Below are 72,089 nucleotides of genomic sequence, written 5' to 3'. Positions count from 1 at the left end.
CTGTTTCAGAAATAAAAAGACTAAAAAATAGGGCTGGGAATGTAGCTCAGAGGTATGATGCTCCTGGGTTCAATCCCCAGCACCCAAAAAAAGTTGAGGTGCACTGAATCTAACCCCACCTCTGCCTTGACTTTGGCTCTGATGCTGACCTTAACTCTACCCTTCCTCTGAACTCTGCGCCTTGGTAAGAGCTAAGTAGGGGGAGGCTACGGGGGGGCCTCATGCGGGGTGTTAGACAACACGAGAAGAATTTTGGCATTTATTCTGATTTTCATGGCATGTCATTGACTCCTGTATCCCCACCACTTCAGGAAGAATAAGTCATTTCTATGTTTCTAGCCCTTGGCACAATGCAAGTACCACTATTGTTATGAAACAAATAAGTGAATGAGTGAATATACATTCTAGGCATGTTTAATATATGCACATAAATATATATATATACATGTGTACAGTCAGCTCGCCACATTCACAGCTTTTGTATCCTCCAATTCAATCAACCGTGGTCTGAAAATATATAAAAAAGTTGCACTTGTATTGAATATGTACAGGATTTTTTCTTGACATTATTCACTAAACAATACAGTATAAAACTATTTACATATCATTTATGTTGTATTAGCTATTATATGTAATCTAGAGATGACTTAAGGTATACAGGAGGATGTGCACAAGTTACATACAAATATTATGCTATTTTATGGAAAGGATTTGGGCATGCATGGATTTAGGTATCTGTGGAGGATCCTGGAACCAACCCTTCGTACATAGCGGGACAAGTGTATACCTAAATATGCTCTCCCCGCATGTGATTTTATTGGGATGGAAGAATACCTGGACTCTGAAAGAGGCCAGGTTATACCACAGACAAAGCAATCAGGGCAGCTTTCACCTCTGGGGATCCTCCATTCAGGCTTCACAAGGGAGAGGCCGGCTCCCAAAGAACCTGACGTTAGATTGAAGTTTTGGGAGCAAATAACGCCTGGTATGCTTACTGCCAGCGAGTGTCGGGTAACTTTTGGAAAGACCCAAATGTCTCACTTTGCGGGGGGAGCTCAAGGACTGTTCATAGCCAAATCAGTGGATTAAGAAAGAGTTGCTGGAAGTCCTAAGAAGTGTGGGGATGCTCTTCAGTTCTTCCGCATGTAAATGGCCAGTAAATGGTCAGGAAGAAACAGGAGAAAATGCTTACTATTAAATATCAGGGAGGAAGCAAAGCAAGAGGTAGCACTGCATTGATTTTTAAAAAAATGATTTTTAATAAAACTATGCCCAGGAAGAAAGAATATGAGAAGTACTGATAATGAACCGTTAGTGGTATACAGACAAAAACAGCGGCACTTTACTGAGCATTTAGCACGCCCGCCAAAGGCAGGCAGCATCTTAGATGAATGATTTTAGTTAAGCTTAACAATCCTATGAGAGAGGTGCTTAGTGGGGATAGTGGAGAGGTTAATTGATTTCCTTAAACTTTTGTAGCTGGTACATTAGCTAGAATGGATATGATATGGTTGTGGCCATACCTCCCCCCACCCCCCATTCCAGGGATTTAAAAAAGGTAAAGGGCTTCTCCCTTGTTCTTTGTGTGTGACTCTGGTGGTCCTCCCTGATGGGTAACTTCAAGGACCCTGGCTGCTTCCAGTTTGTAACTTTGTCTTTGCAACTGTCTTCGGTCCAGCCATGGAGACCTAAGACCATGGACAGGCCGCGGAGAACCCAGGTCCCTTCTCACCAGCCTTGGTCTGGAATGTGGGATTGAAGGCGAGACTTCTGCTCACATTCCCATGGCTCAGAATTTGGTCACAGGGCTTCAACCCAAACCCAAAGGCATCTGGGAAAACTGTCTCTGCGTGCACAGGGAGGGAACCAGTGAGCCAAACGCACAGCATTGCTTCTGGTAAGTGTCCCCGGGAAGTGGCTGAGTTTGGCCCCAGGGTCTGCAGGAAGCCATCCCAGAGCAGTAGCTTTGGCTTCTCCCCCTGCTGGTAGCTACTCAGAAATGTCTGAGTCATTTAGCACCATCATGAGAAATTTAATATCTATCAAGTGGGTAAATAATTTGATTGTGAGTCTTTTATTGTAGGAAAATACACATAACATAGAAGTTACCATTTTAGCCATTTCAACTGTACAATCTGGTGGCATTTAATATATTCACAAAGTTTCACATCCATCCTGCTCTCAACTTACTTCCAGAATATTCTAACAACCCCCAAATGTCCGTCTATATTCCTTATCGGTCTCCAATTCCTCCCTTTCCTCACCGCCTGACAAATACTAATCTACTTTCGGTCTCTGTTTTTCCTGTTCTGTTTGTTTCATATAAAAGTAAAAATAAAACATCTGTATTTTTGTGTTTGGCTTCTTATGTCAAACACGTAAGATATGTTTTCAGTGGTCATGTTGCAGTAATTTTTAATTTTTTTTTGGTGATACTGGGGTTCCTGGAAACTCTTCTACGTCCGGGCTACACTCCCAGACCTATTTTATATTTTTTATTTGGAAACAGGGTCTCTTAAGCCAGCGAGGCTGGCGTTGAACCAGCGCGATCCTCCTGTCTCCGCCCCCCAAGCGCGGGGATTACAAGCGTGCGCCACCACGCCCAGCGTAGTAATTTTTAATTTATGCTGTAGTAGCATGCATCAGTACTCTATGCTATCTTATGCCAAGTAATAGCCAGTTGTGTAGACACACTACATTTTGTTTATCCATTCACCAGCAGATGGGCATTTATATTGCTTCTACCTGTCTACCCTTTTGAGACTAGTGAGTGCTACCACAATCATTTTTGACCAAGTTTTTGTTTTCTCTGACAAGCGAAATAGGACATCATTTCATGTGCTTCATGGCTATTTGTATATGATTGACAGGAACATTTCTATTAAAATCATTTTTTTGTATGTATGGTACTGGGATTGAACTCAGGGACATTCTGTCTTGGAACTACACCGTCAGTCCGTCTTTTTTATTTTTGAAAGAGGGTCTTGCTAGGTTCCTGAGGGTCTCACCGAGTTGCTGAGGCTGGTCTCAAACCTGCTATCCTCCTGTCTCAGCCTTCCAAGTACTGGGATTACAGGTGTGCACCACCATGCCTGGCTTCTTTGCTCATTTCAAATCGGGTTGTTGGTCTTTTTGTTGTTAAGAGCTTTTAACATATTCTGGATTCCAGACCTTTATCAAATATATGCTTTGCACATAGTATCTCCCCATTTGTGTGTGTGTGTGTGTGTGTGTGTGTGTGTGTGTGTGTGTGTTTCCCAAAGGGGACCAGGGCTGCACCCTACAGACTGTGTTTGGGGAAAACTTGCCAAAACAAGAGATTCCCTCAAAGATCACTCAATCAAAATGCCGAGATTCCAGATTTCTAGGATGCACCTGAAGAAGTGAAAAGTCTCAGGGAGAAACCTCGTGGCGAGTGTGGCCTTGTCAAGGTGAAGGTGGAGCCGAGGCTCCGGGGCAGCATGTGGGCAGTGGGAAGTAGGAGGCGTTCTGATGTTCTCTGTGCCCCACAGGGGCAGGAAGTGAGTGCGGTTGATCCCCTGTGTAGAGGGAGATCAGCCTTCCAGTGAAGAGGGAGGGCACAGAGTGATGTCCAAGGACCTGCGTCCAGAGGACCATGGATCCGCACCCTACCTCCCTTCTATCCCAGGCTGCCAGGTGAGCATCCCTAGACTCAGGTTTTCCAAGAGAGAAGAGAAGTGGAGGGTGAATACAACCCCAAGGGGACGGAGCAGCAGACCCAGGGAACGTCTTTTTTTAGGGGGGCGGTACTAGGGATTGAACTCGGGGACATTAACCTCTGAGCCACACCTTCAGCCCTCTTTTAGTTTTGAAACATGTGGTGGCGCACGCTTTTAATCCCGGCGCTTGGGAGGCGGAGACAGGAGGATCGCGCAGGTTCAAAGCCAGCCACACTGGCTTAAGAGACCCTGTTTCAAAAATATAAAATAGGTCTGGGAGTGTAGCCCAGAGGTAGAAGGGCTTCCAGGCATCCCAGTACCACCAAAAAATAAAAATAAAAAGCGAAACATGTTTGCTGAAGGTCTCCCTAGGTTTCTGACACTGGCCTTGAACCTGTGATCCTCTTCTTATCCTTCCAAATACTGGGACTACTGGCATGAACCACCAATCCCAGTAAAACTCAGCCTTAAATAAGTAAGAGCCGATTTTTCTCCTAAGCATAAAGGAGGCTCATTAGCAAAGTGATGTCAAATATAGTACTAGCTCTTGGCCTTTGGGTGCATCAGAACCACCTGGGATCTGGTTAAACCACAGAGAGGGATGCTTCATGCCCAGAGTTTCTGTTCTCAAAGGTCTATGGTGGAGCCCGAGAATTTGCATTTCTAACACGTTCCTAGGGGCTGCAGAGGCTGAGGATTTGAGGACCACACTTGGATAATTACTGCTTTATAGAGAATAAAAATATTAAATGTTTACATTTAGAGCCAGGCATGGTGGCTCTAAAAAATGAAAGAGACAAAAAAGAAAATGTTTACATTTATAAAACTTGCAACTGAGAAGGAAATACTCGGGACACACTCTCATCATAGACAATACAGACTGCATAAGTGTGGATGGCCCTTCACGCCCCAGGTCCACCCCACCCTGTTCTCATCACACTTGTGTAGAGGCAGCTGCTGGTAACAGGCCCCTGTGCGTTATTCAAGTCATGTCTGATGCACTTAGAGGGATGCATCTGTGAATACAGGAACACGCCTGTGTTAGACAGCAGCTTCACACAGAGGTAAGCTTGCCATACACTCTGTTCTGCAATTGACTTATTTTCCTTGCTGGATGTCTTAAAAAATCTTCCCGGATTGACATAGATTGACATCATGCTTTTTCACACAGCGCAGAATTCCTGCTTTCTTAGATTTGCCTAATAATGTGTAATGCGGTTTTATTTCTTCTGCAGAAGTAAAAGTAGGACATTTAGAATAAAAGGAGAAAAGTAGAACATTTAAAACAGCAGTAAAAAGACTAGTCATAATATTTACTGAGAGGCTATTAAGTGCCAGCATTATGTAAATCTTTGTACGTTATCTTATTTAATCTCCTTGGTAGTCCTGTGGGATAGAAACAGTATGCACTTTATGGATAAGGATAAGGAATAGAGTAAGTAATTTGACTCAGAATATTATATACAGCAGATGGAAGAGCCGGGGTTCGAATGCGGATTTAATTTCTTTTAGAGATTGTGCTTTGAACGGTCATTCCTTAATGTTTCTATGTGTTTACTGAGGTCTTAGTCTTTTTTTTTTTTTTTTTTTTTTTGGTACTGGGGATGGAACGCAGGGGAATTCTACCTCAGAGCTACCCCCCCCATCCTATTTTTTATTCTTTATTTTGAAACTGGGTCTTACTGAGTTGCAGAGGGCCTCACTAAGTAGCTGAGGCTGTCCGCAAACCGTGATCCTCCTGTCTCAGCCTCCCAAATGCTGGGATTACAAACATGTGCCACCATGCCCGGCTTGAGGCCTAATCTTTATGAGACCTAGCAGAAATTGCTGTGCACACTCATTGACAAGAGTGACAAGCCTCTCGTGAATGGTTACATCACGATGGACTAGTTTAACCACCACAGAGGGCAGAGCTGAGAAAAAAAATGCCAGGAAAAAAAATGCCAGGGGGACCACACGTGAAAGACGGAGAACTTCATGCCTGGCAGGGTGGCGCATGCCTGGAATCCCAGTACTTGGGAGGCTGAGACAGGAGGATCGTGGTTCACGGACAGCCTCAGCTACTTAGTGAGGCCCTTTGCAACTCAGTGAGCCCCTGTTTAAAAAGAAAGAATAAAAAACAGGGCTGGGGGTGTAGCTTGGAGGTATAATTCAGAGGTAGAATACTTCTAAATTCAAACCCCAGTGCCAACCAACCAACCAACCAATAAACAAACAAACAAAGAATCCCAGGATTCCAGGATTCCAGAGGTGGATCGGATACTAAATGCTCTTGTCTACAGAGGTTGGGCTGAGCTCTGTGGATTGGAGACGTTACTGTCAGAGACTACAGATGCCCATAAAGATCAAAAGGCTTCTCAACTCATGCTTCTCACAGAGCCAGCTCAGCCAGTCTTCCTTATTCTATACCCTTTTCATTATAAGACGGGATATTTAGAGTTCCCATTCTACTTCCCAGCACAGTCTGTACACTGATATTGCTCCACAGCTGTAACAGTCACAATGCTTTCAGTTTGAAAAGAATAGAAAAGCCAGTTTACATTAGCTTCAGCGACAAAGTTTATTGGTGTCGGTGACTGATAAGTTCAAAGAGATCATGCTTCAGGCTTGGTTTGACCAGGACGAGCTTCTATGTGAGTTCTCTGTATTGGTTCGGTAATATATCAGTTGAACTGGATTTTTCAGAATTTCCCTTTATTTTTTATCTGGGTAGATCACAGAAAGCATTTCCAGGCAAGATTTAGAGGGTGAAAAAAAAAAAAACCCAGCAGCTATTATTTTTGTTTTTAACACTCAGAAGCCCAGAAAATTGAGGCAGGCACATGGGTGGGACGAGAGTGTCAGGCCTCCTGTCTCTCAGTCAGACACTCTGTTCAGGTCCTGAAGCATCCCTGGGGTGGCAGGGGTCCAAGGAGTTTCAGCCTTGGTTACACAGTCTAGAACTGCAAAATGTCAAGCCCGGTGTTGAACTTGGACCACCAACCCAGGATCTCTCTCCCTTCTGGTAAATCTTTTAACGCCTTTATTTTCCTTTACTTTTATTATTTTCTGGTACAAATAAGTATACTCTCCCAATCTACTCAAAGATATTCTAATATCATAAAATCTCATTCCTACATGCAGATTCAGGATTTCCACCCCTCCCTTTCCAGGAGGAGTCTTGGTTCTTTGGTAGACTGGCTCATCTCTTCTCCTTAGACATCTCTGCAATCCTTGGACCATCAATAGAAGGATATTTTCCAGGCCAAGATGGTCCTTTTCACATCTTTGTCCAGTGTAAAGTGGCTCCTTCTACCCCATTGGCATCACCAAGAGGGCCAGCTAAGCAGATCTTCCAGGAGCTAAGGGACAGCGCAGAGAGCTGAGCAGTGTCTTGCTGCTCCTTCTCTTTCCCTACCCCACTTAGCAGTTCTTTAACAGAACACGGCGCTCCAACCTTCAGCTCAGGCTCTGCTTCTGCGAGGATACCACCTAAGACAGCCTCAGTTTTCCCACTTGCACAGGGAAGGCGTGAGATGTACCACTTGGCACTGACTGCCCACCCCTTTCTACATGAAAAGTTCTCTGGGCAATTCTAGTTCAAATGGATTCAAATGGAGATGCTGTGGTTGATGAGAAAAGAGGCCCTACATACCCTCCCCACTACTCTCGCTCACTCTTCAATTTGGGTAGCCTGTGAAGTGCCTGGTGGACACTGGACCCCTGTCCTGTCCTCTGTCTTCTTTGGGGTTTCATGTGGGCAGCAACAAGGCTCTGGCCTGGATGACTGCCCTGCGCCTCTGGCTTGGCAATCTTACCAGCATTGAGACTCCAGGCTGGGCATGACCCCTGAAGTTCAGGCCTCTCCTCAGGGAGTCGCCAGTATCCTTGGTGTGGCCTTTAACCCCCTGGGGGGCAGTGATCCCCTGGGCAGCAAGGCTTCTGGCCAGCCCTCTGCTTGGAAATGGTCTCAGTCCATTCTCACAGCTGTGGTGCAAAACCACTGACCACACAACTTAGAGGAAGGATGATATTTGCTCACAGTCTTGGAGATTTCAGGTTCAGCCCATGTGAGGCCAGGGTCTGGAGCTCAGGGCCTGGAGGCAGGAAGTGGAAAAAGGAAGAGAGTAAGGACTCTGCTCTCACATCATGGAGGCTAGAAGCAGAGAGAGAGAGAGAGAGAGAGAGAGAGAGAGAGAGAGAGAGAACAAAGAGATGAGGAACCATATATAATCCCAAGGTTGCACCCCGGGTGCCCCACCTCCTCCATCCACACCCTACCTGTCTAAGTTACCACCCAGATAAACCCATTACAGATAAATTCACTGAGATTACAATGCTCATGATTTAACTCTCTCATGATTAACCTCTTCAGGGGACATTCTATATCTGACCATAACAGAAACCCCAAGTTTGCAGTGAGATTCCATGAACGAAAACCTTACAGAGTTTCTGGTTCTTGCTTTGAGTTTGTGGGCATGGTTTTATGCTTGTGGATTTAACTTCTGAAGATCCAAAGAAGATTAACTTTGAGGTGGAACTGAAGGAGCTTGGCTTCCTCAATATGGATCGGGCAGCACAGCCCAGGGAGATGTAGGAGTGCACACATGACACGGGGCCAGGCGTGGTGGCCGCCCCTGTAAACCCAGTACTTGGAGGCCGAGACAGGAGGATTGCAGGTTCCAGGCCAGTCAGCCTGAACATGACTTGGCATGACTTCCAGCAACTTAGAGACCCACCCCCATTTCAAAACAAAATAAGTAAATAATAAAAAGAGCCGGGAAGGGTGTAGTTTATAGGTATAGAAGGCCCCTGGGTTCAATCTCCAGTACTAAACAAAAGGAAAGAAAAGAAAAGAAAAAGAAGAAGAAAACAGAAAGACACCGATTGTAGGAGAAGCCAAGCTGGTGTGGGCGTCACAGGGGCTGGGCAGACGTGCTCCGAGCAGCCCTGTTTCCATCCCTTTAACGTTTATTGAAGTCTTGTTATGTGTGCGGCCTGACCCAAAGGATCCACCCTTCACAGCCTGTGAAGTTGACTCTATTCTTATCTCCATTCTACGGATGGGGAGACTGAGGCTTAGTAATCTGTGCGAGGCTGTGTTGGGGTCAGGCTTTAACCCAGGCCTCCTGGCTCCAGCCACCCTCTTCCCAGTCACTCACTCAGAAGAGGCCCCGCATGCAAATGTGTTTATGTGTGTGCACACACGCGTGTGTGAGGACTGGGGACACGGGGGAGTTAAAGCATGAGTCAGAAGGAGAGAGGAAATACAGCGGCTCTGCCGCGTGTGGGCACCGTGACTGCCGCCCGGCAGCGGCCTGTTCTAGCTCATTTTTATGTTTTTATTTAGAAGCTTCAATACCAGAGCCGATGGCAGAGAATGTGCAGTAAAACGCGGGGAGGCCGCTGGGTAATGGCCCCTGTAAAGTGTTAATTGCCTATTGAGACTGCAGACTCTGTCGATGCCCGGGGATCTGAGCTATTGACAGGCCCTTATTTATTCTGGGCCCACAAAGTGGGCTCCTCCTTCGCATGGGCTTCCAATCAGTCACGCTTCCCTGGGCCCGCCAAGAAGCGCCAGTCGATAAGGCTGTTTGCTGCCTTAACCCTTTGAGGCTGGCAGCATGATCTGCGGGGCTGGCTTATACAGATGTCTCCTCACAGAGAACCTCCAGGGACAATGGTCTTGAATAAAGTTCCCACAGAGCAAGCCCCACTGTGCCCTGCACCGAGCCAGGTACTGTCTTAGAGCGATCTCTGATTCTTACCACTGGGAGAGATGAGAAGTGTTCGTCTGTAGGGATGGCTGAGGCTCAGAGAGGTTGGGTGAATTTCTGAATATATTACCTATATTGCAGATTGTTATGGGGTAAAACTGTCGCCCTCCAATCCCCAAACCTATATGCTGAGACTCCAACCCTCAGGGCCCCAGCATGTGACTATATTTAAAGATCGGGACTTTCAAGATATGATTAAGTTAAAATGAGGTCTTAGGAGCCTAGCACAGCGGTGCGTGCCTGTAATCCCAGTATTTGGGAGGCTGAGACAAGAGGATCACAGGTTTGAGGCCACCCTCAGCAGCTTAGTGAGACCCTCAACAACTTAGTGAGATGCTGTTTCTGAATGAAAAATAAAAAGGGTTGGGGATATAGCTCAGATGTAGAATGCCTCAGGGTTCAATCCCCAGTAACACACACACACACACACACACACACACACACACACACACGAAATGAAGTCTTAGGGTGAGTCCTAATTCAATCCGACTGGTGTCCTTTTAAGAAGAGGAGAAGATTTGGACAGAGATAGGTACAGAGGGAAGTCCCTGTGAAGACCCAGGAGAAGTGGCCATAGGCAGGCCTGGGAGAGAGGCTTCCAAAGAAACCTACCCAGCTCACCCCTTCATCTTGGACTTCAAGCTCTAGAATTTTAAGAAACTTAATTGATGTTAATTTAGCCACTCTGTGGTCTTTGTTACAGCCATCCTAGCAGACTAATAATACACACACAGCCCGGACCCATGTGGCCTGGAGTCTGCACACCACCACTACAGTGTGCAGTCTCTGCTTGCTGGACTCGCGGCCGGGCTAGGATGAGAAGCAGGAGGTGGGTGAGATTCTTGGCTGCAATAAGTTTGTTCTTGGGCTGGGCCCTAAAGGACTCATGTCTCTATATTACAAAGAAAGAGGGAGCCGGGTTTGAAACTTAGGATTCTTGGTGCAAAAATAAATCATGAGTGTTTCTAAACAGAGGCAATAAAAGGCATCAAATTTTCTGTTTTGGAAGAAAAGACTACTTTGGCTACCAGGCATGGCGAGTGGAGGTGAGGGCTCAGGAATGAGGCACGAGGTACCCGAGGAGGCTGCCACGCACCGGGGGACACGGAGATGGCAGGACCAAGAATGGTTGCCAAGGGAAGCGTTGGGCTCATTAAGCAGTTATACTCCTGGGCTAATCCTCTGCCCTGGCAACCTTGAACCTGTTTTTGTCTCTATAGACTTGCCTATTCTGGACAGATCATATAAAATAAATTCATAGTAATATGTGACCTTTTGTATCTGACTTCTTTCACTTAGTGTAATGTTTTTAAGGCTCGTTAACATTGGCCATGCACTGACACGTGTTGTAGCATGTATCTGCACTCTGTTTATTTTCATGGCTGAGTAATATTCCATTGAATGAATTGAATGATTTACCAATTTTGGATATTTTGGTGGTTTTAAGGTTTTGGATATTATAAATAGTGCTGCTATGAATATTTGAGTAAGAATTTTTATTTGGACCCTTGATTCCAATTTTTTGTCATAGAGATCTAGAAGTGGAATTGCTGAATCCTATGATAATTACAGGCTTATTTTATCAAGAAAGTGTATAAGGCATACTGATAATAATGGTTAACTTCTGTTTTGAAGAAGACACAGAGGCCCAGCCTGGTCTAGACTCCATTACCACCTCTCAGTTCTTTAACTCTAGCCCAAATCTCCACCGTGAACTTTAACCTCATTAGTCTGATGCCTGGCTACCCAGAAACTGCTGCGGTACTCCCGGGTACTCACACTCAGCGTGCACCACCTCCTTCCCCTCTTCCCCACAATAGCTGCTTTCCCTCTTTCAATCTCAGTGAGCACACACTGCTCTCCTATCTGCCATCGGCTGGTGCATCTCTTTGGCCTCTCTGGGGGTGTTAGTACTGTTACTTCACGACCACAGGCAAGGTGTCAGTCTCTCTATGCTGTGGCATATGTGTTTTTTTGGTCCAGCAAGCAGACGGTAACCTCACTGGGAGTTAACATCAGGTGACGTGATTATCTCTATCACCTCTGTCTCTATCATCTTTCTCTATTGCTTCTAGTGAGGCACCTGGAACACGCTACCTACTATGTGCCACACTGGGGCTCAGGACACGCCGTTTTCAGCATGTAGCACTTTGGGGGTGAGATGTGTTAGCATCCCGCAGAGCGCAGCACTGGGGAGCGGTGAGCGGCAGCCATCATCCCCAAATGTGTCCTGTAACTGGCAGCACCGGCAATGCCTCCATCCTACAGAATCAAACTATGGAGGGGAACAGCCCAGGAATGGGCACCATTCACAAATGCCCCCAGTGAATTTGATGTTCGGCCGAGCTTGGAAACTACTGCGTTCAGCTAATTATGTTCTGTTATTAGTAAATGCCTTAGAAACATAGATTGATAATTCCAATACTGCATGAATTTCACCATTTCCTTTTCCACATCTAATAAGAGCCTCAGTCCACGAACCTTCAAAGAGGTCTCATTTTTTTTTTCTTATGACTTCTGTTGAACTTAGGTAACTTTTCTTATCTGATCTCTGTGAGAGTTTTTCTTTCTTCTTCTACTTTTTTAAAAAAAATTGAGTCATGTCTTTTCCATCAGCACTACTAAATTAAAAATGACCAAGCCCGCCGGTCGTGGTGGCGCACGCTTGTAATCCCTGCGCTTGGGAGGCGGAGACAGGAGGATTGCACTGGTTTGGAGCCAGCCTCGCTGGCTTAAGAGATCCTGTTTCCAAATTAAAAAAAAAATATAAAATAGGTCTGGGAGTGTATCCCAGAGGTAGAAGGGCTTCCAGGAACCCCAGTACCACCAAAAAAAAAAAAAAAAAGACCAAGCCCTCCTATGGGTGCTTTGCTACCTCATCCTGCCCCTTGGAAAGCGTGGCTTGCCAGAGGTCAGATGTCTCATCGTGCAGAGTAGGGACGGAGGCAGATGTTAAGGAGGGCTCTGTACGAATGGTTTGCACACATGAGAACTTAGGGCTAAACAACAGGACCCAGGTTTCTTTTTCTGCAGGATTGCTCAGAGCCTCGAATCCAGCAACAGAGACTGGACTTCCTAGAGGGCAAATGACCTGCAGCAGCAAGTGGCCCAGGCTGGACAGGAGAGAGGCCTCCCCAAGGACGGAGTGTCCGGGTGGCTAGTGTCTGACATCCTGATCTATTTTCGCCAGCATGAGCAGCGAAGCTCGGGCGGGCTCCCTGAGGATTGGTGCTAAGAAAGGCGTCAGCATGGGGGTGTGCAGGGGAGGGTGCCGGACAGCTGCCCTGTCCATTCACCCATTTCGATCACCCTCACTCTGTACCCGTATGTCCTGACCGCATGTCGCACCCTCACCTCTTTTCAGAGCTGCGTTGATGACTGATGCTCTGGAGACCAACTCAGGACCATGGTGCGGCCCTGTGGTGCCTGTTCTGTGCCACACGTGTGTCTCGGCCACACCACCAGCCACGCACTTCATCTTCTCCACCATGAGCTGCTGGAGGGGAGCCCCTGGGCCTCGGTTCTTCTCTCTGGTCCACCTCTTTGCATCACACCACTGCACAGTTGTGTTGATCAGGGTGCCTGAGTTCTATCAAGCAACTGCGGCACTCTTTTGTAGGAAGAGAAGAGAAAGAAAGCAGATAAGGAATGGAGATAGCTCCAGGCCAGGTGGCTTATCAGTTCTCCAGGCTGGAGGGGATCAGGCTCGAGCCCTGAGCCCCCAGGGCTATATATTCTGTCTGCAGATGGCCACCACTAGAGAGCATAGCGCACCCAGGAACAAGCAGGCTCTGTGGCGTGCCTGGCGCAGGCCCAGCCACACACTGCTCAGCCCCCCTCTCCCGCAAAGCTGCCATGGGAAGAGGGGGATTGGAGGAGGCTCAGCCCTGCCTCAGACGCTTTGCAATCTTAGGCCTAATTAAAACACCACAGACGGTTTGAACCCTGCATTAAAATTTGATGAGGAATTGATCAGCCAAGCAAACAGGAAATTTAGCTGTGAGTGAAGGTAATGTTTGCTCAAATGTGTAATGAGGCCCACGGGGAATATTTGTGGGGACCTCAGTCATGTCTGGAGCAGCTCCTGGTCTTCAATTTCATCTTCCCCGGGCGCATCTCCTCTCAGAGCATCCCAGGATACTTCCAGAGGGAGGAGGAAGAAACAGTTGGGGCTTGATACAAATTTCCTTTGAAACTCCAAGGAGATCTAAAACCCTCAATAGCGTTCTGGAAAATTAACACAGGGGTGAGTCAGACCTGAGTGGGGGTTCTGGGCCCGCTACTCACCAGCTGGTGTCCTCAGGTTGCAACCATTGATGAGGAATCATTGAGGACCTACTATGTGCCAGCCACAGGCCATAACCTGGGGATGAATGGGTATGCAAAACAATCTTGCTTCTGTGGGTGCACAGGGGCATAAGAGAAGTTATGACTCTCAATTCCCCCGTTTGCAAAATGGGGGTATTTGCATGTTACCATATAGGAGGGTGGAGTGAATTCAATTGAGAAAATATATGCAAACTACAGAAGACAGCCTTTGTACAGTAAGTGTGAAATGAAGGTTCCTTTACTCCATCCTCCCTGTAACCAGAATCTGAAGTCTCCACGAGGCTGTACAGGCTTTCTCCTGTTCAGTGTGTCTGCAAGGGACTGGACTCCATGCTCACTGCCTTGGGCGTCACTTCTGCTGTGCGTCACGGGGGGCCAAGAGGCAATCACGTCACAGAGCTGCCCTATTTTCCAGAATTGGAACGGAACCAGAAATTGTATCAGAGAGATCAAAGAGCAGGCATGCTTGGGTCACCTGGGGCCTGAGGAGTGTCTGAGTTTATAATCTTGCTCTGCAGATTAGAGAGAAACACTGGATGCTGAAGACTGCCTTCAGACCCATGGCGGTGCCTTAACTGTGGGAACCAGGGCATCGGGATGACTTCCTTTCTTATTGGGATCACATGAGGGTGTTTACCATTTTCCTTGAGAGGGGCGATGTGTCCCTCTGCTCTCCCTTCCTCTCTGTCATCCCGGCTCCCGTCTCAACATCCCGGATGCCCATTCCTCGTTCTGATTCTCCTCTTCTTCCAGCTCTAATTCCGTTACTCACTATCACCCATTTCCCATTCCTATCCTCATGTCCACACCTTTCCTTGGGCTCACATATCCATTCCCGTCCCCATCGCCATCTCTGTCCCTCCCATCCATTCTCCTCACCATGGCCAGCATCACTGATAAGAGCCCCACCATCTTTATCACCAATTATCCCAGTCCTCGGTTTGGCGGATGAGTCAGATTCAGTTGGCTCTTCTCTCCACGCTTTTTAAGTGAGTTGGTCAGTTTGTTTAATTTCTAGGGTAACTGCTTTTCCTTCATTCTAGCAAGCATGCCCCCCTACCTCTGTGCCTCAATGTCTCTGAATTCAGAATGTACTCTACAAAAAATGGCAAATACCAATTTCTAGCTATAGGTAGAAGAATGGATGCGATAGTGCTGCTTCTGTCATGACATTCTCTTGGAATCCATCATTGAATTTTTCAAGGGCAGGAGAACCTGGGGTACCAGTTCCTATGTCTTGGAGAACTACCACTCAGATATATACGATCTAACACTGGTTCCCCAGTGTTCAGGTTCTGTTAAGAGGAACTTCCACTAAAGAAAAAGCAAACGTTCAGGTTTAACCAGATAGAAAACGTAGACACAACCCTGATATTCTTCATTCTGTTTCAGATGATAATGTTGCCCTGGAAGTTCTTAAGGTAGTCAAGACTTGGAGCTTGGAATTAGGGGACACACTAGGTCACCTCAAGGCATCCTTAACTTGCTTGTGACCAGGAAAGATTAATTCAGAAGGCCCTTTGGGCAATGAAATGGGTTTTCAGTGATCTCGTTACTGTGAATTGGACATTTTCATTTACTTTTTATAAATGTCTATTGCTGTTTTTTGGAAAAGCCATAGAGTTTCATATGTTATATCTTGTATAACAAGGTAATAAATTCTATTATTAGTTTTTCAAATTCTTGTATTATATATGTCAATTTGCAATACTAGCACTTGTAAGTAATACCTATTTTGATTTTTTCTTTTCAATAGTTAAGCTCTTGTTTCTGTCTCTATGGCATTGGCTAGAACTTCCAGCAGGCTCACATTTTCTAATATTAATTGAGTGAATTTTGGTCTTTATAAATATTGTGATTTTCTAGAAAATTGCCTAGGGGGTTTCTTAAAGACCGTGTGTATATAACTGCAGCATTTTTGGTATTAATTTAAAATCTTCCCTCATGGATACTCTCATATCTCTTTTTATTTTCATTTCTATTTTTTATACTGGGTTTTGCACCCAGGGGCACCCTACCTCTGAGTTACACCTCCAGCCCTTTAATGTCTTTATTCTGAAAAAGGGTCTCACTAGATTGCTGAGGGTCTCACTAAGTTGTTGAGATGGGTCTCTAATCTGGCATCCTCCTGTCTCAGTCTCCAAGTATTGGGATTATAGGTGTGTTCCACTACACCTGATCTCCCTTTTTATTCTTGAATCTGTATAACTCAAATGCTATAGTCTCATGGGAATCAAAATTTCAATGAAAAATTATCGTGAAGGCTCTGAGTATCCATCTGACCAGGTCTATGTATCAGCTCTCCTTATTTCTTGCTTCTAAGACCTCCCAGGATGGAATCTGTGGTCCTGGTAATTTAAGCTATTTATTTTTTGCCATAATGGAGGTTCAACCCAGGGGCATTCTACCTCTGAGCTATGCCCTCAGCCCTATTTTATCTTTTATTTTGAAACAGGGGCTCACTAAGTTGTGCAGGGCCTCACTAAGTAGCTGAGGCTGGCAGTAAACCTGAGATCCTCCTGTCTCAGTCTCCCAAGTATTGGGATTATAGGCATGTACCACCATGCTTGAGTCCTAGTAATTCTATAATCCTGCATCCTAGGGGTAATTGAAACTAACTAACATTTTGGAGAACAGGACATTAAGCCTTTCTCTATGCATACATGAGATGTGTAGATGCAATTTTATTTTCACACAGTGGAATCATATTATACATTGTTTTGATACCTAATTTTTCAGTCTCTTCTAAAGTGTATTCTTTAGTGATTTTCTAATATTCCACAATATGAAGGAACCATATGCTGTTTACTCCCTTCCTGTTGTTTTATAGGCAAGGCGATTCATTTGTTTGCCATGTAAGTAATATTGTGATGAACATTTTTGTAAATAAATATTTATTCACATTTCCAATTCTTTTCTTAGGATGAAATCCTAAAGTGTGTATAAATAATTGCCAATGATTCTGGATACAGATTGTCAAAATTATTCTTTAGGAATTTATACTAATGTATACTTCCATTTGCAATATATGTATTTTCTGTATTCTCAACTGTCACCAACATTGAGTTTACTTTAGCCTTTGTGAATTTAGATTATAAATCAAATTATGTCCTCTCCTAATTTGCATTTATTTAGTTATTAGTAGGCCGAAACTCTGTGTGTGTGTGTGTGTGTGTGTGTGTGTGTGTGTGTGTGTGTTACTGGGGAATGAAGCCAGAGGCATTCTACCTCTGAGCTATACCACTCGTCCTATTTTATTTTTTGTTTTTAAATACGGTCTTGCTAGGTTGCTGAGAATCTCATTAAGTTACCGAGGCTAGTCTTGAACTTGCAATCCTCCTATCTCAGTCTCCCAAGTACTTGAATTATAGGTATGTGCCACCAAGCCTGGCTAGTAGGCTGAAATTTTTAAGTTTCCTTTCTTTGCCATTTATAGTTTTTCTTACATGCACCTCCTCTGGCTGTCTTTAGATTGTGTTTCCTCATTTCAAGCATCGGTTTTCTTATTGCTCCTAAGAATAACTCAACCCCTAAGAAAACCTTGAGAATATTAGCCTATATTTTAGAAATATTTTTCTGAATTTATTATCTGATTGAATTTTTGTTTGGTTTATTAGTATCTTTAAAGATCTATTTTTTATATTCTTAATGAATTCTGTGGTCAGATATCTATTGATTTTAGTTGAGCTTAGTGGGTTCTTTTTGAGGGGAGGAGTTGGCATAGAGGTTCTTATCTAACTTAGAAGAAGGGCCTTCTTTATTGGAGGAGAGCATCCTTTTTGGATGAGACCACAGCTTTGGGAAGCAGGAAGATGGAGCAGCCACAAAGGTAGCTTACCGCCTACTCACCCTTCCATCTGGCTCAACCTGGCGGTCTTCGGTGGCATGCATCACGGTCATTGCATTCTTAAGCCTGTCTTTCTGAGCTTGCAATCTCTTCCTTTATTATTTATTTATTTATTTATTTAATTTATTTATTTTTGGTGGTACTGGGGTTCCTGGAAGCCCTTCTACCTCCGGGCTACATTCCCAGACCTATTTTTACATTTTCATTTTTGGAAACAGGGTCTCCTAAGCTAGCGCGCGCGGCTGGCTTCGAACCTGCGTGATCCTCCTGTCTCCGCCTCCCAAGCGCGGGGATTACAAGCGTGCGCAACCACGCCCGGCGCAATCTCTTCCTTTATAAGCATATCTTTAAGTTTTAGTTCAGAGCTGGGTGTGGTGGCGCACACTTGTAATCCTAGTACCTGGAAGGCTGAGACAGGAGGATCCGGGTTCCTGGATGGCTTGGCTACTTAAGTGAGGCCCTTTTCAATGCAGTGAGATACTGTTTCCAAATAAAGAATAAAAAATTGGGCTGGGGGTATAACTCAGAGGTAGAATGCCCCTGAGTTCAATCCCCAGCACCACACACACACACACACACACACACACACACACACATGATTTAGTTCAGTGCATATTTGAGATGAGGCTTTACCATTTAACATAAGTAATACATATATGTATAATATGACACAAATATATACATGTTACCTCCTTGAAGCTTCCCAACAGCCTCATGAGGCAGGTAGTGATATCATTTGTAGAAGAGGAAGCTGAAGGTCAAGGGGGAGAGGCAATTTTCCCAAGAACCCTGCCTTTGGGATCGACCCAGGATGCTTTGCCTTGGCCAGGCTATTGGACGCTGCTTCTGGTCACCATGAACTGAGGTGAGCTTTTCTCTACTACTTGCCCTGCTGCCATAGTTTCTGCCTTGGGGCCAGATGACCATGAACTGAACTTCCCAGACTGTGAGCCAAATAAACCTTTCCTTCTCTATGTCGTTCTTGTTTATTTTTCTGGGTCTGCGTCATTCTTGTCAGGTGATAAAAAGCTGACTAAAACAGGCGTACATAAGCTACATTTTCTTTGTCCATCCATTCATCCCATGGGAGAGTAAGAGGCTGGGACATTTATCCACCACATACTCCATTTTCTCATTTGGAGTTTGTCTTTTTTTGAGGGGTAGAAATTTATGCGTGCAGGTAGTAAGATAGGGCTTACTACCCGAGATAGGTGCTAGATAGGGCTGGGGTGTAGCTCAGTGGTAAAACCCTTGGAAGGGACCCTGAGTTTGATACTCAGTATCATCTCTGCTCCCACACAGCTGAATAAGACTCTCAGGAAGAAAGGAAAAGGGGGTGTAGGAACAGACACTAGAGATGGGAAGCGCCACTGCCCTGAAATGTCTCCATCTGCCACTGCAGGTAACCCAGGTGGGCCAAGGGGCGTGGCATCAATAGCATCTGCCATGGAGAAAGCACTTCATCCACTATGCAAATGAGGGGTTCATTTCTGTGGGAGGCTGCCTAAGCACTGTTCTGGAAACTGATAGAAGACCCCAATATCTTATCAGTCTTCTAAGTGCAGTGGAATCTACGCACCCATCTTGTCTTCTTCCTTTTTTGTACCTTGCACCTGTCAGAAATCAAGGTCATAAATAGGTCGCTTAAAAACTTTATGCTTTCCCTAATATGTGAGAGTTAGGGAGAATTGGGTCATAGGAGGAACTCTAGATGAAAAAGAAAATCCTATAGAGGAGCAAACAAGGCAACCTAAAGGAGGAGAAAGGAGGGGGGAAGAGGAAAATCTCTAAAACACACAATGTACTTAAACATATCAAAGTCAACCACTAAGCCAAGCAAGGGAGGGAGGGACGGGGAGGGAATGGGGTGGGAATTGGGTAGGGGTTAAATCAGTGATGTGTGCATGTCTCTACACACAAGTTTTTACCCCAATATGATGTATGAATATAATGCACCAATAAAAAATAAATAAAATAAAATAAATACTAAGTAAGTTTAGTAAAAAAAAAAAAGAAGTATAAAAAAACAAAAACCAAAAAACTTTACATTCACACCTTTTCCCGGGGTCACACATATTTTGTACACTTCTCACTTAGTCCTTTAATTTCCAGTAGAGGAACACATTGCCGTAAAGGCAGCCTCCGCTTACAATAATAATCATAGCAATCACGCCAAATGGGATAGACAATTACATTGATGAAGAGTTATTTTTAGCCATATACCAATGTAGGAACGCCTATTGATTTCTGTCTATTGTTATTATGATCTTGCCTTATGTCCCTTACTAGCCTTCAGGCTGTGGTTAATTTTGGGGATTAGTGGTTAGGGGCCTTTGGGTAGGTTTGGGAGGTTTGCCTGAGTCTTGGCGATGGGCAGGGTGCAGATGACTAATTTGAATGGTCTCTGATTTTGATTTCTGCACAAATGAGCTATGGGACCTTGGTAGGAGCTGCACAACATGTTTTTCTCAGGGAGGGGATGTTTGGTTGGTGACGGTATTTTAGGATGGCTGTTTTCCTGCAGTTGAGCCTCTGCTTTTGCTGATTAGCCCCGCGTAAGAAGAAGACTCTTGCAACACAAGCCCGCTGCAGCACAGAGCTCAGCCCGGGGCTGGGTTACGCGGTCAGGCGATAGACGATTTCCCACCCAAAACCCTTGCCTAGGTTTTGCTTTACTTCTTGGTGAAGATTTAAGAGGTCAGTGGTTTAGAGACTTCTCTAAGGCATTGTTACTTTGACAAGATATGCCAGAGTAATTGACTAGTCCGCACTCGGTACCATCATAAATAATTAAAACAATGCCATGCTTATCAAAATGAATGCACCGACCTGTGTGTGCCTGTTTGGCTGAGTCTCGTGTTCAGAGGGATTAGAAAGATTTAGAAATTAACCAAATCTGTCTTTTAGACATTGCCCTCCAATGAATGAGTGGATATTGATCTGCACCCTGCGGAAAATAGCACTGTAAAAAGCCATGGTGTACTGAAACGCAGCCAGGAAGTAGAGCAGCTGCGCTGGGTTTGGAGTCTGATCCCCTACTTGTAAACGTGCCCTCAGCAAGCTTTCTGCTTGGGTTTCTGTTATCCCATTGATGAGACGGGGGCTGCAATACTCACCCTTTAGGAGGACCATAAAGGTGAAATGAAAGAATGTATGGGCAGACACTTTGTAAATTCAATAATGGTATGTAGATGTTATATGCTCTTGTTGTTAAATGTGATATATAGCCCACTTCTCTCTACCTCTTCCTGGTTTTCCTTCTAAAGCAAGGACTCTCCGCTCAGCACTATTGACATTTGGAGCAGGACAACTCCTTGTCATGGGGGGCTGTTCTGCGTGTTATAGAATGACTGAAGCATCCCTAGTCTTTACCTGCTGGTTTTTACAGTAATATCCTCCTGGTGATGATCATCACAAATATTGTTATATGTCCTAAGGGTAGACTAGGACTATTACTCGAAGTACAGAGAAATTGCTGAACAGCTCCTAGAGTTTCTTTGGGTCTTGTTTCTTTACTAGTTGGTGATATCCCTGTATGTTAAAAATCCATGCAGTCATTCTTCACTATTTTATTTCTTCTATTCCATGCTGATAGGTAGATGTATCAGTCAGCTCAGTCTATGTTCCATCGTAGTAACAAACATTCAAGTCTTAGTTCCTTAAAATAATATTTATTTCTTGCTCCCGCTGAAGGTATATTTCATGTTGAATATGTCTTTTCTACATGTGATCTATGATTTGGGATTCAGATTGATAAAGATGTCTTTATGGGATGGGAGCATTGCCAATCTGTGCTAGAGGGAGAGGAAAGACCCTGTACCTGATGAACTGGTGCTTACAAGTCCTATTCAGAAGCCACAGTTTACTCAAGTCCATCCTTCATTGTAGGGAGGGGCAGCACAGGTCATGAAGGCAAATACAACCTCAGTTCCATGAAAAAGATCTAGTTTTCCCATTAGGAAGGACAGTGACTATTTTTTAATAACTTTACAATCAGCTACAGTGGTAAGCTGGCCATGGAGGTCCTTTGCCCTTTATCAATATTGCCATTTTCCCCTCTCTTTTCCCTTTATCAATATTGCCATTTTTCTCTCTTTTCTTCTTCCATGTACAGCCTGGGTGTGTGTGTGTGAGGGGTAGGTGAAGTTCCCATGATTCATGTTCTGCTTTGGGTCTCTTGGACTTTCCCAGAGCGCTCTCTTGAGGAGTGCGGCCCATGTGCAGCTGAGCAGGGCTGCTCTGATTCTTCTTGTCTTTGGCTCACAGTGTGGCTCAGATAGGAGCTCCCATGAGGATTCCTCCTATGGGTTTTAACCAAGGAGGTGGGTGCATCGATCTGCAATCTAGGCAGAGTGTCACAGGATGCTTGGCTGGAAAGCCAGTCAGTCATTTAGTTGGTGTGTTACTATAACAACAGTCACTCTGTCACTTAATTGGTAAAGACTGCCCACTGCTTAAACAACTAGCATATACCCTCCCTCCCTCCTGTCTGAAAAGGCATCATTCCAGGAGTGGGGCTTTGGAAAGGAGCCTCCCAGTGGGGGTGAGTGTCACATTTACACAACAGTTGGGAGTTTCTAAACCTAGGTACCATGGGCTACACTGGTCTCTTCATGACAGGGTGTTGGCCAGTCACTGGGACAAATGTCATCACATTTTGCTATTTACAAAGCATTTTTATATTCATAGTTTTCACTGGAAGAGCTTCTTCCTCTCTTGTCTACCTGGAAAACTCTTATTATTCAACCTTCTAGAGCCCTCATAGATGTACCTCTCTGACTGTGCCCACCTCTCTCCCTCAGAGTGGAGTTGGTCTCTCTGCCTCTGAGCTCTAGCAATAGCACCCTCCGCCTGCTGCTCCTGGTGTCCCCAGACTCACTGTGCCCTGGGCTTGGGTATGCACACAGGAGTATGGCTGGCTTGGTAGACAGATCACTTTAATTCTCACCCTGAGTCTGTAAGCCACGTAAGGAAATGGAGATAGAGATTTATTGGCTTCAAGTCTTACAACTCACAAGAGGTACCCAAGACACAACCCCTTTGCCTTAGTGAAAAAAATAACTTTTTTTGTACCAATATCTGAAAAACCGACTGGTGGTTTGTGGGGTGGCTGGTAGGAAGAGGAGCGACCTCACAACACATGACTGCCCTTTAGTTCTACTAGTTGTCTGAGTCTTTTAGGTGCTGATTTCGGTTTTGCATGGGAGACAGCGATGGGAGTATATGCTAGTTGTTTAAGCAGCGGGCAGTCTCTACCAATTAAGTGACAGAGTGACTGTTGTTATAGTAACACACCAACTAAATGACTGACTGGCTTTCCAGCCAAGCATCCTGTGACACTCTGCCTAGATTGCAGATCGATGCACCCACCTCCTTGGTTAAAACCCATTGGATAGTTTGGTTGCTGTGAAGCTCTGTGTGTCTTTGTTCCCAAGTGCAGTTTACGATGTCACAGAGACCTGGGTGTGAATTTCAGCTCTTCTTTTTGCTAGCTGTGCATCTTCTGACAAATCCCTTAACCTCTTAAGGTTAATATCATGAATTTAATACTTAAGGTGTCTTAGTGTCTTCACCTGTAAAGTGGGAACTGGACCAGTACCATCTGGGTGGGTTATTATTAAGAATTCCAGAATAGCCAAGGTAGTTTTCAGCAACAAAAGCCATGCAGGAGAAATCACAATACCTGACTTTAAACTATACTACAAAGCCATTGTAATAAAAACAGCATGGTACTGGCAAAAAAACAGATACATAGACCAATGGAGCAGAATAGAAGACCCAGAAACAAGTACACACACTTTCAGCCAACTGATTTTTGACAAAGGGGCCAAAAACATACACTGGAGAAAAGATAGCCTCTTCAACAAATGGTGTTGGCAAAACTGGTTAACCATATGCATAAAATTGGAAATTAATCCCACTTTCTCACCCTGTACAAAAGTCAATTCAAGATGGGTCAAAGACTTGGAAATCAAACCAGAGACCTTGAAGCTCCTTGAAGAGGGCATAGGTCCAACACTGCAACACATAGGCACAGATAAACACTTTCTCAACAAGACCCCAAAGGCACAACAAATTAAAAGGTGAATCAATACATGGGATTGCATGATACTGAAGAGCTTCTGTTCAGCAAAGAAAGCTATCAAGAACCTCAGTCGAGAGCCAACAGAATGGGAGAAGATTTTTGCCACCTACACCACCGATAGAGGACTAATATCTAGAATATACAGAGAACTCAAGAAACTCAACATCCAATAACAAAATGGGCAAATGAACTAAATAGACACTTCACAAAAGAAGAAATTCAAATGGCCAATAAATGCATGAAAAAATGTTCAACATCACTGGCAATCAGAGAGATGCAAATCAAAACTACCCTGAGATTTCACCTAACTCCAACTAGAATGGCAATAATTCAAAACAAAAACAACAACAGATGCTGGTGAGGATGTGGAGAAGTGGGAACTCTAAAACATTGTATGTGGGATTGCAAATTAGAGTAACCACTTTGGAAAACAGTATGGAGAATCCTCAGAAGAATGGGAACAAATCTACCATTTGATCCAGCAATACCACTTCTGGGTATCTACCCAAAAGATAGGAAACCAAACTACCAAACTAATGCATGTGTATCTGTGTTCATACATGCACAATTTACCATAGCCAAACTATGGAACCAGCCAAGATGTCCATCAACAGATGAATGGATTACAAAACTGTGAGATAGGTATACAATGGAATTTTACTCAGCTATCAAAAAACCCCTCAATTACATAATTTTCAGGGAAATGGATGGAACTGAAGGACATTATGCTAAGTGAGATTAATCAATCACAAAAAATAAGAAAGCAGATGCTTTCCCTAATATGTGAGAGTTAGGGAGAAATGGGTCATAGGAGGAACTCTAGATGAAAAAGGAAATCCTATGGAGGAGCAAACAAGGCAACCTAAAGGAGGAGAAAGGGGGGGGGAGAGGAAAATCTCTAAAACACACAATGTACTTAAACATATCGAAGTCAACCACTAAGCCAAGCAAGGGAAGGAGGGATGGGGAGGGAATGGGGTGGGAATTGGGTAGGGGTTAAATCAGTGATGTGTACATTTCTGTACACACAAGTTTTTTTTACCCTAATATGATGTATGAATATAATTCACCAATAAAAAAATTAAAAAAAGAATTCCATGTAGCTGGGCATGGTGGTGTACGCTTGTAATCCCCGTGCTTGGGAGGTGGAGACAGGAGGATCGCGCAGGTTCAGTGCCAGCCTCACTGGCTTAAGAGGCCCTGTTTCCAAATAAAAAAATATAAAATAGGTCTGGAGTGTAGCCTGGAGGTTGAAGGGTTTCCAGGAACCCCAGTAACCCCCCCCCCCAGAATTCCATGTATATAAAAAGGCACATTGCAAGCCGGGTGTGGTGGTGCACACTTGTAATCCCAGCATTTGGGAGGCTGGGACTTCTGTCCTTCTGGATCCCAGTTCACGGACAGCCTGCTACTTAGTGAGGCCCTTTGCAACTCAATGAGACCCTGTTTCAAAATAAAGAATAAAAATAGGAAAGGCACATTACTAGTCATATAGTAAATGCCAAATAATTGCTAGTACTTATTCTTTTTATTTCTATTTCCCAAACACAGTGTATTCTATTGAATCTTAATGTGTTGGGTCCTTCCTTCCTGTGGCAAACCTTGCTGCACATTGCACATCTCTGCTATGTGATGATCTCAAAGAGAATCTTTAGGAGGAGAGCAGCAAGTGCAGGTTAATATCGCTTCTTGAGCATCCGGTGTATTCAAGGCCTCATTCACTGGTCAAAATCAGTAATCAGTGGCAATATTTATTTCACTTCATTTCGTGTGTGTGTGTGTGTGTGTGTGTGTGTGTGTGTGTGTGTGTGTTACTGGGGCTTAAACCTAGGGGGTCTACGTCTGAGCTACACTCCCAGTGTTATTTTATTTTTAGTTTTGAAACAGGGTCTCACTAATTTGGAAAGGGCCTTGCTAAGTTGTTGAGGCTTGCCTCAAAGCTGTGATCCTCCTGTTTCAGCCTCCCACATGGTGGGATTACAAGCATCCATCATCATGCCTGGCTTATTTCATTTAATCTTCGCCACAACTTATTAGAAAGACCCCATTCTCCCCAAATTAGAGAGGAGAACACTGAGGCTCAGAAGGGATAATTAATGGAAGGGTTTGAGTGGAGAATGGATTGACACTGTTGTGCTCCCCTCTGCAGAGGAAGCAGAGAATCCAGCAGCAGCAGCAGCACGCGGAGGCCTGGTCCAGTCCTGACCACTGGGTAGTAAGAAGGAGAAGCAAAAGGCTGCCTGTGGGTGCCAGTAACTGCTATTTCTTAACACAATTTTAACTGTTTATGGAAAAGTACTAGATACTTTCCTCAGCTGGCTCTCAAGGAAAATAGGGACTACTCGAGGGAGGCAGACCAAACTCAAGATGCCTGAGGAGTTGGGCTGCAGGGCGGGCATGGCTCCTGCTCACCACTGCCCTTCTGGGGTGGGGGAGACAATCCTGGGGCGGGGGGCAAAGAAGTTCTGAAGTCACCAGAGGGGTCAGAATCCTGTTCTGCCTCCCTGATCAACCTGAGAACTGGTTCCTTCCTTCCATCTTTCCATCCTTCCTTCCTTCCTTCCTTCCTTCCTTCCTTCCTTCCTTCCTTCCTCCCTCCCTTCTCTCTCTTCTTTCTTTCTTTCTTTCTTTCTTTCTTTCTTTCTTTCTTTCTTTCTTTCTTTCTTTCTTTCTTCTTTCTTTGGGTCTGGGGATGGAACCCATGAGCATTTGACCTACGAGCTACACCCCCTGCCATATTTTGTATTTTTTTTTTTTTGAAACAGGGTCTCATTAAGTTGCGGAGGGCCTCACTAAGTAGCTGAGGCTGTCCACAAACTGCGATCCTCCGTCTCAGCCTCCTGTTTGCTGGGATTACAAGGGTGCACCACCATGCCCAGCAAGAACTGGTTTCTAATTAACAAAGCCCTGAGCCAGAGTGCCAAAGCGTGAGCAGAAAAAGAAAGCAAACCCCAAATAACCACTCTACTGTCTACAAGGGACCACAACACACATGCTTAAAGCAGAAACCCACTGGAGCATCCATCCGCTGCTTGCCTGCGCCTTCCTGATCCTGTTGCAGGAACACTCGGCCTCTGAGAGGACGGAATTCTGTTCTCCCCAGGACACAGGTTCAGCAGCATACTCATGTGAGCGCCAGCCATGCTTGCAGCTCTCCTATGTGCCCGGCACGTGCTGGGTGCTGGGGTACAGGGGGGCAAAAGGCAGCCAGAGCCTTGGGGCCAAGATGGGGAGTCACTTGTCAAGGTCACACAGCTAAGTCAAGGGTGGGGCTGGATGTGTCCCTCCAGAGTCTGGGCTCTCTACCGCCACGCAGCACAAGCCATCTTCCTGAGTCCCCTTTTTTTTCCCCATCATCTCCAACCTGCAGATACCAGCAGAGGCTTTGAAAGCCGGTGGCAAGCCCGAGACTGGTGGGAGGTCTGGGCAGGTTGGTGGAGGTGTTCCTGCTTCCTGACTTTGCAGATGCAAAATTACCACAGGGTCTCCGTAATTCCCACGTGTCTCAAGAGAGGCCGCCGCTGCTTGATTTTCAAAACATCTTCTGGGTTTCTGCCACTGGGTATGAAATTTCAACTGACAGATGGCTCCAGTACTGGACAAGGACAGACAGTCCATGGTCCTCCAGGGTGAGCCGCAGCAGGGCTAGGAACAGAAGCCCGAGTTACCCTGAGTGTCTCAGTACCTATGGGGCCTCCTGCTCTGGTGAGCACTTAAATCAGTCCTCTTCACACTGCACTGTATAAAAACCACCTGGGATCTTCCGATCCAATTGGCCTGGAATGGGACCTGCTAACTCACTCTCAGGGAACACCCAATGTTAAAGATCCACGGGACAACTTTGTGTGGCAAAGGTTTAGTGCAACCCTTCCGAGCTGTTTTGCAGAGAGCTGTGGTGTTTGGCAGTATGTTTGACCATGTTAAATAAGTTTGGGAAATAGTAGATTAAATAAAATCAAGCGAACTTTTCTATGGCAGAACTTCTCGGAACCTTTAATGTGTTTATGTGAATGCGCCTCTCCAAGACTTAGACTGAGCATACGCTTTCCCAAACTTATTTATTTCTATCAGGAAGCGGTGTCGTCACCGGCCCCCTCCCAAGAGCACCTACCCAGTCAATTCCTTGGGAACACGGCGTAGACATGGCCGCTCCGGGCTGCCTATCCCGGAAGCCGACTGCTCTCCGGGCTGCTGTGTATTTCCTTCCATACTTCTTCATCCTTCAGCCTCTGCATATGTTATATGTCTCCCTTTCTCGCCTGGAGATAATTCATTAAAGCAACTCCCACTCCCTGCCTCCCTCTTCTGATACACCTTTCCACCTCCTAACACCCTGACTCCAAAACACCATCAATATTTCATAAACTCACAGTGACAAATTTATTTTAATGTGGTCCACCGAGAGCCGGAGATTGATCGGTCCCTCAGAAGCGTGACACGTTTCAAAGCAGGATATTCATGGCGTGTTTTAGTGCCTACATTAGTCAGAGAGGAGCGGAGCCTGGATTTATCATCGTTATGACTTTCTTGGTATCTATTCTCTCCCAGCCACCAGCAGCAACTGTCTGAATGCGCCCTATTGATTGTCTTTGTAGCTTTAAAATGGGCTGGCCGGGGAGGTGGGGGGCTTGGGTTTCCATCAAGCTGCGCGCCTTGCTCGGAGTGGCCGCATCCTGTGGGCTGTGTTTGGGTGAAGCCAACTCTAACCTCTCGTTTTTCACTCATGAGGGCTTTGGAGGGAGAGGCCAATCTTTTTGATGCCCAAGGACGTCAAAAAGGAAAATGGGACATTGAGGCATGGGGGCTATTCTGCCAGCAGTCATCTGGTAATCCTGCCCTCCTGGCTGAGAAGGTCATGGTACAACCTTTACATCCAGGGTCCTGGGCTTGATCATCTCATGAAGTTTTTTTTTTTTTTTTTTTCCTCTACCTTTTAGGACGGGTGCAGTGCAGAGTCAAAGTCTTTCAGATGACAGAACTTTTTCTTCCCCGGATTAAATAGTAATAATAACAATGACAGGCAGCATTATTGAGCGCCTATGTATTGTGAAGTGCACTGGGGCATGCGGTATAGACACTGTTTCTTCTTACAACCACCCTAAGAGGAAGGTATGCTTGTCATTTCCATTTTAGAAATAAAACGAAAAACAACGGAGACTTGGTGAGTTAAGAAGCTGATATGTGGTTCTGTATAAAATTAAGCCTGAGTCCACCTGACCTTAAACACTACTGCCTACCTGCAGAGTTCACTGTGTTTCCTAGGGTAAGCAGCCCACAGGAACTTACTATCATCTAACTGGTATACCTAATGGCACACATTCTCACATATTCAGAAGATCTCTCCTTAATATTCTTAGAATAATTTGATTTTTTCTAATTGACTTTCAAAGTAAGTAAAGAGTGATTTATTTATTTATTTTTTTGGTACTGGGGATTGAACCCAGGGACATTTTCTTTCTGAGCAATACCCTCAGCCCTTTTTATTTTGAAACAAGATTTCACTAAGTTGTTGAAGGTCTCACTAAGTTGCCAAGGTGGGTTTTGAACCTATGATCCTTCTGTCTCAGCTTCTAAAGTACTGGGGTTAGAGGAGTGTGTCTTCATGCTTGGCCTACGAAGTGATTCTTTTTGAATCACCCCAGTTTCTTATTAATTTGGATCTCCCCAAATTAATATAAATCAGTAATATCCTACACCATTGCCACATCACTAAAATTGCATTAAATCAGACATAGGCACAGCACACTTGCTTTCAACACATACTTTCTTAACATCCACCTTGGCAGAGGTGCCACCCAGAGGACTTCATACACTAGTAAAAGAGGCAGGAGTGCGCCAAGCCGGCCTCTGCACAAGCAGAGGATAATGAGATGGAGGGACCCGGGGTCCTTGGGGAGCTGGGATCCAGCTGTGAACTCTCCTGGGGATATATCTGGGAATATATATATATATTTTTTCTGGTCAAGTGTCAGTCGTACTGGGTCTGGAGAAATGAAATTTCAAGAAGCAGAGGTGGGTTTGAGGACAGCCCATTCAGGGAAGCAGAGACAGTGGACTGGAGCCACGTTGAGTCTCCGCGGTGCTAGGACACCAGCGGCTAGAAAATGAGAGCGGGACTCTTTGTGAGTTCATCTTTCTGCTTTGTACAAATAATCCTAACAGCGCCGTTCCTGCCCCTGCGGGGATAAGGATGCATTCAACAAAATGGGCGGGGAACAAAGCCGGGTTCCACTTGGCTTCTGCCAGAAAGTCAAAGATGTAGAAATCTGTGGGAGGCAGAAAGAATCTGCCCGCAGATTGAGCAGAAGTATATTTATGAGGACGGAGTGGAGGCCGCCGGCAGTCAATCCTGGTGATCGCAGACAGACGCCCCTGCTCAGCACGGTGAGCCGGCTCCAGCTCGCAGTCTCCTTCCCAGTGAATCACTTAATGGGGTTCCCCCAAAACAAAAGCCACCCCCACCCACCCTGGCCTGAACTATGGAGTTTCTTTCATACCTGGAAACCTTTGACTTTTTATCTGTGGGATCCAGAACCTAGCTTCACCTTTGTTGCCAGGCTATACTAAAAGTTCTTTGTACCAAGTTCCTGAGACAATTTCCCCTTCCTTACTTTTTGGAGAAAGGCACGAAGACCAGGGATATGACTCCTGGATTGGACTGACTGCAGATGCCAATCAGAACCATTACCAGAGACTTCTCAGTGGTCTGTCTGCTGTAGATTTCCTATATCTTGATCACCTGCAGTATTGGTACCAGTAAAGATTCCCAAGTTTCTTACAAGAGTTCATGTAAGAAAAATGGGATGATGCCAGAAAAATTATGCAAATAATCCAACCCCTCAATGATTCGAATGCTCAGGAACGCCATGTGTGAGCAGGTCTGCCTCGTAATGCGCTGGGAGTGCCATTTGTAACATAGTCCGTGGGACTCTCAGCCCCTTAGATTTGTGCAGTGCAAAATCTGCTCAGCAGTGCATGGCAGCTTTCCACTGCAGAATCACGGTGGTGCGGCGCTCTGCCCTGCTGCGTGTCCAGTCTAAACACTAATTCACCGCACCTCAGGAACACGGGGCAGCTCAGAGATCCTGGGGCCTAGACTAGAGCGGCCACAGAGGCTTTGCAAAGCCTTAGTTTTCTAAGGAACACTCAATCGGGTCCCTTTTTTTCTTTTTCTTTTTGGTTCTGGGGATTGAACCCAGGGGGGGCACTCTGCCTCTGAGCTCCACCCCCTAGTCCTATTTTATTTACTTAAATTTTGAAATGAGGTCTCACTAAGTTGCTGAGGGTGATCTCAAACCTGTGATCCTCTTGTCTCAGCTTCCCAGGTACTGGGATTACAGGCCTGTGCCACCACACCTGAGTACCAATCAGGATCTTTATAGTAAATTATCTGGTAGATTTACACATTTTGAGAAGGTCCTTGATGACTAAATAATATGCTCTCACTTCTTATTAATTTATTGGTATAGTTTGACTCTACCATGTCCCCCAGTCTGTGTGCTAAAGGCTTGGTCACCAGCCTGTAGTATGATTGGGAGGTGATAGGACCTTTTAGAGATGGGGCCTAGTGGAGAGAATTCGGGTCACTGGGGCATGACCCGGAGGAGCTATTAGGACCCTGACCCCTTCTTCTTCTTCCTCTTCTTCTTCTTCTTCTTCTTCTTCTTCTTCTTCTTCTTCTTCTTCTTCTTCTTCTTCTTCTCTCTCTCTCTCTCTCTCTCTCTCTCTCTCTCTCTCTCTCTCTCTCTCTCTCTCTCTCAGCTTCCTGGCTGTCATGAGGTGAACGTGCATTCCTGTCATAATGTCCTGGGCCATCACAGGGCAAAGCAACAGGGCCAAATGACCATGGACTAGACTCTGAGACTGTAGAGCAAAATAAACCATTTTTTCTTATAAGTTCCTTAGGTGTTTTATCACAGCACTGGAAAGCTAACATACTTATCTCTTGGACTGGGGATTGAACCCCGGTGGTGCTATATCTCTGAGCTATACCCTAATTTCTACTGTGTTTTTTATTTAGACACAGGTTCTTGCTAAGTTGCTGAAGATGTCGCTAAACTTCTGAGGCTGGCCTGGAACCTGTGATTCTCCTGTCTTAGCCTCCCAAGTACTGGAATTACAGGTGTGCACCATCGTGACTGCCTTATTTACTTACTTTTAATTCCAGTAATCTCCAGGCAGTTTAAAAATCAACAATCTCAGGTTGATGGGCTCTGGGCTCTTGAGCCAATTACCACCCATTGTTCTCATCTATAAACTGTGTATATGTGTATGAATGTAGAGAGGATAACCCACAATCTTGATAGATTATTGTGCCAATGAAATGTGCTAATACTTACAAATACTGTTGCCCAGGGCCTGACATGTATTAGATATTTAACAAATGTTATTTCCGTCCTTTTTCTCTTTGCCTAGCATTTCTGTTAATTGAATTTTATCCTATATCCCCTGACTCAGAGACTGGCCTCCAACACCATTTTCTAGAGTCACAGTCGTCTCTGATCTATAATCTTCCAAGATCGCAGCTACTGAAAAATTTGAATCTCATTTTAACACAGTGTTAGACACACAGAGAGCTATGTGACAAACATCTCCAATTATTAAAATAATAATGTTATTTATTATTATTATTAATTATTATTTTTAGTGCTGGGAATGGAACCCAGGAGCATTCTGTCTCTGTGCTACACCCTCAGCCCTATTTTATTCTTTATTTTAGAGCAGGGTCTCACTAGGTTGCTGAGTGTGCACCACCAGGTCCAGCTCAGATTTTCTGTTTTGATTTCAACTAGGGTCAGCAGCCATGCCAGGAGTTTCTAGTCTTCCTGGAAGCTTCTGTTGGATTTCCTCATCCTTCTCCAGCACCACACAGGGCATGCGTCTGTGTCCTCGTCCTCTGATGCTCTTTAGCAAGTTGAAGGCACAAGATTTAATTAAAGGTAACACTTGACACAAGCGTTTTTAATTGTAATAGAAAAATGCCGCCTGTTTTATAAAGGTGACAGTTTGCAAACACAAGTGTGAAAATCTTCCTCCCTCACTGTCGGCGGCCCCGTCACCAAGTGGCAGGGTGGTGCGAGGAGACAGATCTGGTGTGAATGACTTGTTGCAGCAGTGAAGGATGTAACCTGACTTCCTGCGCAGTGTGCCCGGCACCTGTCATCAGGTAGGCTAATGAGATCCGAGGGGCAGCCTCCTGCACCTCCGTGCCAGCCCGGTCTCCAGGCTTGCTGAGGAGCAGGCGAAATTTACTCCCAGGTGTGAGAACCGGGCACCCAGAACACACTGCAGGGGCCAGTCTCTCCTCAAGGTCTGAGTCCAGAGGAGAAGCAAACTGTTCACTCAGCTGGAGGATATTTCCCCACATCTCTGTTTTAAAAGGCCAATCAGCAGGGTGTGGTGGTACAGTAATCACAGTACTTGGGAGGTTGGTTCAGGAAGATCACAGGTTCAAAACCAGCCTCGGCAACTTAGCAAGAAAGACCCTGTTTCAAAATAGAAAGATAAAAAGATCTGGGATGTAGCTTGGAGGTAGAATGTCCCAGGGTTCAGTCCCCAGGATCTATCGATCGATCGATCAATCAATCAATCAATCAATCAAACAATAAAAGGCCAATCAACTGGCTGGGGAGGGGACAGTCCTTGCATCTTTCTCCTGGATGTTGGGTTGGTGTAGTCACTGCACAGGCTCACAGAGCTGCGGGTCTTCTGGAGGGAAGCCTGTGTCTCTATCTTGTTTTGCAGAGAGATGGCTGGTGAGTAGAGATGTAGGAAGTGCTCAGCAGCAGGAAAGAGAAGTGGACTGGGTTGGTGTAGACAGGAGGAGGAAGCAGGAGACCTGCAAGGACTGGCTTCTGTCTGCAGAAGACTTCAATGGGCTGCTCTGGTGTCTCTGTGGTCTTGCCCTTTCTGGAGATAGGGCAATGGGAAGCCCTCCTTCCTAGAGACTTCCTTTGCGAGGTCTCTAAATTCTGAGGCATTCTGGATTTATTTCTCAGTTCTCAGTGTATATTCCAGCCTCAGTTGCCCTGACCTTGCAGTTCGACTGCTCATTCATTAATTCAGTGATTCATTAACTTATGGAATAATGGTAGAGGTAGATGGAAGGGAAGGCGGTGGTAATTTGCAGCCTACCCTTCCAGTCTGAGACCTGGTTCCCTCTGTTGTGGATGAAGAATGGGATTGGTCCAGCCCGGAATGCCTGGCCCAATCAGTGATGACCCAGGGGAGATGCACATACAGGCAGGGGAAGCATGCTATCTAAGCATGGGGAAGGGGCTGGGAGGAAGCCCTTGACATCTCTTCTTCAGAAAGCTTCAGGTCAGACGTCCACAGAGCAGTCTTGGGTGGAATCCATGCCATTTTAGGCTTGGATCTCAGAAAAGCATCAGCAGTTGCCTGGCTGAACAAGCTCAGAGGTCTGTAGGCTCAGTTGGATTCTGACTGGCCACACATGCCCTGACTGACTCATTGCACAGAAAATTCTGGGTCCTCATCGCCAGGCATCCAGATACAGGCGCAGGCCCCAGGTTGAGTGGCTGTATGGAAAGGAACACTGAGTCTCTGATGGTCCCTTATTCACTGAGATGAGGCAAATGGCATGGGAGGTTGGCAAGAGTAAGCACTGAAGTCAGCAATCACAAGGACGCCAATGGTTAAGGCCAAAACTGTGAGTATCAGAATTTTTTTTTTTTTTTTTTTAGTACTGGGAATTGAATGCAAGGACATTCTACCTCTGAGCTGTAACCCCAGCCCTATTTTATTTTTTATTTTGAAGCAGGATTTCAGCTAAGTTGCTGATCCTAGGCTCAAACCTGTAATCCTTCTGTCTCAGCCTCCCAAGTACTGGGATCACAGGTTGCACCACCATGCCTGCTGAGTAGAAGCTTTGTAGCAATGATAAGAGTCGGTGCAAAGGGACCTTTCATCTTCTCTTTTATCCGGCATGGATGGAGGCTAGACAGTGCCTGGCCTGGTCCCAGGGAAATCTCAGCTTGGGTGCCTCCTCTTTGAAGGAAGTAAGTAATGTTGTCAGGCAACCTCTGTGTCCAGGTCCACAGAGGTGGAGATGGGCGCTCCCGGTGGCCAGGGCTGGATGAAACTGGGATTTGCAGGGGGCTGTTGCAAACCGTCAGGGTTCTAGGGTGCTGGGGGCCTGGCTGGAGGGTCCATCTTCAGAAGCCTGAGCTGATGAGTCACTTTGCTGTATCTGTTTCTGTTCGTTGCAGTCGGGAGATTTCCTTGTCCCCCAGGATCCTCCCCATGTACTAACAGTGTATAGGCAGCGGCTGTATTTCAGAACGGTTGCTACAAGGAAAACTTAGCCTGTAAGTCAAACACTTTAGTCCCCTGGGCATGAAAAACAACACTCTTTATCTCTGGCCCACCGGCTTTGTGAGCTGTGTCTAACGGCTGCGGGAGGAGATATACCACCGTGTCACAGTGGTCCCCGATTGCTCTCGGCAGGAGGCCTTCTATCCAGAGGTGCCAAAAGGGCCCAAATAGTCTTGGCCTGCAATCTATATTTCCTGAAACAAAAGTCTTTAAATTCTTTCCCATTCAACATTAAACCAAACCAAACCAAACCAGAATCCAGAAAACACATCCCCAACCCAAACTCCTTACTAGATTTTTTAAAAGAAGCATTCGACAACATAACACTGCATGAGAAGAACATAGCATGGCTCAATCAATATTAATTGTTATCCTCATTGTACGTACAATTATAGTAATTTGCCAAATATTTTAGGCACAATGCCACTGTTCTTCCCAGCCCGTGTTATTTCAAGTCCGTCTTGTTAGTATATGCCCTATTCTGTTTTTCTTCATCTTGGTAGGAATCCTCTGGGACTGGAGGGCCCCACCTCTCCCCTGCCTGCCCAAGTTTGGGGCATGCTCCCACATGCAGATGTCGGGGATGCACACTGGTATAGGACAGATCTGACCATCACCAAAGAAGAACTTTCACCTGGTTGCCAATCAGTGACATTATTAGTCTCAGCGGAAGTCATCACTTTCCCAGAAAACATCCCCAGAAGCATCCTCCTCTCTGCTTTAGTCCACATCTGGAAAGCTCCTTTCTATGTATCATCATAGTTGCCAAAGAGGGCGGGGGCAACGATTCTTCCGTTCACAGATGCTCTTTTTTTTTTTTTTTAACAGTACCGGGGATGGAACTTAGGGGCATTGTACCTCAGAGCTACACCCCCAGCCCTAGTTTTTTAGTCTTTTTATTTTTGAAAGAGGGGCTCACTGAGTTGCAAAGTGCCTTGCTAACCAGCAGAGGCTGTCTGCGAACTGCGATCCTCTGTTCTTAGCCTCCCGAATGCTGGGATTCCAAGCGTGTGCCACTACGCCTGGCCCAGACGCTCTTTTATAACACTACTCTGTGAATCTTTGCGGCAAGCGGTGAGGTCGGTGTCTTGGCCTCTGGGTCCCAAGTGCACCTCCATCAGGTGGGACCTTAGTCAGTAGAATAACAGTGCAGAAGGGAGACTTGGTGGATTCTGAGGCTGAGTCGGAAGACCCACTCAGCTTCCGCCTTGCTTCCTTGGGATGCTTGCTACTGGGTCCAGCCACCATGCAGAGAGGAAGCCACATGGAGAGATCCCACACACTGTTCCAGGGAAGTCACAGGTACTGTTCCAGCCAACAAACACAGCTAGAGTCCAAACCCATAGTCAGCGTCATCTCCCAGTGTGTGAATGAAATACTTCCAGATAAGGGGTGGGCTAGTGTTTTTGTTTTTTTTGGTCAAGGGCCAGATGGTAAATATGTTCAGTTTTGCAGGCCACCCACTGGTTTCTGTGTCAGCTCTTCACCCCTGGAGTTTCAGTGCAAAAGATCAACGGATCAGTGGATAGGTGTGGCCAGAATTGGTCCAAGTGCTGTCTTTTGCCACTCCACGTCCCCGATGCTTTCTGGCCCAGCCATCCCCGCTGAGCGCCCTCTGAATTCCCAACCCTCAGACTTCACTGGCATGACTGAGTGGTTGCTTTCTGCTGAGAGGCTTTGAATGGCGTGCGCCAAGTAACAGAACCCACATCAGCGCTGTTGCTTTGTGATGATCTGCCCTGTGCCTTCCTTATCGTCTACCTGCTGCGTCCCTCAAAGGTAGGTGTGGAATATTCTTCCTCAGCAGCTGTAGGGCCAGAACACCAGGTGTCGTGCCATATACTCTCATCTTTCCAATAGTCGCACATCTCTATTTTACAGATAAACAAACGAGTCTCCATGAGGTCAGCAAATTGCCCCCCACACTCAGAAGTATGGATTTCTCGATGATGGGGATGCGGATGGTAACCACGCTGCCATCCGACCCCAGCACCCACAGTATTAGATCTAAGGCGGGAGCCTGAGGACTCATTAGATTAAAAAATTGTCCAGTGGCCATGCGTGCCCGGTCCCAGGGCCTCTCCCAGTGCCTCGCAGAGTTCCAGGCATAGTGGTTGCAGGGTAATTTGGGGATGGGTGAATGCTGAGTGATGATGAAGACAGCCACACTTAGCTGGGTGAAGGTTGGAAAGATCATCCGCTCTGGGGTGTTGTGTGGTCTGTCTGGCTCCCCTGACCTACACCAGCTGTCTCTAACACGCGGTTCCATACACACCTGGGCCTTCGTCTTTCTCTCTGCCTGAGGGTGTGCCTTGGTTCCAGGGAGCTGCTGCACTTGCAAAGGGGACTTGTTGGAAGTGGGGGGGGGGTCGTGGCCTCAGGGTCAGTTCTAAAGGATTGAGGGATGAGAGTTGGTGGATCAATAGCCCAGCTCTTCAGCTCTGGGGTACCCTGCTCACAGAGAACCCTGTGGGAAAGAGCCCCAGTTGGATTGCTCATTAACATACAATCTTGGGTCTGTCTTCCCTTTTTCCCCCCATTTTGCAAACTTCATAGTACTTTCTAGAAAGCACCCCCTGAATAACTTGCACCTAGATCTTAGGTTTTAAAAAAAAAAAGAACCACAGGGTTTTTTTTAAAAAACTAGGGCAGATGTGTATTGTCTATGGTGTGATACTTGGTACTCATTCTAACACACATGCATATCTGACAGATTTGCATCAAAAAGCCTAAATTAGTACAAAACCATAATTATTGATTATATTTTCATGAATGTAGTTTTCTTGTCTTTGAGAGTATATATAGTAACTGGAATTAGGCCAACCAACATTTGCTTATTATTTTAATCAATAAATAAGAATGATTTGTAATCAGCATATCAATTGCGTGTAAGTAATTGGTACTTCTGAAATACTTGAGGGAGATTCAGAATGGTGCTATCTTTAATCATCATCCCCCTGAATCTTGCTTCTACCATAACTTTCTATCAAACTTTTCCTTTGTGGATCAAACAGAGCTGGGTTTGATCCAGTCCAGCCCCAGCTTTGTTCATCAACTCCACACCATCTGAGGGGCGAGACAGACATGTTCCCGACTATCTAAAGGTAGTTTAAGCACCTAGCCTAGCAGGCGTGTGTACGAATGCTATTCTAGGAACACTGTTGGAAAAGTCTTTGCAGCTTGGGTGGTAGGAGCATCCCCCCAGAGAATATCTGCCTGGGATTGGGCCAGGTACCTGGGGGCATGACCAATGGAAGGTCAGTGAACATTGGATTTTGGGGAGTGAGTGTTTGGGGACCACCAAGAGATTTACTTTGAGCCACATATTCAGTTGAGGGCTGGCTTGTGGCTACCACTCTTCTAGGATTTCCCTCTACTCCTGCTCTGTTTCCGTGCTAAGCTAAGCAACTTTTATTTAGGTCTCCTGGGAAGGGTAGAGAGTTAGCAAAGGGTAGAGAGAATTTGGTTCCCTTTTTCAACGACATTATCGATCTTTGGGGTCATGCTGAGTTTAAGGAGGTTCTTCTGAAAGACTCACAACTTGAGTAGACTTTTGGCCTTGTCTCTGTCCTCCGCACTCCGCAAGACGATGAAATTGGAAGCTCAAATTGTTCATACGTGGAATATTTTCTTCTGACCCGAAACTTCCCCTTAGGCCTTCCATACTTTTCTGGGGTCCAACCTTCACTTTGATTTTGGGCTGGCAATTTCTTTCATCTTTTTCATGGTTTTAGGAAATGTGAAATGTGTATTTATTCTTTAGTTGTTTTAAGCAAGGAAGCTAACATCAAAACCTAATCTGCCACATTGGAGGAGAGAGATTTCAATCCCAAGAAAGTTCCAAGGAGTCTCTCTCAGCTGAGTGTTGGACAGGAATCGTGACCGAGGGAGGATTGTGGAGTGCACATGTGCATGTGTATTTGTGTGCATCTGTGAGTGTGTGCGTGAGTTCTTGGGTGTGTGCAAGTGTGTAGAGTTAATGGCATGATGCATGGCTATGCGAAGTAAGATGTGTCGAGGAGTGTGTGCCCACTTGTGTGGGTGTCTCTGGGACTTTTCCCATATCTCAATGCAAATTTATTTATCTCCTTCCCTGTTTCCTTCTGTGCATCTGAGGAGGATATGAGGGGGTCTCTGTGTGACAGTTTCACTGTAAAAAGCAACACTTTGAGTGGTTGAGAGCCTGGACTTTGAATTTGGATGCACTGGGTTCGAATCCTGCCCCAGCCACTACCGGCTGTGTGACCTTGGATAAGCAACAGAACCACTGGGTGGATCACTTTCCTCGAAGTAAAATGGATGTAAGGACCCTTAATCAGGAACATAAATGAGACAGTGCATCCAGAGGGACTGCCGCTCAGTGATCACCCAGTTAATGGTAGTAATTACTCTTAATTGTCCTGAGCCTAGTGTGTGAAGCTGAGTGCCCTTGTGCCTTGTGTGTGGAGTGTGTGTGTGTGTGTGTGTGTGTGTGTGTGTGCATGTGTGTGCGCATATATGGACATATGTAATTGTGTGTGTGCATGCCTTGTGAGCATATGTGTTTGTGTGTCAAATATGTACATGTGTGTATGTAGGAGTGTATGTGCACACGCGGGTGTCCGCCCGCACAGATGTGTGCATTCTTGTGCATTCTCAGGCCACCTGGAGCCCTGTCAGAAGGGTGGGGCGGGGGGGTCCCAGGCACCCAGAGAGGAGGCGCACAGAGCCACTGCATTCCTTCCACCCGGCCATGGGGCCCTCGGCCTCCAGAGAGGTCCTGTCCCTAGTTCTTGCTGATGCGCCTCGCATAGGTTTGAATCTGTTATTGTATAACCTGCCTTATTAAAATATATATTGTGCCTTATGAATCTTTAATGTGAAGCACTTAGCAAGGAGTCCATAATCCCTTCAACTGAGCAGCAGGAGGAGGGCCATTGGGAAGATGGACACTTTCTGCGAAGGCTGCGTCGAGGAGGGGCTCCTGGGGCATGGTGGGAGATTCCCTCGGAAAGGGCGGTAGTTCCCACAGACAGTGGAGGGTGGCTTCCATAGACAGGGAACCATCTGATGTTAAATACAAAGACAAGTCAGGTCCTCTCTCTCTCTCTCCTTTTTCTTTTTGGTACTGGGGACCGAACCCAAGGGCATTCCTCCTTCTAGCTACGCCCGCCAGTCCTATCTCATTTTTACTTTTGAAACAGGGTCATGCTAAGTTGCTGTGGGTCTAACCAAATTTCTGAAGCAGGCCTAAAGTCTGCTTTCCTCCTGTCTCAGCCTCTCAACTATTGGGATTACAGGTACCACCAGCCAGGCTCAGGTCCTCTTTTAGGACTGTAACTTAGAGATATGTAGGCAGGAGCTTGGGGATGGCAGGTATTTGCATATAAGGGTCCCAAACAGTGGGGGCTGGAGTTGGTGTCTTGGAAGCCTAATTTATTTGAATTATTGGGTAGCAGGTGGGCAAAGAATATATAGTGGAAGAAGCCAGTCCGAAAGAGGGAGTGAAGCAGACTGCAAAGAGAAGGGCAGAGCAAGGGACTGAGGCAGAAAGAGGAGACGGAGAGGAAGAGGGGGCTGCGGTTTTCCTTGGTCTCCTCCCTCTTTTGATTAGAGTAGGTTTGAATGAGTTCAAGGTCCTTCCAGGGTCACGTGTCTGTCTGGCATGTCCCGGGCACCTCGCTTTTGCCACGGCAGGCACAGGATAGATATTCTCTCTCTGGGTCTTGCCACGGCCTGGCCCTGGTCTTCCTACTGAAGGCCGTTGATGATAAATGCCCATAGGGGACACTGAGGCAGGACAAAAATATCCTTGGTGCTTGAGAACAGAGGAAGGGTCTGCCCACCCTGCCCTGCTACCCAAGGCCGGAGAGAGCCTTTGGCGACCGCTGTGGTCTCTCTCTGCACCCTGGCTCAGCTCTGCTGGAGGAAGTCCGAGGTGGGGGAGGGAACCAAGGAAGAGGTGGCCAAAAAGCTGTCCTGCTGCGCCTCCCCCAAGCGCTAGAGCACACGCAATTATAAGACAGTGGGCAGATGACAGAGTTAGTTAATGTAACAAGCCCTTTAAGCATTTAGCCACATTCGAGTGTTTAATCAGCTGTGTAAAGTGCAATATCTATCTTTCAATTTTATGCCATTAGGGAAGACAAGATTTTGATTAGGTACTTAATCTGTGCACGGAAAAAACAGGCCCACAGCAAGCCCACGGTGGGGAGGGAAAGGGACATTGGAAGGGGGATTCGATAAAGGGGAAAGACAGAAATTTAACATAAAAGAGAATTAGTGCGGCTCCTTTCAATTTAGTGCCCAGGCTTTATGGCCTAATCAATTAGAGGCTGGCCAGGGCTGCTGGGAAGCCGCTCGGCTGGGCTGGAGGCTCGGCCGTATTAATTCCCTTCATTACGTGGGGGTCAGGCTGAGGGCTTTGCAGCGGCTTTACATGGAGTGGGTCAGTCCTGGGGCACCGGCTCAGGAAGCAGAGGCAGGAGGTCAAAGGGTGCAGGCTGGACAGGAAGGGTCCTGGGGAGTCTAGGAAGGCCGGGCTCCCAGGAAGGTGTAGCTAGGAGGGATCATGGAGGGTGCAGGCCTGTGAGGTGGTGCAAAGGGGTAGGTTAGCTCTTGAGTCCTGGAATAGGAGATAACCTGGACTTACATACCAGCTTTGTGACCTGTGGGCTGTGTGAACTTAGGCAGACTGCTTGGCTTCTCTGTGCTGTAATTTCTCGCATAACCCTTGAGGTTATCCTTCAGGGTCGCTATGAAGATAAAAAGAGAGGGCGGCATACAGAGAGCTTGCAGAGTATGTGGCATAGACCTTTATTTGTTGCTATTGACATTTTTATTTCAAATAGTATTACACGAAGGTAAAATTTTAAGAGACCCAGCTCTAAGCACCGCCACTGCTTCCTTTCTGCAGCAGGTGTTGTCTAGGTGCTCCCCCTACTACTAACATGAATTTTTCTAGGTTTGTGCTATCGTCTGCCATTCACAAATAAGGAAACTGAGGCACAGTGGGGCAAGCGACCTGCCCGAGGTCTCGCTGTGCTTCCCTATGGAGCGTGGTGCGCTCAGTCCCTCTGCAGTGCAGAGGGAGGCAGGACGGGATTCCGGGTGGATGAGGTCACTAGGAGGAGGTGGCACCCCCGGGCACCCAGGGGCTCCAGGTCTTCACAAACCACTCTCCAGGTGCTGAGCAAGGTGGAGAAAGCATGCCCGAGGCTGGGCCAGCTGTCTTGTCTTCAGAATGACAGGGACTTGGGAATGAGTCAGGTCTGCTGAAAAGAGCCACCGTCCCTGAAAGGCAGGACAGCAGGGCCCCTTGGGCTAACGCTGAAGTGCGTCCTGGGCCTCCCCTCGCAGCCTCCTCTCGGGCTCCGTGCTCTCCCCAGAGGCACCGGCAGGGCCTCGGGGGTCCGGAGGACCCAGTCTGAAGCCACCGGGTGTGTGTGTCAGCTGCCACGGAGCTGGTGAAGTCCGGACAGATTGCGAAAGAAGGCTCTTACAGACACACGGGGGCCACCGCAACCAGCAGACTGTTTTTTGTTTAAGAGGCTTCTCTTCTTTGGCAGATGTGTGACAGGAGCAGAACAAGCTAAGATTTATTGTTCACTTACTGGCCGAGCTAGCTTAATAGCTGTGAGACTTGGAGCAAGTGACTCAACCTCTCTGCCCATTTCTTCAGTTGTAACCCCAGTGATCATGGCTCCTGCCTCGCAGGCTGGTTACGGGGATCGGATAGGCCGCTGTATGTAAAGTGCCAAGAACCTGCACGGCACCCACTGGGCATTTGATCAGTGTTAGTTACGATTACTACTGCCTGCTGCTGTCCCATACCATCCTATAGTGTCTGTGTGGATAGTCTCTCCTTTCTCATGCTGGGAATTGAACACCCAGGGACATTCTACGTCTGTGCCATACCCCCAGCCCTATTTATTTATTTAGGTACTGGGGACTGAACCCATGGGCGTTCTACCTCCGAGTTACCCTCCAGCCCCATTTTGCTTTTTATTTTGAAACAGGATCTCACTAAGTTGCCTAGGGTGTCACTAAATGGTTTAGGCTGGCTGTGAACCTGCCATCCTCCCATCTCAGCTTCCCAAGTCCTGGGATTACAGGTATGTGCCACCACGCTTGGATGGTCTTAGTCTCACAAAATAAAATTTGACAAAGTTATAAGGCACTATGTTTGGATTATAAAAACTAGCAGCTGTATAGATGCAACCTTGGGAGAGTTTGCCACTTAACCTTGTCGTTTTTTGTTTTTTTGGAGCAGGAATTGACATTTTTTGTAAAGGACCAGACTGAATATTTTAGCCTTTGAGGGCCGACAGTCCCTTTCACCTCCTCTACTTGACTCCTGTAAAGGGGAAAGTAGCCACCTCCTCCATTTGACTCCTGTAAAGGGGAAAGTAGCCACAAACAAAGCTAAGCAAATGAGTGTGGCTGTGTACCAGTAACAGTTATTTTACAAAAGCAGGTGGTCAGCAGATCTGGCTCATGAGCAAGTCCACCAACTCCCGATTTAGAAGATAGAGTCCCAGGAGGTAGTCTTTCTGCCATGCAAATTCACATCCACCTTAATTAACATTGTCTCTCAGGCCTCAGTTCAAGGAAGGAGAATCCTGAGCCAGGTGTAGACAAAGAAACTCCTGTAGACCTGGGTTTAACGGCTGCAAAGCAACAACAATAACAACAACAACAACAACAGCAACAACAGCAACAACAGCAACAACAACAACAACAACAACAGCTGCTACTACTACTACTACTACTACTACTACTACTACTACTACTATGGGAATGCTTACCATGTCACACACTTAACATGCATTACCCTACAACTCATGGAGCATCCTTAGCAACCAGGAAGGCAGGGCCTGTGATTCTCCCTTATTTTACAGCTGAATAAACTAAAGCTCAAGTAGGTTAAGTGATTTACTATGGTCACATTTATTTAAAAAATTTTCTTGAGCCGGGTGTGGCGGTGCATGTTTGTAATCCCAGCATTTGGGAGGCTGAGACAGGAGGATCGCCGTTCGTGGACAGCTTCAGCTACTTCGTGAGGCCCTTTGCAACTCAGTGGGAACCTGTTTCAAAATAAAGAATAAAAAATAGGGATAGGGAGTGTAGCTCAGAGGTAGAATGGCTCTGTGTTCCATTCCCAGTACCGCAAAAAAAAAAAAAAAAATAAATAAATAAATAAGTAAATTAAAAAAAAAATAGCCGGGTGTAGTGGCCACACTCGTAATCCCAGCATTTGGGAGGCTAAGACAGGAGGATCGCAGTTCATGGACAGCTTCAACTACTTAGTAAGGCCCTTTGCAACTCAGTGGGACCCTGTTTCAAAATAAAGAATAAAAAATATGGCTGGAGGTGTAGCTTGGAGGTAGAATGCTCCTGGGTTCCATCCCCAGACCTGCAAAAAGAAAAAAAAAAATCTTCATTACCTACTTGGTATAGTTGGGGACACAGTAGACTTTTTTTTTTTTTTTTTTGGTGATACTGGGGGTGGAACCCAGAGGCTTTCTACCTCCGGGCTATATTCCCAGACCATTTTTATATTTTATTTGGAAACAGGGTCTCACTAAGTTGCTGAAAGCCTCACTAAGTAGCTGAGGCTGGCTTTGAACCCGTGTGATCCTCCTGTTTCAGCCTCCTGAGCGCGGGGACTACAAGCGTAAGCCACCACGCCCGGCTTGACACTGTAGACTTCTGACCTTGATCTATTCACATTGTGCTTGGGGAAGGTGGAATGCAAATAACTAAGTGAATACAAAATAGAGGCTGTTGGAAGGGGATCAAGGACTATTTGTCAGGACGGGTGTGGTTTAAAACAAAGGTCAGAGCTAGCTGTAGTGGTACACCGCTGTGATCCCTGCCCTTGGGAGGCCAAGACAGGAGGATTGCAGGTTTGAAGCTAGCTTCAGCAGTTTAGCGAGACTCTCAGTAACTCAGCAGGACCCTGTTTCAAAAAAAATAAATACATAAATAAAATAAGGCTGGAGATCAACCTCAGAACTAGAACGCCCCTGAGTTCAACCCCTAATGCAAAAAAAATAAAAAATTTACATATACATAAACACATAAATAAATGTAAAAATACATGAATGAAAATAAACTAAAAATAAAACAAGAGTTAGCAAAGTATGTATAAACCCTGGGCCAAATTCTACCCACTGTCTGGTTTTGTCAATCAAATTCCATTGGAACACAGACATGTCCATCTGTCTATGTGCTGTAGAAGCTTGCTTTTGTGGTGACACCATAAAACCGCCTAGATCTTATAGCTGAAACAAATTTGTGACTCCTGGCTTAAAACATCTAAAACTTGTTTTTTGCCTATGCTTTGCATTTTCCTGGGCTGGCCCAAGAGCACAGGCCAGCGGAGTCCCCATCATCTCCAATGTTTGTGAGGCAAAGGAGGCTTAAGAGGATCTCCTATGGACCACTAAATTAATGCCTGGCCCCAAAGCGCCATATGCTATTTCTGCTCAGAGTTCGTTGCCTACACCCAAGGCCCCTGTCTTGGAAGGTAAAGAGTATAAATATCTGGGGAGTTACTCTGATGACCATACGTGCTTGGAAAATAATAACTAGAGTGGGCTGATGAGGCTGCCAGGGGCTTTTCTTTCTTTCTTTTTTTGTACTGAAGATTGGATCTAGAGATGTTACTCTACCTCTGAGCTATACTCTCTGACCTATTTATTTTGAAACGGGGTCTTGCTAGGTTTCTGAGGGTCTCATTCTGTTGCTGAGGCTGGTCAGGAATCTGTGGCCCTCCTGTCTGTCTCCCAAGTCCTGAAATCACAGGCAAGTGCCACTGTGCCCAGCTTACCAGGAGCCTTTCAATGTGAAATTATATAGTCAAGCCGGGAGATTTCAGCTGGGATTTGAGCCCGGGTCTATCCATCTTCAAAGAAGATCCTCTCAGCCTCCACGCTGTGCATCCCACCTTCCTGCCTCTGGAAAGGGGGTGCCGGGAAGGTCATCAGATGGCCAAACAGAGGGGCATGCCCCTTGTGACCTGGAGTCCTGCTGCCCCTGCCCCAGCCACCGTGCCCCCGCTGTGGGGCTTCTGTCTCTCCCAGGTCACAACCCCAAAGCAGGGCAGTTCTTCGGGCCAGTCCTGGGAGGATGGGCTGGGGAGGAGGGCCAGAAACCTCCTCTGCGAGGCTGTGCCTCCGAGAGGCACTACATTAATGTTATTAATAACCCTCTCAGCCTTTATTGAAAAGATGCTCTCCGTGTCTGAATTTGCCACTATGGTAACCCATTTATTAAGGCTGTACGAGCTGGAGTTGCTTCAGACCATATTTATTACCGTGATTTGCTGAGGGAAGGTGCTGATCTGGGCTGGGACACTTGGGGGAGAGAAGGTGTTTGCTGCTCAGAGGGGAGGCTGGCCCAGCTTACGCGCCGGAGGTCAGCAGGGATGTGGTTTCTGCCTCTCCCAAGGGGATCAGGACCCAGTTGCAGCTGGGGCACAGAAGGCTGAGTGGAGTGGCAATTCCTTCTCTTCCTGTGTACACACACAGGGCAGCAGGACTGGAGGAATTCATGTGAGTCCTCAAGGTCCAAGAGCTAGAGGGAGGCCAGTGGACATTAGAGGTGGCCTAGGTGCTTACTTTTTTTAAAAAATAAAATTCTGGATTAGGGAAGGGATAAATAAGTGATGTGTGCATGTATGCCTCTACCATCTTGTATCCATCCCTTAAAGATGCCTGACTACAATGCACCAGTAAAAAATTAAAATAAAAGTCTGGAGTAGTATTCTTTGGGTCTCTCCTCTCCTCTCCTCTCCTCTCCTCTCCTCTCCTCTCCTCTCCTCTCCTCTCCTCTCCTCTCCTCTCCTCTCCTCTCCTCCTCCCCTCCTCCTCCTCCTCCTCCTCCTCCTCCTTCTTCTTCTTCTTCCTCTCTCTCTCTCTCTCTCTCTCTCTCTCTCTCTCTCTCTCTCTTGCTCTTGCTCTTGCTCTCACTCTCTCTCCTCTCTCCTCTCTTCCTCCTCCTCCTCCTCCTCCTCCTCCTCCTCCTTCTTCCTTCTTCTTCTTCTCCTTCTTCTCCTTCTCCTCCTCCTCCTCCTCCTCCTCCTCCTCCTCCTTCTTCTTCTCTCTCTCTCTCTCTCTCTCTCTCTCTCTCTCTCTCTCTCTCTCTCTCTCTTTCTCTCTTTTGTAATTTATAATAAAGTTAGCACGAGAAAACAACACCTGCAATGCCAGCAGCACCAGCAAGCAGCAGCTACAACTGGCACCGTCTCTGCCTCTCAGGTCCCTTCCTTCAGGAAAGTCTCAAGCTCAAGGTGAACCCTGACTGGGTCAGCGGGTCAGGATTTGTATTAGTTTGCTTGAGCGGCCATAACAAAGTACCAGGGTGGGAGGCTGGGAGGCTGAGACGGGAGATCGCAGGTTCAAGGCCAGCCTCAGCAATTTAGCAAGGCCCTTCTGCAGCTTAGTGAGATCCTGGATCAAAATGAGAAATAAAATAGGGTTGATGGTGTAAATACCCCTGAGTTCAATCCCAAACTACAAAAGGAAGAAAGAAATAAAGAAAGAACACAAAAATGAATGAATGCAAAAATGAACAAATGAATGAATAAATAAATAGTACCATGCATTGAGTGGCTTAAACAACAGAAATTTATTTATTTTCTCTGTATTTTGGAGGCCATGAGCCCAAGACCAAGGGGTCAGCAGGGTTGGCTTTGTATGCGACCTCTGTTCTTGGCTTTCAGGTGACAGCTTCTTGCTGTGTCTTCTCCTGGTCTTCCCTCTTTGTGCGTGTCTGTGTCCTGATCCCTTCTTATCAGGACACTGGTCATACTGGATCAGGTCCCATGCTAAGGACTTTATTTTACTTTGATGACCTCTTTAAAGACCCTACCTCTAAATACAGAGGTGGCACAGATTAGGATTTTTAACATATAAATATTAGGGGGGGCAATCCGCTCATAGCAGGATTCAGAGCCAACCCCTGGCCTCTGCAGTTCTCTGGGGGTCAGCCTGGAATGTCTGTCCGTGTGGCTGTGTGATGGAGTGAAAGCCACAGGCAACTGAGAGCTGTCCTTTTCCCTGTCACCCCTGCTGGAGTTCAGGTCACATGACTCCACCTCAGAGCCAGGTGGGAATTGTTTGCAGGCAGACGATTTTCCAAGGACCAAATGGGACCGATAACCAGGGACCCTGATGGATAAGCAAGACCCCGACAGTTTCCTTGTTTACCCTCTCCTTCCCTCATTCATCTGTGACTACCTTGGTATTATTCCATGACCTACCCCATGATTGCTTTGTTATTTCTTGTGATTAATAATATCTTACAATGTTTTGGTTATACCCTCAATAAAAGCAAGATGCTAGTGGAAGGACGGGAGGGGTAGAGACTCCCTCCTCCCCGGTCTTCCCAGCCGCCGTGTTGACTGGGTTGTCATTCACGTGAGAGGCTACTTTTCATCAGTCAACACCATCTGCTACAGTAAAGTGTGCAGAAGTGAAGGGCCATGTGTTTTCTCTCCTATGTGCAAGCTAGAGAGACACTGGGAGACACAAGGGGCTTCAGGTAAATGAGGAGGGGGAATTGGGGAAGGCAAAAGGGAGACTTGATGAAGGAGACAGTTTGAACAATCCTAGGTACAGATGTGAAGCCACCAACACCAACTCCAGTGTTACGGTGGGGGAGGGGAGTGGGAGGGTGGATCTGGAGGGAAACACGTGGGGTGCTGTGCGCATGTGTGTTGCTATTGCACTGAGCCTCAGTATGATGGGTAATGACCATGCACCAGTAAAAGTAGGCTAAGAATTGTGCCTGAAAAAAGTGGCAGGAAAGGCACATATCAGGAGAATATAAAATAAGAAGACTCATCCTTGGCAAGGTGGTGGGGAGGGGGAGGGCGACGCGCCAAGCTCTGGAGGAAGCGTGGCATTAAGTATGACGGATGGGTGGGGATCATGGGTACTAGGCAGAAGACCTCGTGGAAGGACAGAACTTAACGTTTTCCAAGAAGCAAAGTAGGAGCCAGGCATGGTGGTGCACACTTGTAATCCCAGCATTCGGGAGGCTGAGACCGTGAACCGGGTCGCAGATCGGTTCAGATCACGGTTTGCGGACAGCCTCAGCTACTTAGTGAGGCCCTCCATGACTTAGTGAGACCCTGTTGCAAAATAAAGAATAAAAAATAGGGCAGGAGGTATAGCTCGGAAGTCAAATGCTCCTGGGTTTCATCCCCAGACCTTAAAAAAAAAAAGAAGCAAAATAGGACCGTTGGGGCAGTGAGAGCAAGACCCCCACTTGTGAAACCAGGCATGGTGACACACACTTATTTTCCCAATACTTGGGAGGCTGAGACAGGAGGATCACAGGTTCGAGGCCAGCCTCAGCAATTTAGCAAAACTCTCAACAACCTAGTGAAACCCTGTTTCAAAATCAAAAATAAAATTGGGCTGGGGATATGTCTTGGAGGTAGAATGCCCCTGGGTTCAATCCCCAGTACCAAATGAATAAATACATAAATAAATGAAGGAACATATACAGAAATAAAGATGAGGCCACAGCCGGGCGTGGTGGCGCATGCTTGTAATTCCAGCATTCAGGAGGCTGAGACAGGAGGATCACGGTTCACAGACAGTCTCAGCTACTTAGTGGGGCTCTCTGTAACTTAGTGAGACCCTGTTTCAAAATAAAGAATAAAAAATAGGGCAGGGATGTAGCTCGGCGGTCAAATGCCTCTGGGTACCATCCCCAGACCCGCAAAATAAATAAATAAATAAATAAATAAATAAATAAATAAATAAAAAGATGAGGCCACGTGGGAGAAGAGATTGGCAGAGGGCAAGTCCTCAGGAGCATCCAGGCTTCTCCAGGAAGTGCAGTGGTTCAGCCCAAGTGGGACTTGGCGTCACGTATGGGTGTTGAGCGGGTGGGGGATGGGTGAGAGAATCAGATCGGTGACTACGAAAGATCATTCTGGATACCGAGAGGAAGCCACGCGGGCAGAGAGGCGTGCGTGCGTGGGGGTGACTGCGGGTGTGTGCCTGGAAGGTGTCTCCCACGTGCAACGGAGACTTGTTAGTGCAGGTTCTTACACAGAACCAGAGAACAAAGACACCAAATCTGTGTGTTTTGTTATTGTTTGTTTGTTTATTTATTTATGGAATTCCCCAGTTGAACCCAGGGGAGTTCTACTTCTAAGCTATACCCCCAGCCCCTTTTAATTTATTTTTGTTTTGAAACAGGGTCTGGGTAGGTTACTGAGAGTCTTGCTACATTGCTGAGGCTGTCCTCAGACCTGAGGATCCTCCTGTCTCAGTCTCTCAAGTAGTGAGATTACAGGCGTGTGCCACCATGCCAGGCTAGCTTTTTATTTTGAACTAATTTTACATTCACACTGAAGTTGCAAAAATAACGCGGAGAATCCCCATTCTCCCAGCATCGCCAGCTTCCTCCGGCGGTAACTTCTTTAATGACCACGGCGCAGTGATTGAGATCAGGAAGTTGACATTGGAAAATATGATTGATTAACTGATCCACAGACCGTGTTCCATCAGTTTCCCTCTTTCTCTCAATTTGTGGGCTTTATTTTTTTAAAAATAAACTTTTGCCGGGCGTGGTGGCGCACGCTTGTAATCCCCGCGCTTGGGAGGCGGAGAAAGGAGGATCGCGCAGGTTCGAAGCCAGCCTTGCTGGCCTAAGAGACCCTCTTTCCGAATAAAAAAATATAAAAAATAGGTGTCTGGGAGTGTAGCCCGGAGGTAAAAGGGTTTCCAGAAACCCCAGTACCCCCAAAAATATAAAAATAAAAATAAATGAATAAAAAATAAAAAAATAAAGTTTTACTTTTATTGGCGCACTGTAGTCTCACATCATAAGGAGGTTCAGTGTTATAGGAATATGCACGTAGGCAGCGCTTGGTCAGCCTCCCCTGCCCCTGCTCCCATCTCACTCCCTCCCTGACCAGCACAGGATAGTGACATCAGCACTGTATGTACATGTATGTCATGGATGTACAAAAATCAATGGAAGTGTTTTCTTCATTAATTCTCTCTCCTTCCTTCCCCCTTCTAGACACCCCTTCTTCACTTCATTGAGGTTTCTCTTCCCTTCTCAAGAGGGACTTTTAAAAATTTTATTTATTATTATTATTATTATTAATTATTATTATTTGGTGGTACTCGGGGTGGAATACAGAGGCTTTCTGCCTCCGGGCTATACTCCCAGACCTATTTTTTTACATATTTTATTTGGAAACGGGGTCTCACTAAGTTGCCGAGAGCCTCACTAAGTAGCTGAGGCCGGCTTCGAACCTGCGCGATCCTCCTGTCTCAGCCTCCCAAGCGCGGGGATTACAAGCGTGCGCCACCACGCCCGCCTTTCAAGAGGGACTTTAATTAATGAACTTCTCAGTTTTGAAAGGAATACGACTGGTTTAGGAAGTATCCTTGGCAATCTAGTCTCCTTTATTCCTAATACGTCTACAGCTTCCGAGGTGGAGAGAAAGTTCGGAGAAAGCTACTTATGATGACTTAGTCCTAAAAAGGACAGCCTGTAGTCCTGGGCGGCTGGCCTCAGGGCGCTGGGCCGCTCTGCTCTGCGCTGGGTTTCCAGTCCCGTCCTTGACCCCTACTCTTCGCCCTGCACTGGTGGCATCTTCCAGATTAGCTCTCAGCACGCTCGCCTCCTACAGCCCTCCAGGCCTCAGCATCTCCCCTCCCCTGCCTGTGAAGGGAAGCAGAGACCTCTGGAGTGTCCTACAGGTCGCTCCACTGTAGCGTCCAGCCCATCTGGCCACTCCATCTTTCTGGTGTCTTCTTTTCCAGCTTAACTGCCACTTCAGTACCTGACCTTGTTCTACCATCGATGTCTGTGTTTATCTGTTTTCCTCCATGTAAAAAATTTATTTTCTTAATTCTTGACATACCAATTCTATTCATCCTTCAAGGCCTCGGCATAGTCCATCTCCTCCAGCAGGTCCCCTGTCTTTATGTGACATCATTAACATTAAATGTTCCCTCCTCAGAGAAGTCTCCCCTCCCCGGCCTCTGTTCTCCTCTCTCCATGTTTGTTTTCTTGTTAGTATTTTCAGACTTGGGAGTTCTCCTGTTGGGGGATGTGTTTCTTGACTTCTTCACCAGTTTGTCAATACTATAGAAGAGGGCTGGGACCCAGCCTGACCCCAAGTCTGCAGGGACCCCAGCACCTGGAACAGGGTGTAGCACTGTGGTGCTCAATTCATGTTTGTAGATGGACCGGTTGACACATAAGTGATAGTAGTTATGTTTAGTTAAAATGATGATGTTGTTGATGATAAGTATGATGAATTTGATGATGGTCAAGTTTCATGGCTGGGGTCCACTCATCCTCCTCTCAACTCTGTAACTCATTGCCTTGGTATTTTTTTTTAAACTGGGGATTAAACCTAGGGGCATTCTACCTCTGAGTGAAATCCTTAGCCCTTTTTATTTTTTATTTTTAAATAGAGTCTTGCTAAGTTACTGAGAGTCTCCCTAAACTGTCCTTGAACCTGCAATCTTCCTGTCTCAGCCTCCCAAGCGCTGGGATTACAGGTGAGCACCATCACACCTGGCTCTGTCTCGGCCTTTGACGTAGTTTGCCCTAAATCCTGAGTGGCAGCCACATTCAGAGTCCATCTGCACACTGATAGAGAGCCCCGGATGAGGCTGCCTTTACCCATCTCTGAATCTCCTCTGAAGCAGAGCTGGCCCATGGGAAGCGGTCACAGTAAATATTCTGAATGAACAAATGTTTTGAACAAACGAGAAAGACTAGCTATCATTGCTTCTATTTTGCAACTGCAGTGGCAGTCCAAGCAGCAGAGCGGGGCAGAGGGGCCAGGCGTCTTCCCCTCCCTCTCCCCTGCCCCCTCCCCATGCTTTTGGTCTGTCTCCTACTCTCTGGGTTCTTAGGACAATAAGTACAAACCCATAAAGCTCTCTCCACTGTATCTTGCTTACCCACTCTTATCAGACGAGAGGGGAACTGAAAGGGCTTTCAAAAGAGCCATCTGTTAGTTTTCATAAAGACATTATCTGCCTCCCATCACGGGTCTCGCTGTCTCTGACATGTGTCTGCTCTCCCTCCGCTGTCTGAGCAAGCCCAGCGCCCGGTGCCTCTCCACCCTCCCGCCCGAGCCGGCTGCTGGAGGTGGGCTGCGGATGGAGTATTTATCTAAAAGTGAAGAGATCTGACTTATAAGCAAGCCCAATATTAAATGTATAAATAATGCATCCTGTGCCATTATTTATAATGCAATAACATCCCTATAATGTAATAAAAGTATGCAGGTTCCCAGCGCTTCTCTTAACCCCTTCCTGTCTGGGAAGATGCGGTGTCTTCACGGGCTCCCTCGGGCCTGCAGGGGCTTTGGAATGGGTGCTACATGCCGACCCCTGCCTGGGTTCTGGCTTCTGTACAGCTGACAGCTCTCCACAGTCCCCTGCAGGATGAGCTCAGCCCCAGGATCCAGGGCAGTGATTTCCTTACTTTGGTGTGAGTCTGAATGTACATTTCTGATCTAGAATCTACTGATTTGGAAACTTGAGGTATGGGGAGAGTAAGTTTGTATATTTAGCTCCCCTGGTAGACTTGAAGGAATGTAAATGAAGATCAGTCCTCACTGGTGGCAGGATGGATCTCAACATCCCCAGCGTATTGCTCTGGGACTCAGAATCAGTCAATCTCACTAGAATTGTTCATTGGCCTGGTGACTCCATTTTAGTTCTTGGTCATCTGCGATGTGCTCACATCGCCCCGCCACTAAATGCCAGTGGTGTGTCTCAACTCGGCCACCTGCTGGCAGACCTCCTTGGGGCCAATTGGTGCCAACCTGGTTGTCCAAGTCTTGCCTGCTGTGCCTTTTCACTTATCAGAGTGTAGAAAGCTCTGAGTAGACCACGGGAGACCAGTGTTCATTGGATACTTGGATGCCTGTGCCTGGTGCCCTGCAACTTTCTGATGCTCAGCCTTGCCTGGGCTCCCAGTGCTACCCAGAAAGCTGCCTCTCCTTTGGGCCCTTTCTTCTATTCTCCAAAGAGCTTGCCTTTGTGGTATCTCATGTCTTTGGATCTCCAACATTTTTCTTCTTTTACAGTGAAAAGATGACCTTACAAACCGGTTCCCTCAAAAAATAGAAACTGTCAGAGAAACGGATGCTCTGGGCTTTCTGTTTCTCACCCTGGCTGCCCATTTTTAAGTATATCTCTGCCTGCATCCATCCTGTTGGTCTTCCCTCCTGCCATGCAGAAGAGGTTTTCTGCCTCCAACATCAGGTCAAGTCCCCCACTTGTGTCCTAGACCCAACCCTGCAGCCTCCCAGGTAACTCTTTCCATCAATAACCTCTCCTCCTCCTCATTTTCCAAACTGGTTTTTCCTCATTTCCCTTCTGGTTTTTCACCAGCGTCTAAACATATTCAATAGCAGACATCCTCATTTGGCCCAATGCTTTTTCTAACTACTATCCCAGAGGTTTCACTTCCTCCTACCAACACATTGGTCGTGAGGATTTCAACATATGGATTTGGGGAGGACATAAGCATTCAGATCATAGTTTACATCTTTACCAGGTCCTGCCAACCTTTGTTAAATAATGCTGTATAAATTTATACTTTTTTTTTTCTGCACTGGGAATGTAACCTAGGGGTATTTTACCTCCAAGCTATACCCCCAGCCCTATTTTTTACTCTTTATTTTGAAACGGGGCCTCACTGAGTTGCAAAGGACCTCACTAAATTAGCTGAGGCTGTCCGTGCACCGCAATCCTCCTGTCTCAGCTTCGCTATCAAAATTTCTATTTTCGTACACCTTCACCTTAACTTGTAAATACATAAAGTATGAAGAGTGAGAAGTGAGGACTCATTGTTTTAATTGTGGTTTCCTGATTATGAGTGATTTTGTGAATTTTCCATGTTTGTCACTGATGTTTTCTGTGCATTACTAGTTCCTGTCCCTTGTGTATTTTTTATATTGTTTGATTTTAAAAATTAATTTTAGAAATTTTTTATACTGCCTGGAAATCAATCCTTTGTTGGCCATGTGCTTTCCTTTTACTTCATTTATGGCATTATTTTGTCTGTAACTATGAGTAAAATTGCTGGTTTGTATGCTAACTCTACTTAACTTATTAAGAAACCATTTCTATTCCCACCACAGTATATAATAATTCCATTTTTTCCATATCCTTGCAAGCATTTGCTATTTTTAATTTTTTATGAATTATAGTTATCCTTGTGGAGATTAAGTATTATTTTATTGTGGTTTTGATTTCATTTCTCTAATGACTAATAATGCTCAGCATCTTTTTATGTTCTTATGGGCCATATGCATCTTCTTCAGATAATCTGTATTCAAGTCTTTTGCATATTTTTAAAATGATTCCTATATTGTTGAGTTTATGAACACTCAACATATCTGGTAAATGTATAAAGAATATTATCTTTCTCTGCTTCTCCTTATTCGAAATTATTATGTCTATTCTTTGGTCTTAATTTCAGAATCAATTTGTATGTCACAATTTTGGGAGGCAGATTTTTTCACAGAATTTGGAGATATATTACTTTGTGAGGAAGATTTAGTAATAAGCCAGAGGCATTAGGGTATGGTTTCTTAGATCAAGGTTTGCAAGATGAAATAGAATCCTTCCCCATACAGTCCAGCCGGTGGAGCAGCCATCTTCAGATTGCCATTTTCTTATCTATGAACATGGTACACCTCTCTATTTGGGTCTTCTTTATCATATTCTGCCAAGCTTCAGGTGCACTTAATTGTGGAGAAACTCACTGCTGTAAAGTTATGCACACAACTCTCTGCAGCCCTCGTTTCCGGAGTTGAAGTACTGGGCTAGTTGCCTATCACTCCCATTCTCCTCATGTGGATTTCAAAGTTTCTTCCCCTTCTCATGTGCTTTTTTGCACCTTCACATCTGGATTTTTGTCCTTAAGAAAACTCTAAGAACATCCGGACCCCTGAGTCTAAGAGAGGTTAGAGAAAGTAGTATCATTTCACTTCAAATGTACCAAATTTTTAGATTAAAAGATTGAGTGAACATTTAAAATGTAGAAATTGATGACCTAAACCTTGCCTTAAGAGAAGTTCGACATGTTTTGCAGACCTAGAAACAAATAATCTATAAGTCTACAAGTAAATAATTATAAAATTGGCTTCAAGTAAATGAACTACTTTGGTATTAGTGAAACAGCTGCCTCTTAAATGTTGACCACTGCTTCTATGTTATAGGGAAGGAAAATAAATCATGATTGAGAAAACTCTCCAGGAAGGAGGACTGGAGTAGACTCCTTTAATTTGAAGGTATAGAATGAAAAGCCAGTTGTTGACTTTGAAAGAGGGCGTAACTGACAAATTGCGCTGGCCTCACAATGCCCCTATCTTTTAATATTTTTGATTGTTTGTGTTTTACTCCTTTGTATGTAGAACTTGAAAGCTCCTGGGTGGAATATGAGCAAATATTCATATGGGACCAAGAATCCACAAAACAAGGAACAAAAATTTTGATTTTTTTCATATTATAAGAATTTCTTCGATTGAATAGAATAAGTAGGGTGGAAGTCAACTGAGCAGAAAGGCACAGAGGGAGAACACAATAGGAAAGATGGGTTGGGGGGAGATGAGCCTGGACGTGTGACTAGACCTGGAATGTGTGACAAGGACCAGTTCTGGGCATAGCATCTGAGCTGAGACTGGAAACTCTTCTGACCTATCTTCAAAGAGAAGTATATGGGAAATAATGACTGCCTTGACCACCCCCAGCATCCTCAAAGGAGGTCGCTCTGGTGCCTTCTGTTCGAATTCTTCTACCTTGTAGCCCCTAGGTGCTGCACCTGAGTCCTAGTTGCTCCACCTTTTGACTAAATAGAACCGGGAGTTCAAACAACAGAGGTCTGGGGGTTAGAGGTGCTGGGCAGGGTGGGGTGAGGGGACTACAAGGTAGTCCTCAGAATATGTGAAGGAGAGTTCAAGTCTGTGTTTCATAATAATTAAAAAAACTAATTTCAAGGGGATGAATCAGAGATTATGTGGAGGGTTGAACGGTAAGATATTTTTCTACTCCTTTTATATTTATTGAATGTTTTTCAGGAATCAACTCAAGATGGATCAAAGACTTAGAAATTAGATCTGAGACTGTGAAGTTAGTAGAGGAGAGCATAGGTTCAACACTACAACATATTGGCACAGGCAGTAACTTTCTCAACAAAACCCCCAAAGCTCAGGAAATTAATGCAAGAATAAACAAGTGGGATAACATCAAACTAAAAAGTTTCTTCTCATCAAAGGAAACTATCAATAACCTAAAGAGGAAGCCTACAGAATGGGAAAGGATCTTTAACAGCCACCACTCTGATAGGGGGCTAATATCCAGAATATACAAAGAGCTCAAAAGACTCTACACTAGCAAAACAAACAACCCAATCAAGAATTGGGCAAATGAACTAAATAGACACTTCACAAATGAAGAGATACAAAGGGCCAATAGATACATGAAAAGATGTTCTTCATCACTGGCCATCAGGGAGATGCAAATCAAAACTACACTGAGATTCCATCTAACCCCAGCCAGAGTGGCAAGCATAAAGAAATCAAACAACAACAAATGCTGGCAAGGATGTGGGGAAAGAGGAACTCTTTTACACTGTTGATGGGAATGCAAACTAGTTCAGCCACTATTTCTTTCTTAGAAATCTGTGTGGAGATTTCTAAGAAAGGTGGGAATAGATCCACCATATGATCCAGCGATACCACTCCTGGGTATCTTTCCAAAGGGGTTGAATTCAGAGAAATACAGCAACATATGCATACCTATGTTCATAGCAGCACAATTTGTAATAGCCAAAATATGGAACCAACCCAGATCTCCATCAACAGATGAATGGATAGCAAAACTTTGGGAAATACACACAATGGAATTCTATTCAGCCATAAAGAAGAACAAAATTATATCATTTGCAAGAAGATGGAAAGCCCTGGAGAACATTATGTTAAGTGAGATCAGCCAAGCACAGAAGGAGAAGGTACATATATTTCCTCTAATATGCCCAAACTAGGAAACACAAAGGATACCAGTGGGACTCCAGATAATGGAGGGGAAATACCAGCAAAGTTTGAATGGAAAGATAGGAGAGGAGGAAGGCTGATCTTGATTAATGAGGTTTTACATCTGAACATGTGTAAAATTATGAATATGACATGGTTAACCTGGACAACCATTGGTGGGAGGGGGAAGGGAAAATGGGGGCAGGGGGAAGAGGGCACCAAATATAGTTTAAATGTAAACTATTTATGTTCAATAAAAAATTGTTAAAAGAAAAAAAAAAACTAATCCAGCCTTGCTGGCTTAAGAGATCCTGTTTCCAAATAAAAATATATAAATAGGTCTGGGAGTATAGACCAGAGGTAGAAGGGTTTCCAGGAACCCCAGTACCACCACCACCAAAAAAAAAGTTTGTATATATTTATTGAATGTTTTCTATGTTTAAGAAATGCTGAGCATACAGAAAACAGTCAACAAAGCAAAGTCCCTACCCGCAGTTTAGTAGGGGAAGAGAGATATGCAATAAACAAACAGAAATGCTTAGGTATGAATAAACAAAAACCAAATCAACAAACAAACAAACAAACAAACAAACAGAGGAAGACAGGAGGATGATTTAGTAATAGCTAGAGACATTAGAGTATGGTTTCTTAGATCAGGGTTTGCAAGATGAAATAGGGGTCCTCCCCATACAGTCCAGCCAATGGAGTAGGAATACTATGAAGAGAGCATTGGGGACCAAGGAAGAACGTGTGCCCATACCCAGAGGCCTCCCAGATGCAGGGTGGACTTAGGGAGCTGCCTGGGAGTCGCTCCATGTTGCTGGATGTGACCTACAGGGTCAGGGCTGCGGAAGTATTCTGGGTCAGGCCATGGCTCGGCCAGCCCTGGGGAATGAGCTTTTCTCCGTGGTGATGTTTAAATAGCTGGAGACTTCAAGCAAGCAGATTTGCCAGCAGTGTCTTGGGGATGGATTGGAGTCAGGGGAGGCTCAAATCAGGGAGACAAGTGGAGAGGCAGAACGGGCAGCTGTCCAGGAGGCTGTCAGGGAAGAGATGTGGGCTGAGCTATCACAGTGGTAATGGAGATGGAGGAAGGGGGTAGGCTTGATGGAGTTTGGTGACAGATTGGACGTGGGGGTGGCTGAGGTGGGGAGGCGTCTGCCTGGATGCCTTGGCCCCTGGCCTGGGTGGCCATTCACTTCGCTCGAGATGGTTCCCTGTGCCCCACACGGTTGTCTGCCTGACCCTAAAGCCATTTTTATTATTTGTGAGTGTGTAGAGTAACCAGAACTGAACTAATAAAGTGCAGCAGTTCTGCCTTAATGAGCAGAAAAGAGTAATTTGTAATTAGCATATACATTATTTGTATATAATGAGTGCTTCCAAAGTCCTGGTAGGGGTTGTTTGTCTTCCTAAGTATTTAAGCCACCCCCTCCTCCCAGCTGTCTTGTTTATGCTGTTTATTTGTACTATCTGTTCCTTAAAACACACACAAGTACCTTCGCACATATTCATTCACCTGCAGCCCTTTGTCCATGATCTGCAGCCAGAGGCGTGCATAGGAACAGGCAGCTACCCTCCCTCAGTCAGAGAGGAGTGTGGCACCATGGTAGCATGCACCTGTACAGGTCCACACATATGTGCACACGTATACATACACATGCCCATTCAATTGTGTACACATGCCCAGAAAGTAGAGGTACACAGAACGTATGTTCATCTAAGAAGCCCACAGGTGCAAACTTACATCCATACATCTGTCCAAGTACATACATGTGCATTCATACAGGTGCACGTGCACATCTGTCAATACAGGTATTCACAGACATGCTGGGGAGGGCCAGGGCTCCAGTTGGCCCATCTATCCTCAAGCACTTGCCATGTTGGCCTTGCCCAAAGATTTGAGGTTTTGGTGGCTTGAACTTGTCTGCAGCATCTTGTCCTTGAATGGAGCAGCTACTGTTAGGCAATGCTGCTGGCTGCTGGGCTTGTCAATGGCTGTGGAATAGAAGTAGGAATGCTATGTATCCCATAGCAAGAGGCCTAAAGGAGCAGCTGGGAGATGAGTTTTTGTCTTCTTGGGTCCAAGGTTCCGCTTGGGCAATAAGTAATAAATGGTCCTTGTTAGTTATGTTTTTGAATCTCCAGGTAAAAACTCTGCATGGTAATAAAGAAGACTCAAAATAAATGTGCTGAGCACTAATTATACACCAGAACTTCCTATCTACATCACCACAGGGACATTTTCTGCAGTAGTTTGAGGTCAGAATTACTCTTCACATTTTGCAGAGATGGAAACTGAGGCTCGGGGAGATACATGCATTTGCTCGAGTGGCTCAGAGGTGGCTTGAGCCCAGAAGATCAACACAGATTCTCTCATCTCCACTTCTCCCAGGACATCACTCTCTGCCTTGCTGGATCTTCAAAACACAGGTGCGCTGGAGCAGATATGAGAGGGGATAGGGCTGCCCGTGGGACTTGGGGTCTCTGAACTCCTAGGATCTGCTCTCCCCAGGGGAGAGAGAAGAAAGATGACATGCTCCATCCACCCGAGGGTCTGAGATGGTGTTTGCTGAGAAAACATAATGCACCTTTTCTGCCCCTGCCTCCTGCTGTTGATCTGACTCCAGAGAAGCAGGTGGTAAGGTCCTGTTTCTCTGAGGACTTGAGGGGATGCCTTATTTAAGCTACTCCTGGGGTGCTCTGTTCTTGAAATGCACCCCCAAGTAAAAGGAAAAAGAACTAGGACTCCTTCATTGTGTTAGAAGTCGCATATTCCTTAAAGCTTAAAGCTTAAAGTTGCAGGGTTTGTCACTTGCCACTCCTGGGATAATTACAATCTGCCAAGCATCGTGCTTAGACCTGGGCATGGGCAAAATTTAAAAAGGCACCAGGCTGATTTTGGTTGACATTATTGAAAGCAGTTTAAAGAGAAAGAGCAACACAAATGTTTTCATAACACTACTTTCCTTTCAGCCATAAAATGCTGCTTGAAGAAAATAATAACAATAATAGTGACAAGAGCTGATATCAGTTACTATCAACCAGGACCCACAATGACGTGTTCTCATGCAATAGTTTATTTAATTCTTACAGCAACCTATAAAGTTCTAGTCCTACAATGAACATCACTGATCTATTTTACTGTTGAAAATGAGTGAGTTGGGGTAAAGTGAGATACATGGGCGGTATCCATAAGTTGACGCCAGGTCCCCTGACTCTTAGGATTGATCTCGTGTCTTTAGAGACTACAAGAACAGGTGGAATGAAATCAGGTTACTAGAAACTGCACACCTGGTGTGCACTCCAACGCTGTGGCTCTATTGTGAGTGAGGATTTCTCCAACCAAGTCCTTGGGATGTGTGACTTCCGGCCTGGAATCAGGAAGGGAGAGGAGTCATGTCTGTCTTGCCGACATTGCTTTAGTGTTCACCAATTTCCTTGGTGTAAATATTTGTAGCATAGTCGATTTCAGGCTACCAACTGCATATAATTGGGAAGGAAGGAGAGAGGGAGAGGGCGGAGAGTGAAATACTTAACAGTGGCATATTAAGCCATCAGCTTTCTGGCTGTAGTCCACTGCTGGGCTGAGACCCTAGCAATTAACCTTTTGCTCCTCCTGGGCTCCAAGGAGGACAGGCCGTGGGAACAGAGCAGCAGAAGGACATTTCAAGGCAATTTCTCCATTGCCTCAGCCTGAATGGGCCGAGGTGTTTAAGTCTTCCTTTGCCACCCTCAGGGAGAGAACAAAGACTGGATCCCAGAAAGGCCAGTGCCTCTAATCTCTCAGTGAGACTTTGAAAGGAGAGGAAGGTAGCCGGTCTACCACAGAGAGTTGGCAAGGCTGGGTCTCCGGAGGCCAGGGCCAGGGGCTCGGCAAGCGGAGCCTAGAGCAGAGCTGGCGGGCTGGGAGGAAACGGCTGGCGGAAGGCCTCCTGCACCCTCCATCCTGCCTCTGTCACTCCCACACAAATTAACGAGCCCCAGGATGCCCTTGGTGTCGGCCAGCCATGCTTGGGGCCTCCCCAAAATAGACAGGACGCCTGGAGCCTCTTGCTGTGGTCCTAGCTATTGTCTTTATGAGCCCGGCGGGTTCAGGGATCACCTCCTAACACTTCCTCTTCATGCTTAATCACCATCCTGATGGATGGACGCTTGCATGGGCAGCCTGGGACTGTCATTGTAGCAAGCTCTGGGCAGCCAGGTCCTGTGGTGCGTGTGTGTGTGGGTGTTTGCGGTTGAGAGAGGGAATTGGTGCCATTGCAGAGATTTTGTAAGGACTCAGAGGTCCTTTCTTGGCTGAGGCTGGCTGAGGCGTCCCTGGGTTTGGAGGTGCCACGGGTGGGGTGATGTATGGGCCAGAGTTAGCCACTAGGGGGCAGCCCCTGACAGCAGGTGGGCCAGGCTAACCAGTCACAGCTCAGAATGCCTATGGGAGGAGGGGAACTACCAAAGGGGACCCGGGTTTTGGGGTTCTCTCTCTCTAGGGTCTTGTCAGCTCCAAAGAGAGCCCAGGCCCAGAACAGTCTGGGGAATGAGGACAGTTCGGTGGACATGGAGAACCATGTGTAGGTTTTCATTATCATCTTAGGCTATAGTAGCAGGGCAACGATTAGCGGCATCTGCGTCTGGGCAGGAATGGATAGTGTGGCCCCCCCTGCGGTGGAAGGTGTCAGTAAGTAGACCATCAGGGACAGAGAAGGGCAGGATGGGATAGAATCAGGAGCAGGTGGCTGCAGCCACCTGGGGACTTAAGCCAGATACAGAAATCCTGGCTAGAGAGTCAAGCCCTGGTAAGGCCCTGGCCCCTCTTGGTTTATATCCTCTTGGGCCCACTCAGCCAAGCCAGCTTAGCTCAGCCAACCTGGTTCCCCCCCCCCCCAACTTCTCCAAAGAAGTCCTTGCCCTCTCTATTCTTAGTGCTGCAATATTTTGTTTGGTAACTTGTGAACCTTTTGAGCCTCCTGTCTGCTCAGAAGAGATTTTTTTCAAAGGACACATTCTTTGAAAAGATAAAGCTGATGCTGAAGGCCAGAGAAATTCGGATTCACTCTGAGAAGGTAAGGCTGGAGAAAGCCCATACTGGGAGGCCTGGTAATCCCGGGGGCCTGCAGTCTCCCAACTCACCCATCCACCCCTACCTAGCTAGCTCCTTATTAACTCAACTGTCCATTTACCAATTCACTCATCTTTGTACTCTGCCATCTACCCTCATCCTTATCCACCCTACTCAATTCATCCATCCATCCATCCATCCATCCATCCATCCAGCCATGGTTCTCCATCCTTCGTCTCCATCTACCCATTAATTTATTGTATCAAGGTAAATATATGGAAGCTTACTCTGCACCTGGCTTTCTTTTGTGCCCTGAGAATACAGCAGTGACTATGAAGACGTCTCAGACTTCATGAGAACTACATTTGAACCACAGCAACTCTGTGCCGAGCTGAATCACCCATTAAGGTGTAAGGACTTAAAAAGACTCTTTACATATGGACAAGTATGTACGAATGTACCCTAAAATGTGCCTATGTGTGTATGCTCACAATGTGTCCCCTTGGAAAGCAACATGTTTTCAGGATCATTTGTGTAGGTATCATACCTACACATATGAATGTAAACCCATCTAGATACTGTGTGCACATATATGAGGCACTTCCACATGCTTGTACATACATGTGCACACACCCAGAAATATGAGTGCACACATGCACACACATGCACACACTTGCAGTTACTCAGGCACTCTGGGATATGCACGTAACTGCAAACCAGTAAGTACACTTGGACACCGTTGGGATCTGAATGCCTACAAGATATGTGTGCCCATGTACACCGATCCATACACACAGGTCACGTGAACACCGAGTCTATACAAGTGTACACACGTGCTTGCAAACGCCTCCTCTGACTTTGACCTTTTCCCCAAAGCCTCCACACCTCACAATTCCCCAATCCTATCCTGGGGAATGACCCATATCTCTGACAAGAGAATGGGTTACAAATGCAGCCAGAGAGCTGTTTTGACACTTTTGATGAATAACATTCAATACTATTAATTGGAACAATTGCTTTTCATTTAACTAAATCACGGGAATTGCTAAACTAAATTGAAACGGAATGTAATTTTGCCTCGCGCTGCTTTAATATGGGCCTCTAAATGTCTTCTCCCTGAAGGATTAGTAACTTAATCACCCACCAGTGATAACTGCTTCCCCGGCTCAGCTGGGAGGCTCCGCGCTCAGCAGCCTGGCTGGGCACGGGCTGGCCCCCGCAGCAGCTCCTCCGCCCTGGGCTTCCTTCCCCTGCATTATTCATGGCGGGGAAATGCCATTCTCTGCCTTCTCTGAGTCCAGTGAAGCTTCAGAGACAATCTCCAGTTTCCCTTGGCTCCGTCCTCTGTTTGCAGTCGGGCTGGGGCCTATATCCCTGGGAGCTTGAGTGTGAGCTCAGATTGTCTCTGGATTTCTTTGTCTTTAGAACTCTGGCCCTGGAATCTTGGAGCAGCTTGGACCCTGAGGGCACCTGGAATCAGGCCTAACTTCCAGAGGCAGGTTGACATGGCCCAGAAATTCTCTCTGCACTGTCTGGGCGCTCAAGGAAAGCCCTGGCCAGGAACGCTGTGGTAGAGGCAACAACTGTCTTGCTTTGTCTCAGATGGAGGGGTTTCCAGGACATAATTTATTCTTTGTTTTCTTTTAGTACTAGGGATTCAACCAGGGGCATTCTGACTCCGAGCTACGCCCTGAGTCCTTTTTATTTTGAAATGGAGTTTTGCTAAAGTTGCTGAGGCTGGTAGAACCCGTGATCCTCCTGTCTCAGCCTCTCAAGTCCTGGGATCACAGGCGTGCATCACCATGCCAGGCTTAGCACATGCTAACACTGGATGACCGCTAGCAAATTGGGATGGCTGTGGGGCCATCTGCGCCTCCAGCTAGAAATCATCTTTAACATATGGAGCGCTTACTGTATACCAGATGCTTGCCCTATATTATTTCATTTAAATCTAGAAGCAATAATATAGGGTTATCATATATTTATTTTACAAATGAGAAAACAAAGACTCAGTTTTTTTTAGACCTTACCTATGGTCTCACAAGGGTAGACATAATAAGGAAAATGATCACCTGGACAAGATAACAGCTCCACTTTCTAGAAGAGCTTGCTTTGTGCAAAACATTTCTCTTAAAGGCTTAGCGTGCATCCACACAGCCATCTGGAAGATGGGTCACTTTATTTTTTTTATTGCTCCCATTTCACAGGTGAAAAAACTGAAGCTCACAGAAGTGAGGGTTACTGCCAGTGGGTGGGAGGCCTGCCTGTGCGATTCTGGACTCGGGAGGTCTCCCTCCAGGGCCCGTGCTGTGGTCTGCCTGTCATACCATATGGGGTCTCCCAGTTTCTTTCCCTTTGGTTGGCTCGAGGAGTCCCTGTACAGAGGACTTCTGCGGGATGAGGCCCTCTAAAAATCAGAATTGCTGGGCTGAATGTGACATCCTTTAGGTATACTCCCACCCTCGGTATGGTGTCCAAACCAGCCACTTCTACTCTCTAAATAAAGGTTTCCAGGACCCGTACCCCTTCCAGTGACGTGGTTCCTGCCACTGGGCCCTTTTGAGTGGATTTTCCCCCTTTTTTGTGATATTGAGGACCTGTGATATTGTACCCCCAGCATTATTTTAATTTTTTGTTTTGAAACAGGGCCTCACTAAGTTGCCGATTGAGTGAATTTGCAAGTGGCTGTGGTGTTTACCAGGAGCTCGCCTATCTTCCCCCCACCCTCTGACCGAGGGCTCCATAGGACTGCAGCAACAACTTCTTTGTGGACCTCAGCTGTCTCTCCATCCTCACTGCCTCCCCTGCCCTAAGGTTGTTGGGCAAAACTTCTAAATTCGGCTCTGAGCTGTTATTCCAGAATATATACTGGAAGAGGAAGGTGCCTGTGTTTTGACAGAGACTAACGTTTATTGGAGTCATATTAAGTGATTGGTGCTGCGCCAGGTGTTTTATACAAATGTTCACTTAATCCAACAATATCCCAATTGGATGGAAATATGATTTCCATGTTGTAGTTCAGGGAACCAGGACCCTGAGGGTAAAGAATCACCTGAGTTCGTGCATCTGGTAAATGGCAATCTGAGGTGTAGGAGTCAGACACTTTGAGCCCACAGACCCGATTCTCATCCTAGGGCTGGGCTGCCATTCTCCCAAGTGTTGCATCCTTGGGTCTCTGGCGTTCTCCTTTCTCGGGAGGATCTGAAGACAGATGGAAGTGGGCCAGAAACCCGGAGCCTCACGAGGCCTTGGGCTGAGATGGTTTTTCTCTCTAAGTCTCTGTGTAAAATAGGGCTTCTCATGGTCCCCCTTCAGGAATGGCCGCACGAGGAGCTCAGGACAGGGCCTGGTGCAGAACAGAGCAGGGGCTTCACCGATGGTCACTACCATGCCTATGTTTGTGACTTCTATTTTTTTTTTCCTTCTGGAGCTGGGGATCAAACCCTGGGTCTTGAGGATGCTAAGCAAGCACTTTATCACTAAGCTAGATCCCTAGCCCTACTTTTGTTATTTCTGACCATTTAGAAGGTGATTCTCAAGGGAAATGGGGGGGACGGCAAGAGCGTGTGCATGTGTGTCATTGTCAACGTGATTTACATTGTGATATGACAGTGTAATGCACCGATAAAAGCACAAAAAGTGAGTTTTCCAAAGTTCAACCCCACAGACTGTTAAGCCTTGTCCTCCTTTCTCTGTCTGATATTTACCGATACCCCTGAGCTTCCCATTAACTTAATAGACCTGAACATAAAGGAGCCAGTTGTTCCTGGGATCCCAAAGTCAATCAACAACCTACCCTTCACTGCTTCTATTCAGTAAAATCGATGTGTATTGATTGAACTCCGAGCCTGCGCAGGGCCCCGAGGCTGCCCTTGGGGAGGTTTCAACCTCTTGCTGAGCCAAGACAGTGTTTCTCCTAGTGTGGACCCTGGACCAACAGCCTAAGCATCATCTTGGAACATGGTAGAAATGCAAATTCTGAGGCCCGGCCCCAAACCCTGCTGAGCCAGACATCCCAGGGTTAGAGCCCCTGAATTTGTCTCAACAGACTCCCAGATCATGCCCAGGCAGCTAAGGGTTGAGAAGGATTGTTTTACAAGAGCAGGGCACAGCTGCCCCTTCCTGAGCTCATGGAAGCCCAGAGGAGGGGTAGTGGGATCCAGCTGGGGCCTATGAGTGAGATGTGCAGCCCTTTCCTGCTCCTTCCAACCCAGGGCTAGAAGGACCAGAGCTGGTGCTGTGCTGGTCCACAAGTTGGTTTGGGCCAGTCAGACAAAGATGTCCTTCTTCTGGGGAGATGCAATTCTCTCTTCATTCACCCCTCCCATATGCAAGTCTCAAGTCAACTCTCTGGTGATTCTGGGGTATTTAAGAGGAGAAGGACAGAGGTGCCTGCTCAACCCCAGGGGAGCTGGCTCTTGGGTGCTTCCTAGGTCACTATAGAGAGTCCCCCTACTTCCCATATTTTTGCCAGGCCTCGTCAGTCCTTTAATAAGACAGGCGGCGGAGCCAAAAGCCCTTGGGAGAGATGGGGCAGCAGAGTGGCTATGAAGACAGCGTGCCGTGGACGGGAGGAGCCACCTGCCCCAGCCAGTGTGGAAGAAGACCAAACAAGCATTTGTGAGCTGTCGCCGCGCAGGTCCCCGGAGAGAGTGGCGCTCTTGCCAAAGACAAATCAGCTGGATGCAGATGCAAAAATCAAACAACTTCTGGGCTGGCAGAGGAGGAAGCAGAGGCTGTGGGCCCAGCTTCCCTGGTCAGTGTACTCAGCCAGCTTCCTGACTCTTCCAGTTCTCGTCCCCCTCTCCTCTGGACCCTCTGGGGTTGCTCCCAAAGTCAGAGGGCCTCCCTCTCCTTCTCAAGACACAGGCTACCTTGGGGGTTATACTTCTGGATTCTGGCCCAGGGGAGCACATCCTGCCCTGCTGAGAATACTGGCTCTGTCCCATGTACATGTAAGTCTTACCTTAGGCCGATGCCTCTCACTTTCCCTGGGAAGCCTTCCAGAGTTTTACCTTTCACTTCCCACTTTGAACCCTGCCTCTGTGGTTCCTGAGGCTTTAATGGGGCCACATCTTCTTAGATATTCTGCTCTTTACAGGGTGACTCCTGGAGTGAGGGTGCTGGGCTCTCCTCCTTTGCTTCTCTCTATATCTTTAGACTGCTTGCTTTTTATAGCAATGCCCAATATCCCTGTTTCTGAGCCCATTCTCTGCTCCCAAACTGCTGAAAAAAAGGGGCATAGAACATGTCCAAGTCCAATCCCAGGCCCTGAGCCTACTGCATGGTCCAGGTGCTCACAGCAGTGACGAGTCATTCTGGAGCTGATCAACAGACCCAAGCAAAGATCTGGGCTCCTCTTTCTCTAACTCATATAAGCGGGTGCACCCACCCACCCATATGCACAGAAGTATGGGGAGTCATTAACACAACTCCTCTTGCAAAGTCCACTCCTGGAGGAAGCTTTCAGGGCTGGTGGGCCAAGCACCCCATCAAGCTGTGGAGACACACCTGTGTTTGCTGTCTTCATGCTACAGGTGCACTGACTCTTGGTTTCTCTGGCTCAAAGTTGGATGAAGCCCCCATGCCCAAGTCTTCTTTGGCAGACTGCTAAGAGAGCTCAGGAACTTAAAGAAGAATACTGTATAAAAAGACACGAGAAAGTAGAGCTTCCAGGAGAAGGAATTTCTCAGGCAGGTCATGGATGGGGCTCTGGTCAGCTGGAGTGAAGTTAGGCATGTGTACTTTCTGAGTGAGACAATTCTGAGAGTCTTGGATTTGCTTTCATGTTCCTTAGTGATCCGCTTTAGCCTTTGGCACATATTTCTGGCCCTTACCCTTTTCTAGACATTTCCTTTTCCTGAGGTCATAACAGTTTTCTGGCTTCCCAAACCAGGAAGAGACAGGTGCCATCTTTTCTGGGTCCGGAGCCCAGAGATGCACTGAGAACCCATCTTCTGCTTCTTCTTCTTTCTCCTCCTCCATCTCGACAGACTCTACATTGACATGCCCCAAGGATGCTCTTCCACAGTCCTTCATCTCGCTCCCATTTCTCTGGGTTCTTCCAGCTTCCTTCTTTACCTCTGCACATGGCTCCCGATTCTCATTCTAGCTTCTGAAGGATCTTCGGAAACCCAGAGCCCAATGGCACTGCCCTTGGTCATAATCAGTTGCCTGGCGATAGTTTCAAAGGTGGTCTCTGCCAGTATCTCAGATCTCACAGGCCTCAAATTCAACACCTCAACACCGTGTCTTCCTTTCACACCAGCTGTCACTTCCTGCTTCATTCTTTCTGCTAAAAACAATTTCACCCAGACTTGAAAGTTAAGATCCCCCCCCCCCCTTATCTCTGTTTTCTTCTCTTCTAAAAATCTTAGTAGCAAGCTCTGCACTTTCCCTACCATAGACTTTCCTTTCCTGTTTGCCCCTCCTGTGGTCTGGACCTCACTGCCATAAAGGCTTGTCCCACTTAACTCTTTCTCTCATTAGTGTCTTTCTTTTTTATTTATCCAATACATGCTTCTTACCAAATTCATCTTCTGTTGTCCAGCCCAGATCATGTCACTCTGATGCTTAACAATATTCAAAAACAAATGACAACTCCTTCCTGTGCATTTTCATTTGGGAGGTTTTCATGAGTATAGAGTATGGACTGCCACTAGTCAGATCTGGGTAAAATTTTGGCTTTGCCATCAGGTGAGTCCCAAGAAGAGTGAATAGTCCTCAGCACGTGTAATTTCCCTAATTTAGTCAAGTATGAGTACTTTTACTTTTTGTAATATAATATTTCACTTATACCTCTCCTTTGGTATTTATTGTGTGTGTGTGTTTGTTTGTGTGTGTTTCTGTGTTACTGTGTGTTGAAAATCTAGGCCTTCCCAACAACTAGGTAAAAACTCTAGCACTGAGCTATATCCCTGGCTTTACTTTTTTATTTTATTTTATTTTATTTTATTTTATTTTATTGGTGGTACTGGGGATGGAACCCTTCTACTTCTGGGCTACACTCCTAGGCCTATTTTATATTTTTATTTGGAAACAGGGTCTCTTAAGCCAGCGCGGCTGGTTTCGAACCTGCGCGATCCTCCTGTCTCCACCTCCCAAGTGCGGGGATTACAAGCGTGCGCCACCACGCCCGGCAACTGATTTATTTCCTACAGAGTATGTCTAGAATTGCTTTGTGCTGTTCCCCATAAGCTTCTCCTCTGTGTTCTCTCCTTGTGGACTGACTGTGGCAATAAATAAGGTGCTCTTGGGAGCCTTGTGTTGAAACTGACAAGGCCACTATCAGCCTGAGGTCATGAAAGACCGGACAGAGCAGAATGCTATTGACTTAGAACCTCTTCTCCTGGAAGGTTATTTGAGACTAAACATAGATCTTACTTTTAAAATTCTAAAAGTTGGGCATCTCTTTATTACAGTTAGTTAGCCTACCCTACCAAACATATGACTTTCTTCTGGTAATAGGCAGACTTTCTGAAATGCCCCCCAAAATGCCCTCCCACATATCCAGATCCTGTGGGTGAACATGATCAGCATACACTCTCATGATTATGTTATGTGGCAAGTTGACTTTAAAATAGAGAGATTAACCTGGATTATCCAAGTAGATTCAGTGTAATCACAGGAGCCCTTATAAAAGCAAACAAGTTTCTTCGGAAGTTGGAAGAAGAGGAAGCCAGAGAGAGTCAAGGCAGGAGAGAGACTCACTGTGCTGTTGTTGGTGTGAAGATGGAGAGGCCATCTGAGCAAGAACGTTGAGGGGTCGAGTAGCAGAGCTTGGCCTGGCTAGCAGTCTGCAAGGACATCAGGACCTCAAATTTAGGGCAGCGAAGAACGGGATTCTGCCAACAGCTTCCATGATCTTGAAATGGAATTCTTCCTCTGAGCCTCCAGACAAGACCTTGGCCTGGTTGACTCTTTAGTTTCTGCTTTGTGAGGCACTGAGCAGATACTCTAGCTGGTCCTATCTGGATTTTTGAGAGCTATGAAACAATAATAATAATAAGTGGGCATTGTTTTAAGCCACTAAGCTTTTCTATGTGATGATTTGCTTTGCTATGCACAGTTTGCTATGCAACAGTGGAAAACCTACAGAGTTCCTTAAAAGGCAAAGGCTTAAATCTTATTCATCTCTGCTCCCTCTGAAGTCTCAGGACAGTACCTGGCCTCTGAGAGTTTATGATGGTTTTGTTGAATGAAGAAATGAATTGATGAGGGAGGTGAGTGAGAATCTTTAAGTTATAGATCCGAGGTCCTAAACCTTTTTTTTTTTTTTTTTTTTTTTTTGTAAAGAGCCAAATATTAAGTGTTTGCCTCTGGCACAAACTGTTCAATTCTCACTGTAATACAAAAGTAGCCATTGATACATTGTAAAAAAATTGTGCACGGCTGTGTGTCAATAAAACTTTATTTGAAAAAAATAAGTGGTGGGCCCTGGGCTGTAGTGGGCTGAGAGTAGTGAGTTGACCCCTTTGGCACATAACCACATGATTTAAAGAAATATTTTGTGAACAGAAATGCTTTTTACTATAAGAAATACTTGGTCAGATTTGAGAGCCAATTTAGGTCAGTTCAGAACACATGGAACTTCTTGGCTTTTAGGGAGACGAATACCGTAAAAAAGATCTCATCTCCTTTGGCTTTCGCGAATTCTTCCATCAACACGCCCTTACCTGGCTTGCCCCTCTTTGAGTGAGGCAGGCCTGGCTCTCTGGCTTGGCAGCAGGACCCCGCCTGCAGCAGTCTGCAGGGTGGGAGGTCTGCTCAGCCCACGTTCTGCTGAGCTGCCGCCCATGCTTAAAGCTAGCGATGTCCCCAGCCAGCCCCTGGCAGAACTGGTACATTGCTTATGGGCCTGCCTGCCCATCCTTCATGAATTTTTATTAAACAAAACTGTAAGCAGATTGATTTTGTCCTCTTTTATTGCATTTTTATTTAATTCCCTTCCATGGTGGAGGCTCCATCATGTTACCG

The sequence above is a fragment of the Muscardinus avellanarius genome (genome assembly GCF_963383645.1).
Source record: "Muscardinus avellanarius genome assembly, chromosome: 19".
In the NCBI taxonomy this organism is placed as follows: domain Eukaryota; kingdom Metazoa; phylum Chordata; class Mammalia; order Rodentia; family Gliridae; genus Muscardinus; species Muscardinus avellanarius.
The sequence above is the reverse complement of the archived record's forward strand: the minus strand, read 5'-3'. Positions refer to the sequence as shown.